Source organism: Zea mays, chromosome 3 (genome assembly GCF_902167145.1).
Source record: "Zea mays cultivar B73 chromosome 3, Zm-B73-REFERENCE-NAM-5.0, whole genome shotgun sequence".
Taxonomy (NCBI): Eukaryota; Viridiplantae; Streptophyta; class Magnoliopsida; order Poales; family Poaceae; genus Zea; species Zea mays.
The window spans coordinates 193,560,107-193,631,167 of record NC_050098.1 but is presented as its reverse complement, the minus strand read 5'-3'; the positions used below and the strand labels follow the sequence as shown (position 1 = coordinate 193,631,167).

Below are 71,061 nucleotides of genomic sequence, written 5' to 3'. Positions count from 1 at the left end.
AGAGCACTTGAACGACTTCATGAACAAATCTGAACAACTATATGCTTATTTGTCATGGTAAAAAATGTTCAAAGTTAAAAAGAAAAAAGGAATTGTAAGAACCTTTTTGCTAGTGTTTCTAATGTGCTGGAAGAACTTTCAGGAATATTAGATGGTAAAATATCTGTGGCCTGCGATGAGGCTTGATTGAGCAGTTAAGTATGGTAGAATATGAACTTGTTATATTAAGTTCATAAAACATACCTCACGTGAAGATTTAGCATTTGTTATGCTTTTGTAACAGAAAAGTGAATGCTATTAAATAAGAGTATCTAGAAGCACGTAACAGTGAGATGAACAAAACGGTAATGCAAATACACTTACATAGTATTGGCATCATCTGAAAATGCAATAGATTTAGCAACCTGCAGCATAATTCAATAGAGTTAGAGAGGTACACGGTAAAGGGAATAAAAGTTTCTATGTTATATGTGTAATACATATTTTTTACCTATCAAGGCTAGTCTACGCTGAGCTAAAAAAATGTTTTCGAGACTGTCAATCATCCATAATTAAAGGAGATGTATTGGAAGTACCTACTAATTAGGACATATGTTAATATGTTAATGAAATTACAGTAAGCTATGTCCAAAGAGTACATACTTATAAATATTTTGAACAGAACGGAATACTGTTTTCTAGATGAAGTACGGCAGAGGAAGACAGGAAGACGATACCTTTAGAAGTCGTTAACTGAATAGTGCAGCTCCGCAGAAATTGTTGATACAAAGAGATTTTGAACTTGTATGAGTGATAATATATAACAGTACCCATATTGTATAATAGTCGTAGCTGCAAACTAAAATACTTAGCATCATAGGCACAATACAACATGTATTACAATAGCGTGGAACCCAATCAAATAAAGATCACTACAACAATTGAATGAGCACATAATCCAGTAACATAGGTCAAGAAGACCATCTCTAATATTAAACTGTATGGCAGATAAATAAAAGATATAGAGAGTTCAATACAGTAGTTGAATGGGCACATAATCCAGTAAGAAAAGCCAAGAAGGCCATGTCGAATATTAAACTCTCTGTCACATAAATAGAAGACTAGGTAAATTATTATCTAAAAACCTTACAGAATGACTTATGATGCCGCCAAAAAACAAATGTCGACAGCAAGAGAAGCATTTGAAAGTCTACACCCATATCACCGTAAAAGGAACCGCCAAATGGAATGATCAAAAGAAATGATATTTAAGATAACTGTAAACTCATCTTCATGGTCATGTCTATGGTAGCTCTAAAAGGAATGGTCTTACTCCCAACAGAAAAACAACATATCTAGAACTGGATTGGTCGAAAAGAGGTATTGAAAATCGTAAGTGTAGAATTATCTCCATGAACATGTATATTAGACATATTAAATGAACTACTATCTGCTTTTCGAACTATAATTTTTTACCAGAGACACGATATACATCAAAATGTCACCTTCAGGAAGGCTTTCAAATCAAATAATACGGTTGTGTATTGAATGGAACATCATTTTTTTATTTAACCACGGAAGAGGAAGGTTGTACCTGTAGAAGTCATTAACTAAGTTCAGTTCTTGGGAAAGATATTGTTGCTATAAAGAGAAATCAGAACTGCTTGAGCGCCAATATGCAACAATATTCATGTCTTGTAATAGTAATAACTTTAAAGCAAAAATACTTAGATTACGCATATCATATAATAATATCAGCTCCAAATCAAAAGAAAATATGGAATTGTTGAAAGCTCTCCTGTGGGTTTTGGTGTTTGGATGACAACTTAATTAAAGGTCTAACAAGTGTACTAAGTGTTGAACAGGTGCTTAAAGTAAAGCCTACAGGGTTCAACACAAGTGAACAAATGTGATGGTCCAAGAACTGGATTATGGATACATAATGGACATCACAAGTAAGATGGACATTGCAAAAGTGAGACTCGGGTGCGTAGCTTGGAGACAACTGATCAAGCCAAGGACGAAGGCAAGAAAAGCTTCGAGGTACCAAGTGCACGGGAGAAGGTCAAGGAGGCTGAGGAACCCAAAGCCAAGGGTGAAGAAGAAGGCTTGCAAAGTCAAGGGTGATCGAGTTGAGAACAGCTATGGCACATCAAGGATCACTACATAAGGACGTGACTTACAACCAATGAGGTGACAGCTACAGTTATGTGGTGTAAGTCATAAGGCTCAAGACCAAGCTCTAAGAAGGAGATCAAGGTCACTAGAAGGAGAACAAGTGTCAAAACCAGAACTGGAAGCAGCCCAAAAGAGCTAAGTTCACCTTGATCTTTAGTTTGGGTTGTTCCTATGTTTGGAGATGTTCTATGTGATCTTTGCAGGATGTTGGAGCCAAGAAATGTCAGTCTAGATCAAGTCAAGCAGACTTGATGATTTATGAGCCCAACATCAAAGCTCAAGCATTTGGAATACTATAGATTTAATAATTAAGAGAAGGTATGTTTCTATACTTAGTACATTGGTTTTGTGGACTAATATACTTGTCTAAGTGTTAGAAACAGAAAGAAGAAGAAAAGAAGAGAGGTGCAAAGGGCTTGGCTATGTATAGCCAAGGCAGCTCAGTCTGGCACACCGGACTGTCCGGTGGTGCACCGGACAGTGTCCGGTGCGCCAGGCTGAACTCGAGCAAACTGGTCGCCCTCGGGAATTGACTGGCGACGTACGGCTATAATTCACCGGACTGTCCGGTGTGCACCGGACTGTCCGGTGAGCCAACGGTCGGCCGGGCCAACGGTCGGCCGCGCGATCTGCGCGGAACATGTGGCCGAGCCAACGGCTAGATGGAGGCACCGGACTGTCCGGTGTGCACCGGACATGTCCGGTGCGCCAACGGCTCCCGCATCTGCCAACGGTCGGCTTCGACACAGAAGGAAAGAAATCGGGCACCGGACAGTGTCCGGTGTGCACCGGACTGTCCGGTGCACCACCCGACAGAAAGCTGATATTGCCTTCCAAATGAAGTCCAACGGCTCCTAGGCCCCTTGGGTCTATAAAAGGGGCTCCTAGGTGCCTCCAAGATAGACACAAGTGCAGCCAACAAGTGTAGACATCACTCGAATCAATTCTCACTCTCCCTCGTGTGTGTAACTCTATAGTTTGTGTAGAAGGCACAGCTATAAGCCTTTAGAGAGAGGAATAGTGTTGCAAAGAGCTAGAGCAAGGTCTTGAGCGTATCGTTACTCTGCCGGGGTGCTGCCAAGAAGTTTGTAAGCAGCCGCGGTTCTGTTGTAACCCCACTCAATAGTGAAAGGCTCTATCTGTCATATTGACAGATCTGAGCAAACGGAGGAAGGAGTTGAAATAGACTCCAAGCCCAGGTGTGGCTAACTCCAACGAGGACTAGGCAAGCATTTCAGGCTTGGCCGAACCTCGGGATAAACCCTTGCGTCTGTGTGCTCTGTTCTATCCTGACTCTCTGCCTTACTCGTTTTTATATCAGCACTTCAATACTTATCTGTGTTATAAGCTTGATTTGAAGTGCAGGACATATTGAGACAGGATCTTCCATTCCGCTGCAACCTACTCGAAGAGTCTTCTCACTCCACTGCGTACCAAGTCTTCGAGTAGAGTAAGAATTTAAGTTTTAAAGTAATAAGTTTTATTCGCCTATTCACCCCCCCTCTAGGCGACATCTAGATCCTGTTCCCGGGCCAAAGGGAACTTTCAATTGGTATCGGAGCTAGGCCTCTCCAGTGTGGGCTTAGCCGTCCGGAGATAACGATGTCGTCACAAGAGGTAACTGTAGAACTTCTCTTAGGCGATGGTTCTAATTACAAATCTTGGTCTGTCTCTATTTATAGTGCTTTCATGAGTGTTGATCCTGATTTGAGACAGATCTTTAGTAGAAGTATTTTTCCATCTAATATTAGTAAAAATCCTTCCAATGAAGAACTAAGATGTCTAACTCTAAATCACCATGCATGCAACATCTTAGTTGATTCTCTATCTAGAGGTGCCTATTTTGCCATCATGAGTAGTAATAGTGATCTATTTGTTGATGCTCATGATTTATGGAATAGGATTAAAGAAAAATATTTTGTAGCAAACTGTGATGCTCCTACTCTCTATATTACTTGTGATACTAATCATTCAAAGGGAGAAGAACAAGAACGATGGCACCCAAACGATGAATCCACCTCGTCGACAGGTTTGTTCTCCACTAATAATAAGTGTTTTATTGCTAACAATGACGGTGGAGACAAAAGCCATGATGAGGAGGAATATGAGGATGATAGCAAGGATGAATCTTCATCATCACAAGGTACATTTTCCTATATTGCTTCCACTGACGTTAATGACAGGGAAAATGAGACCGATGATGTGGAAGAAGAGGAGATTCGCCGTTTCTACAACCATCTCAACAAAGCAGACAAAGCTCTCTTGGTTAAGTTGTTGAGAAGGAACAAGGAACAAGGCGAGACGCTTCTCAGGCTAGAGGAAACTCTCATCAAAACAAACAACAGCCTGGAGAAGATGACCAAAGAACATGAGGAGCTGAGGTGCTCTCATGATGTCTTGGTCCAACGGTATGATTCAATGTTAATTGAGCAAAGTAATAATTATGACGCTCTATCTAATGTTGCTCAACTTAAAACTGAGAATTCTATGCTTAAGAGTCAAGTAGAAGCAATGAATTTAGAAAAGCTTGCTCTTAGTGAAAAGTATGATATGTTGTCATACTCTCATAGTAAACTAGTTGATGATCATATCATGCTCGATATTGCTCATGAGGTAGTAATTACTAGTTTAAACTCATATGAACCTCATTCTTGCACTAGTAATCAATTGGTCAAAATATTATCATGTGCTGACCTCCACCGCCCCAAGAAAGGCCAATCTTTGTTTGAGAAACAAGTTGCAGGATCAAAAAGAAAATTGCGTGGGAACAAGAAGCAAAGACAGCTAAGGAGAAGACACATTGCTCAACTCTCTCAAGATATCCACGGGCGCGTGGTGAAGAAGCTTGAGAAAGGAAAAACTGCAGCAAGTGTTAAGCTCAACAAGAAGAATGTTCCCAAAGCTATAAATGAAGAAATCAACATGAACGAGGAAAAAGGTAAAAATTCAATTAGTCATGTTGTTTGTACTAATCATCTCTCCATGTCCTTCAAGCACAAAAAGGGAAGAGAAAAAAGGAGGTGTTTCAAATGCAAGGAGATAGGCCACCTCATCGCATCCTGTCCGTACAAAGACAAGGATGAAGGGACAAGAAGTTGCTTTGGATGCAACAATAAGGACCACTTTATCACTTCATGTCCGGTCATGAAGAATCAAGGTTGTGCATCCTCCAAGATGACCCTCTCCAAGGAAAATGACAAACAGCAAGCATCATGTCAGGTTGAGCGACGCTTCTGCTACAAGTGTGGTGAGCAGGGTCATATATCAAAGGTATGTTATAAAGGTAAGATTCCTAAAGAAGTGAATATGTGTCAATCTCATTCGCTTAGGAGACCCAAATCATACACTTGTGCTAGATCTATAACGAGATCACCTAGAACTAGCACAAAGGCAATTTGGATACCAAAAGCACTTTTAGATGATTATTATGGACCCATCCCGAGATGGGTACCAAACTGTGCTAACTAGACCATGCAGGTGCCTTGAGATGGACTGGAGACCATGGGAGAGCTTAAGACGGTTATCTAAAACTCTATACTTAAGCTGTTAATTGTTTTGGTGTTTATTGACCCAAGGTTGAATTATTGTGATACACTAATCCCATGTTCATCTCAAGTGAAATAAGGTGTATAGGTCCTGAATCATTATTGGTGAATCAAGTAAAGGACTTTGATGAGAATCTACAACGTGCTCTCCAAAGGATGGTACCCGTGTATTTTAAGTACATAATTGCATTGCTCTTAAGTTGGCTTGTTGTGCTACCTGTCTTTGGAGTAGTTATGCTTTATGATTGACTGTGTTAAATGAATCATAATGATGATTGCTTAATCATGACTGGTGCTATATAGGATATATCTTTTGAACCATTCATGGGTAGCTCTTTCATTTGTTATATCCACAACGATTAACTCTCTTGGTGTATATGGATAAACCTGTAACTTTTTGTAAGTCATGCTATGTGCAATTATGATATTTTGTTTAGTCCATGTTCACATGATTACCCTAGTTTAGTATTGTGTGAATTTCAAATCCATGTCGTGCCCCTTTTGAGCTATGAGGTGTGTGAGCAAAAGGAGTCCTGAATTGGTGATAACAAAGGCAAAGGTATGGAAAATAGAGCTATGAAATTTCATTAAATATTCTTGAAATTCCATTGTGATCATAGCTATGTTCTCGTCTTTCAACTGGTAATATCTTGGCTTAGGTAATTTATGCCTTTAAAGTGTTGTTTCTTTTGTGCACTTAAGAAACCTTCTTAATTATGGCATGCTTAGACATTACGCTTTACATGATTGTGTTGATCTTCAATTAATTTATGCAATAATAGTTGAGTATGAAGCATGTCCAAGTTGCGTAAAGGTTAGACTTTCTGTAAGTATTCAATTGGCTTAGGTGCCACTGAGGCATGCATTGTTGTATTTAGTCAACCTTTCATTTAGCCTTCAATTGGTGTTAAGTGGCGTTTCATTTGATATTCAAATTGGCATCTTTGGGTGATGAAAGTGGTAGAGTATGCCTTGACCAAGGTATGTTGTGATCCCCTCTAGTTCTATAGAAGCTAGAATGTGCAAAGTGCAAGTCATTCAAATACTTGATGCACAACTTTGGGGGGGAGCACACATAACTTGTGTCCTTCGAGACTAACTGTCTCTTGAGCAATCTTGTATAGTCTCTAGGTGGAAAAGAGAAGATAAGCAAGAAATGGAGCAATCAGGACTTGGGTACCTCTGTAAGTCAAGAAATTGGTATCTCAAGTTGTGAGTAAGTGCATATTTTTAGATTGCTCATAATATCTGGTGATAATAGATGCTTATTCTTAAATATCATGGAGCCATGATAATAAATGAACTTTGCAATTGGTATCTTTAAGTTGGTATCTTTCAATTGGTAGTCGTAATAGTTTGCTTCAATTGACATCTTTTGATAAACATGAGAATAGAAGTTTCTTCTTGTGCCCAATACTATAACTTGTTCTAAGAAAAAGTTAGGAGAAAGAATCAGGCACAAGTGTGGAGAAGCTCTCGAGAGATTAACTACTTTCAAGATGGGAAGTACACTACAACATGGTAACGGTACAAAAGGAAGTATTAATCTTTTTGCATATATGTATCTTACCTAAATAATGATCGGGCATATGCTCAATAAGTAAGGGGGAGTTTTGATAGTCGTTTTCCTCCTTAACACCCTGCTGTCCCTTGACATCATCATATGTTCTTGCTTAAGTATGGTTTTTGGTGTTTGATGTCAAAGGGGGAGAATTTGTGTATTAAAGCTTATCTCAACCTGAGAGGAAAGCTTATCCTAATGGGTGATGTGTTAGCTTTGCCAAGTGTGATATTCATATGTTTCTTGCAATGTTGTTCATATGGACTAGTGTTTCCGCTGCGATGAATTATTTGGCTTCTATAGTGCAATAGATAGTCATGTGGTTAATGGTGCTTTAAGATTGTCTTAAATTAGTGTCTTAGTTTAAATTGGTATTAGTTTGAATTGGTATCTTAATGATGAATAGTGGTAGGTTGATATTCCTGTGATATATCCACTATTTTGGTTTAACTCTGATTATGTGCATTTGTGTGTTATAGCATCATGGTTTGATTCTTGCCACAATGCATACTAAAAAGTGCTAAGGTGTAGAAATGTTTCGATTTGCCTAAGTATGTGCAAATTGGCGTCTGAGGCCAAAATTATGTTTTTGAAGTAAGCACTTATTTAGGGGGAGCATTCTATAATCTTAGAATTAAAATTTGTGCTTCAAATCTTATTCTCATGTAAGCTTTAATTGTGTTGCCATCAATCACCAAAAAGGGGGAGATTGAAAGCTCTCCTGTGGGTTTTGGTGTTTGGATGACAACTTAATTAAAGGTCTAACAAGTGTACTAAGTGTTGAACAGGTGCTTAAAGTAAAGCCTACAGGGTTCAACACAAGTGAACAAATGTGATGGTCCAAGAACTGGATTATGGATACATAATGGACATCACAAGTAAGATGGACATTGCAAAAGTGAGACTCGGGTGCGTAGCTTGGAGACAACTGATCAAGCCAAGGACGAAGGCAAGAAAAGCTTCGAGGTACCAAGTGCACGGGAGAAGGTCAAGGAGGCTGAGGAACCCAAAGCCAAGGGTGAAGAAGAAGGCTTGCAAAGTCAAGGGTGATCGAGTTGAGAACAGCTATGGCACATCAAGGATCACTACATAAGGACGTGACTTACAACCAATGAGGTGACAGCTACAGTTATGTGGTGTAAGTCATAAGGCTCAAGACCAAGCTCTAAGAAGGAGATCAAGGTCACTAGAAGGAGAACAAGTGTCAAAACCAGAACTGGAAGCAGCCCAAAAGAGCTAAGTTCACCTTGATCTTTAGTTTGGGTTGTTCCTATGTTTGGAGATGTTCTATGTGATCTTTGCAGGATGTTGGAGCCAAGAAATGTCAGTCTAGATCAAGTCAAGCAGACTTGATGATTTATGAGCCCAACATCAAAGCTCAAGCATTTGGAATACTATAGATTTAATAATTAAGAGAAGGTATGTTTCTATACTTAGTACATTGGTTTTGTGGACTAATATACTTGTCTAAGTGTTAGAAACAGAAAGAAGAAGAAAAGAAGAGAGGTGCAAAGGGCTTGGCTATGTACAGCCAAGGCAGCTCAGTCTGGCACACCGGACTGTCCGGTGGTGCACCGGACAGTGTCCGGTGCGCCAGGCTGAACTTGAGCAAACTGGTCGCCCTCGGGAATTGACTAGCGACGTACGGCTATAATTCACCGGACTGTCCGGTGTGCACCGGACTGTCCGGTGAGCCAACGGTCGGCCGGGCCAACGGTCGGCCGCGCGATCTGCGCGGAACATGTGGCCGAGCCAACGGCTAGATGGAGGCACCGGACTGTCCGGTGTGCACCGGACATGTCCGGTGCGCCAACGGCTCCCGCATCTGCCAACGGTCGGCTTCGACACAGAAGGAAAGAAATCGGGCACCGGACAGTGTCCGGTGTGCACCGGACTGTCCGGTGCACCACCCGACAGAAAGCTGATATTGCCTTCCAAATGAAGTCCAACGGCTCCTAGGCCCCTTGGGTCTATAAAAGGGGCTCCTAGGCGCCTCCAAGATAGACACAAGTGCAGCCAACAAGTGTAGACATCACTCGAATCAATTCTCACTCTCCCTCGTGTGTGTAACTCTATAGTTTGTGTAGAAGGCACAGCTATAAGCCTTTAGAGAGAGGAATAGTGCTGCAAAGAGCTAGAGCAAGGTCTTGAGCGTATCGTTACTCTGCCGGGGTGCTGCCAAGAAGTTTGTAAGCAGTCGCGGTTCTGTTGTAACCCCACTCAATAGTGAAAGGCTCTATCTGTCATATTGACAGATCTGAGCAAACGGAGGAAGGAGTTGAAATAGACTCCAAGCCCAGGTGTGGCTAACTCCAACGAGGACTAGGCAAGCATTTCAGGCTTGGCCGAACCTCGGGATAAACCCTTGCGTCTGTGTGCTCTGTTCTATCCTGACTCTCTGCCTTACTCGTTTTTATATCAGCACTTCAATACTTATCTGTGTTATAAGCTTGATTTGAAGTGCAGGACATATTGAGACAGGATCTTCCATTCTGCTGCAACCTACTCGAAGAGTCTTCTCACTCCACTGCGTACCAAGTCTTCGAGTAGAGTAAGAATTTAAGTTTTAAAGTAATAAGTTTTATTCGCCTATTCACCCCCCCTCTAGGCGACATCTAGATCCTGTTCCCGGGCCAAAGGGAACTTTCAATTGTATGCACTTTACAACAAATATTACAATTACGGTGGTCGGAAAATGAACAGAGGTTAAGAAGGCCATGTATAATACTGAAGTTTATGTCATTATACCTCCAGACAAGCTAATCTTTCTAGAACCACCAGACAAGCACAAGCTACTCTAAGCCAGCACACATATCTTACTGTCCTACCTCCGAACAAATCAACTTACCTTCCAGCAAGCCTTCCGAAGTAAATAATTTGATTAACATAACTCTCACTACAATGCATTGCACAAACATAGTTCTATATAATATAATTTGAATTGACCTAAGAAAATTTCCTAACTGCATCGACCAAAATCATGAGGTGTACAGATCAGGAGCAACACGCGGCACAGGTCATCGAACTTTCGTACCTTGGTCCGTGACAAGGTTGAAGACAATAGTTGGTTCTAAAGCAAATAAGACCATCTAAAATAGAGTTAGGTAAATTTTGATAGGAGCTAGTTATGCATGTTTTAACGTTTGAAATTAGGTTATTTTATTTACACAAATTGTTTTTGAAAGAATGAATAGGCATATCTGGTGAAGTCTTCTCGATATCACTGACCAAAACAACCACTCCATGTTCTTTGAGAACCTAGTTTTGTAAAAGAACAATATCAGATTTTGATGCAGTCAGAAAAAAAGAAAATTAACATATAACTAAAAAGGCGCACAATACATACTTGATGCCTAGGGTGAGCACCAAAAAGGGATGGTCTAGGACATATGAAGTAACAAAAAAGTCAAAGTAATAGTAAATTTTATTTGACATTACACGTATCATACACGATACTTGAATATATTGGTCTGAAACCTATTTCTTGTGAAACATAAGCATCACTAATAAATTGTGCGAACAAAGATCCAAGTTTCCACATATTCAAAAAAGAATGAGTTGTTGGTACCTATACATCAATGAATGTAGTCATCATCCTGTTACCACCACCCATTCCAACCATCAGTCCTTCACCCTTGTCCATTGTTTATGGAGATCTCACCTGAAGCAAAAAAAACTTTAATAAAACTTTCCATGTATGGTTGGCGACCTGAGTGATGCAACATTTGACAAAATTGAAGGTGAACAACACCATATAATCATATAGACAACAAAAACCACCCCTACGGCATTCAATTAAACATTACCCAGGGCATATTTGGTGTTTTTAATCTTTGAACCCAATATGATTCAAAACTCCAAAGCAATGCAGCAAGCATGCTAAATTAAATAACAGATGCGTACATGTTCCAAAAAATGAATGAGCATGGAGTAACCAAAGACCAAATAGCAGAGAATTACGTGCAAATTGGGAATAGAATGTTAGTCGTTAGGAGTTTAGACATGTTTGCACTTACTATACATACGACACGGGAAGGAGCTTCAAATTAGGTCTCTATATGGCATCTCCCTGGCTCTCCCTTCCCCAACGCTTCATGCGACGCGGATCTCACTTTTGCCGCCGTCTCCCGGGATGACCTGTTGTACTGCGTGGTGTCCCATGTGTTTCCTGGACCAGATCTGATGGGCGCCACCAAGGGAGCGCGTGTGAACAACGTTGGAGACGATGCTGGACGGCGTGGCGCAGCGGGTTCGAAGGAAGGCATCGTGGCTGATGCCGCAGCAGCGACAAGCGAAGCGACCACAACTATGTCGGGTGATGCGGAGGCGGCTGGCGGCGTACGGTTCGTGGGGGCGGGGTGTTGCAGCCAGCGAGATGAGCTTTGTCAGTTCACATCGGAAGGAGGGGGCAGAGGGATAAGGAGCTGTTTGGTGAGAACTTACACGCGAGCGGAGGGGAGCAGGAGCTCGAGAGGGATAGAGTTGCCATTGAAGTCCCTAAGCGGCGACGTCGTCACCGCCTTCTACTTGGCCGTGGCCGACGCGGTGGCCGGGCAAAGGTGTTTGAGGGGATGGGCGATGGGGATCCTGGCGACAAGCAGTTAGAGAGAAGTAGAAGCGTTGGGGCTGAGCTCGATGTATAACCCAGCGTCATCTCGAAGGATTTCTTTTCATGTGCTATTGAGGCCGGACGGAGGGAGTGAGGAGGAAGAGAGACGGAGCGAGGAAGCATCACTAGAACTAGAAGTCTCCAGAGGAGACAGGAACGAGAAGTGCACGGGAGAGCACGCGATGAAGGTGGGCCAATGATACACGATCGAATGGACACAAAGATTTTGGACGACGTGGATGGGCTAGAAAGAGGCGGTTTGGACCGGCTTTAATAATAAGGAAATCAGCTCCTAGAGCTGAAGTTGTCGGCACGGTCCGAACCCATTAGGCTTTGGTCTTCTTTTTTTTTTACCCACCACAACACAAAATATTTACGGTTAGCCCGTGACGTATCTAGATACTAACTGCTAGATCTAACCTGATCCGAAGCATGTGAGGCTGATGATTGTGTCGTGCCGGCCCAAGCACGGCATAGACAAAAATATATATATTTAAAAAATGCAGCGTTAAAATATTTATAACTTTGTTATAGACTTAAAAAAATATGAGAAAAACAATGTTTTCTACAACCTTTGTGGAGATAAAAATATTAGAGCATGAATTAACTATTTCAACATTACTTTTCTAATTCGTGCCTTGTTTTATATGGTGCCGATCCAAACACGGTTTATCTAGTCGTGTGTGCCGTCCGACACGGCCTATTTTTCTTCGTGGCGGACCATGCATTAGGCTTTTATTTTAGTGTTGTGTCATGTCGGTCCTAAATGGTCCCGCCCAAACTTCTAGATCACTCCGCTCGGGCGAACAATGTTTGTACCTGGTCAACGTGGGAATTCAATGCCTTGCACAGTGCCATGGGTATTATTTGATGAATCCGAAACTCAACAGACCTTAACAAATCCGTAGAACACAGGCACAGCGTATGCATAGAATAAGGCACATGCATCATCCAACTTTTTGGACTTGTGCACGCTAAAAGCGGCGGTTGTGGAATAAAGGTCGCATAACCTTTTTTTTCTAATGCACTCAACCAAAATCAGAAGTATGTCAAGTTGAAAAAATTAGCCATTCATAACTCTCTCATATTTTCCTCTCTCAGTGATATATGGAGCCGTAGGTAAAGCTATTTTTTCAAACTTCGTGGGGCTCGGAATCTTTTCAGACAAGCAAAACCTCTGTGCCTCGCAACAGCAAAGGAGACTGCACGCAACCATATACCCATCGCCACGATAAAAGGCCCAAGTCTGCTTCTGCGGGTGTTAAAAGTTGGGTTACGATAGCTCAGAGTATTGGGCTGGGTTGTCTCCCTGTGTCGGGCTATATCTAGGCTTCTGAAATGGGCTAACTTGATGTTCTACCTATGTACCTAAAAATCAGGCTTCCTTGAGGACAGGCTTTCATGGGTATGAGTATGTCGTTATCTTTCTGTACTAGTAACTTACTCGCACCTTACGCGAGTCTTCGACCGATACGTCTATAATAACTATTTTAGATTATATATATAAGAACATTAATATATACTAATATACACATGTTGAAGTAATATAATGATCCGAACATAAAATTGTTTGTAATAGTATAACAATTCGGTACAAAAATATAGAAACATTAACATCCATGTTTCGCTAGAACACTCATTCATATTGCCACCGAACCAGCTATGTGTCCATTTATTTTGAATCCTTGTTCATTCGATATGTTGATCATGTAGCTGGTAAAGAAAAATAACGACGTGGGTGAGTTGACCGGCGAGATTCGCTCAAGGCTCTATATGTAAGAATTTTAGCAATTATCAAACATATAGATATAGGCCATAAAATAATTATCTTTTTCCTGAATGTATTAAATTTGGTTATCCGTATGCCTGCTGAATGCCTTCTTTTTCTTTCTGAATGTGCTTCTGTAGGCCTTCTTTCCTTTAGGACTTGTTCGATTATTTTCAATCCATATAGATTGGAAGGGATTGATACAGATTGGGAGAGATTTTGACTTACTAGAGATTAAAACCCTCAATCCCCCTTAATTCATATGGATTGAGGTAGAACTGAACAAGTCCTTAATGATGAATGTGCTTCTCTAGCTTCCTCTCTACATATGGGGCCAACATATCAGTCAATAAGGCATTAATTAAGGTCTTGTTTCAATCTCAAGAAATAAACTTTAGCAGCATTTTTAGCTGCTTTTAGCCATTTGGTGATCTAAACAGTAGAGCTAATGGTGGTGTGATAAAATTTAGCACATATTATCTCATAAGCTGCTCAAGGAGTGCTAAAAGGAGCTAAACGTGGGCTAGGGAACCCTATTTTGCACCTATACCCTCTAACCACATTCTCTCTCCGCATTAGGGCATGTATGTCTTTTTTTTCTAATATACTAAACTTTATTAGAGTAGTCCAAACCTCCTAAGGAGCTAAACTTTAGCACTTCATATCATATTGCTAAATTATTTCATAATGAGTCATATGCCTCTAATGAGTCATATGGCGGTCGTTCATATGAGTGGGATTGATTGAGGTAAAAGAATGAGCAATTTCGGCGAATCAGTTGAACGACCGCCGAATCGCCTTTCCACGACAAACTCGGTGGCAGTAGAGCTGGCGGCGCCGCTCTTGCGGGCCCGCGCATGCACGACCTCCCCTTCCTTGCATCCCGCGCACCGTCGAAGAGCTGCTGGGGTTATAACTTATAAGGGCGTCTCTCGTATCAGGCCGGAGCCGGACCGAAGCCGCCTGCAAGATTCCAGCCTCGCTCCTGCCAAACATGCATGCGGCGGCAGGGACGCGACATGCTCTGGCACAGCGGCGGGGTGAGTTGTGAACCTTGGCGTCAACCTCGATGACACGCATTAGCTACTACAAGAGCTGCGTCTCCTGCAGGGCCGGCAGCAGGCTAGGTCGTGGTGCATCGTGTGAAGTAGGGCGGAGGCCGGCAGTGGACCGGACATCCGTTCGCGGAAGCTTACTTCCACTCCATCGTGCCGGCACAACCGCTCCGCACCTATAGAGGCTGCTGCGCGGAGCACTGTGGTTGCCTGTGTTAAGTAACCCTAGTTAGGGTTATGTGGGCAAATACCTGCTTTGCCCCTGAGGGGTCTCACATCTCTATATAAGGAATCTGTACACCCCTTCATATGATAGAGAAGAGAAAGAGGCCAGAGGCCCAACCCTATACCCTGTGTCTCGTGTGTTTACTCTGTCGTGCTTATATGGGAAGGGAGACGGGTCTTCTACAGCTTCTCGCGCCTCTACTGCTGATGGGAGGGAAGGGAGCGGAACTGGTGATCCGTGGTGACATAGTTCTCAACATGTTATCAGCACGCTCTACCTCGACGTTGCTGCTGGATCAGATCTGCATCAACTCTCCGTCAATCCGGCAGGTCTCCGGCCTAGCCGAACTGTCCTACGCGACAGGCTTCGATTCTCCCTCTACGCAATCGAACGGTATGTTTACTGTTCTTGATCTGCTGCTGTGCACGGGCTACGATTTTTGTGCGACGAACTTGCCATCGCTGTCATGGGCTACGATTGATCGGTAAGGCTTGTAGATCGAATATAGTGTTCTTGATCTACTGTTGTGCATGCGCTGCGATCCGTATTCCTCTACGCGCATCGAGAGCTAGGTTGTTTTCTCCAAATCCAACAGATGTGTTTGCGGCTGATGGTTTGTGTGTAGCACTGTTCATTATTGATCCGACGGGGACACACAAGGCTGCGCTATGGCCCTTGTCACCGCGATCGGTGAGGTGCATGCTCGCCCATGCCGACTTAGCGTGCAGGTGGCCCATGTCTCGCCCCGTCAGCTGGCCCGCCAGGTCTGTTCACGCCATGGCTGATTCTGCACTGGCCGGTCTCTACTCGCCATTAGCGGTGGGCGCGCTAGGTCACGCGTTACCGTCCAGTGGAGCGCCCAGGCACGCGCTGCGCTGGAATCGCCCGCGTCGAGGCCACACCAGTGTGCCTTGCTGATGCTGCACCTCCGTAGGGGCGTGCCTATATGAGGGCCGTGGTTGTTGGATCGCCTTTTGACCACCTGGTGGCCAATGAATCCTATCAATAACTGCTGGCGCGTTATAAGGATAGGAGCCTCAAAGGCGTAGGAAGAGCATGGCTCATTGTGAGCCGCCATCGCGAGGCCGGCCATCTCGGCCTTAACGGGTCATGCGATAATCAGTGTATGCATGGATACGCCTGCATGCATGCAGTCAAAGTAGCATGCAGTCAAAGCGGTTGCTGCGCATTTATATGAATGGAGCACCCACACACACGCCACCCACCATAGTACATGTTGGGATTAAGAAATGAGACATAAAAAAGGCATCGACTAGAAAAATAATTAATAAGTTTTTTACTATTTCTATCTCAATTAATTATTTTCTACCGCAAATAACTAGTCAAAATGCATGCTTAAATATAGAAAATAACTTTTTACACCTGATGTGTTATGCTCATGCATTAATTTTGGTGTTTATTTTTCTGCTTTATATTTCTCATAGCAGATATTTAGTAGAAAAATATTAAAATGCACGTTTCTATATTGTGCATACTTAAATCGCTCTTTAAATATTTATATTATGTTGAGCTTTTGGACTCATGTCGAGCGATTAAATTGTATAGTGGGTACCCGAACATGCCGATCAGGCTGCATTGTTAATCGGTTGAGTTATGGCATTAGCTGAGCATTGGCTGCGTCCTGGCAACACGACGCAGTATTTGTGTCGTACGAACTTGGCTGCGTCATGTGATTGCTATGTAGCACTCTCGTTTAATCGGACAGCTCTCGTTGAGTGGAACTGCTATCGGTGAGTCGCGTATTTTTCGCATGCCCTGCAGGCACTCTTTGTCCGCCGTGATCATCGAACCACAATTGCGCATGTTGCGCACGTTGCGTGGACTTATCGTGTACCCCGATTACCGAGCCATAATTGTGCCTGTTGCACTTATTACGAAGGCTTGTTGTGTTGTCGTGACCCTGATGGCCGCACACGCGTTGACGCCAGATACGCTAGAGCTTGTACTCGCGTGGATTGTGGTGGGTTGTTCAAGCCCCTAAAGTCACATTATGTGCAACCTTTGTAAACAATTTTATTTGGCTTTATATTTTATTTGACTGTGTTGTGTGGCATCATATTTATATATCGTCAAGTGGCCATAACAACTATATCAAGCTCTATAGTGCTTGGAAATCTGGGAAATTAAATTGAATTACAATAAAACACACATAAGTTAATTCCATGCTCTCTCTCCTCATGCATAAAGTTTTACCCGAAGTAACCTGAAGAAATTCAATATTAATGCATGAAAGCTTTTTTTGGCACAGAAGACATCACAAATTGGGATTTTATTAGTAAGCAATAAGACCTTACCAAATGATTTAAGGCTATAAATCTCAGCATACATCGCTCAACCAGATGTTAGCACATTGCCCTCTTTATCGCTAAATGACATGAAGCGAACTTTGAGATAAATGGCTAGTACCTCAGCAACACGAAGTTGCGAGTATACCAAGAGGTTATTCTGAGAATTTTTTTCACTATGTTGATGTGAAAACCATAGTGTGTTCCCGTCGAACCACTTTACTCGTTCTATCTAGAACCTCTATGCTTGTGTCGCATACATCTCTCGGAATTGTAAATACTTATAGTCACTGAATTGACTCGGGATAGTCCTTTGACAAGTTTGGTATACACTGTAAACTAAATGGTAAAGGTCGGTCCTGAATGGACACATACCTGGGGTTTATGTAGCCGAACTACACTGAATTCCACCCTTTGGCATGCTTACCATTATCTACCTCCGATCTACCAGAAGTGAGAAGAGTAGACAAATAATTATGAAATCCCACATCACCACAAAGCTTGTAGCTAAATTAGACATTAACATATTCTTGGTCCTCGGGGCCAGAAGAGCCATATGTCTTGACCACTAGACTACTAGTGACGATAATTTGTGATAGAAATATGAAGATCTTGTAGAGACCTGTTGTATCCTCTCTACTCCTAATGATTTCTTCGTATGAGAGCAATACTATATGTTGTTGAAGATGAATCCTAGGTGGATACCAGTATTGTTTCGTTCTTGCCAAGCAGTTATCATCATTTGCTTCATCAAAAGCTAGTTATATTGTGATTTTCCCAGATAAAATGAATTCTTGGCCTTGTCTATTCTATTCCAAAGCTTCTCTTTTTGCCGAACAACGAAGAGATCGAAATAATGCTTTATAGAACAAATTGGTATATAATATGAGGAGAAATGTTTGCCCTGCTGACAACATCACAAATTATTAACTATTGTTATAAATTCTCTCTCAAAATTATAATACCTAAAAATGTTGCACAAATTGATACCCAATTTCAGAACAGTATGAGTAATTGGGTAAACCATGGGCAATAATAAAATGAGCTGGACTATACATCTCTGCATATAAAAATCTCTGCTTGGCAGCATTGGCCTGATGCCGTGCACTTTACCACCATTATATACGCACATATTCTCCTATGTGCTTGAAAGCACAATGTAACCAATGAATGTCCTTGTGAGCGCTAGACCCTGATGGTCATTTTACTTGTTGATCTGAAGTCAACTACTAGCTCCAAATGATGAATGGTATGCATGAGCCCCTGAAGGACTCTTCTGGATAACATAGTGTTGCGCATATCAGTCTAAATCTTAATGATTGACTTGTATTTGGTAATAAAAACAATAAGTTTGCAGAATTGTAACCATGAAGCAACTTGTTGTTGCATGTCTTACTGGATGTTGAGACTAACCCTTCATGTTGAAGGACAAATATGTAGTATTCATGCCACTACATTAATCTAAGTCCAAAGCTCACTGCATAAAACCCCTATCTGTAATGTGTGTAAGATTTCCCAAATAAATCACCACAATAGCATACATTGGCCACAACTGGATGATTGTGGTTGGGGATTTTATATGTATGCTTTTAGAACATCTCGGCATTAGAGGGAGGAATGCCCATATAATGTAATGCCTTAATATTCTATTAAACGCACAAAAGCCAAACTGAACCTGTCATTCGGTGTGTACTCCTGTGTATATGGAGTTTGCCAGAAATCGTTGAGGAGTAACCATATTGGTCTGAATGCTTCTACCTGATGTAGATGTGGATATACCCAGGATTAATATTATATCCACATTTGACTTATTGGCATTTGATCTATTCTCGGGGACGCCTGCGAATATGATCCATTGGCCTTAGTCAAAGCATATATTCTGATTGCAGATTCACGTGGTCTGTAATAACTCTCCTCCGATGGACTCACCCTCATGGTGATTTGCCTCACGAAGAGGTTCATCTTGATGATGAAATTCCTAGCAATGCGCACAATATCATTGTGCTGGGAATACGGAACAATGAATCTTTCGTTTTGGGAAATAATGGAGATCATTATTAAATGTGGGAGACAAATATGTCGACACCTATATTGCCTCTTTAGATTGCAAATGGATCCTAAACAAAGTCCTAGGCATGAGTGCTTTAAGCTCTCTTATCGGGTCATTGATAAATGCAATCGAGGCTGAACCAATAATCGCAAAATGAAAGTCGCGAGCTTGAAGTTCGGACATTTATGGACACTATTGAAATAATGTGTGGTGAATGCGATGGTTCAAGTGGTCTTGTGAGAGACCCATCCCACGTATGTGTTGAATAAACATTGTTCTGCTATGTAATATATCTGGCAAATGGCATGAATTAAAATATGCAGTTAATAGGATTCTGAAGATCCGTCATGAGATCCTAGGAGGACTCATATATTTGAATTATAAATATGCAACATATAAATCTCATACCGAATAATACATTCCTGATGAATGATCACTCTCCTATGTAGGGAGAATATCTCGTAGTTGAGACTATCGTTCCCAGATGGAACCTATCCAGAAGAAACAAAGTCTGTGTTGAACACCAAAGTTTGATAATCCCTATAAAGGGATAAAGACCCATACAGACCCAAAAAGAAATAAGATGAGGTACCAAAGGACTTGAAGTTCACCGAATAAGCACATGTGCATTCCATGAGTTTTACTCATGGTAATTTCCACTAGATGTGGAATTACGGTATCCTCTAAAGCCCTGATGGCAGAAACCTATAAGGTTTAGGTGTTACTGGAAAAATATCCCCATTGTGCCAGAATGACAGACTATAATGATGTATCTGATCGATGAAAAATCTCTGATGGATTACGATCTTAGATGGACTTTTGTTACACCATCATAGATGTTGCAATGGATGAACACCTAGAGCGATGTGTCATATTTAGAATATGTACTATTGCAACTATATTATCCCCTAAGTCCTATTGAAGGACATGTTATTTACTTTGCACAACTATGTATAAATTATGGTGTAAGATAGAAAATGATAGCACCCCAACCTCATTCATTCTCGTTATTCCAGATGAACAATGAGACATATATCTTGAAGAATATGCTTGAGTTATGAGGGATAAAGACTTTGACAGATGTCATCGTCAGGGGGGAGCGAATGCTTATATTGATCACAACCGTGAGACAATAAATGTCATATTCTATGCCCTGAAGGCGTGAGCTTGATGATCAATATGTGAACCTTTATGGAACTTTCTATCAAATATATAGATCTAGTCGATCGAACACCATCAATCAAAGTGGCTTATTTATATTGATACGTGCACTTACCTCGTATATCTTAGAAGTGAGTAGAGGTAAAGTTCCTGAAATAGTCCTTGCAAGGATATGCAATCCGTTTGCTAAATCTTTATGTGCATATACTTCTAGAAGAAGATGTTTTGCCTTATTGATACGGTTTTGCAAGGATCAGGGGGAGCAAATTTCTAAAAGTTAGCCCTTGTAGAAGATTCGATAGAATCTAGATCTCAGAGGATCGAAATCTGTCCCGATGACAGCTGTTGTACTCTTTTTTCCCTTTGTGAGTTTTCTCGAAGTTTCTCACATGAGGTTTTTAATGAGACAACAAAGTGCAAATGCAATTTGTATCACCATGCTCTCTTTCTCCATATTTTTCCCACTGGGTTTTTCGGAGTTTTAACGAGGCATGTGTTGGTCGCGGTATTCGCCCAAGGGGGAGTGTTAAGTAACCCTAGTTAGGGTTATGTGGGCAAATACCTGCTTTGCCCCTGAGGGGTCTCACATCTCTATATAAGGAACCTGTACACCCCTTCATATGATAGAGAAAAGAAAGAGGCCAGAGGCCCAACCTTATACCCTGTGTCTCGTGTGTTTACTCTGTCGTGCTTATATGGGAAGGGAGACGGGTCTTCTACAGCTTCTCGCGCCTCTACTGCTGATGGGAGGGAAGGGAGCGGATCTGGTGATATGTGGTGACATAGTTCTCAACAGCCTGTGCTAGGATGGCAGGAGAAGCTGTAGCGGCGGCGGCGCCAAGGGCTGGGCCTTGCTGCTGAAAGGGCCAGGGGCTGAGGGCGTCGTCGCTGTGGTCTCCTGTGCTGGGATGGCAGGAGAGGCTGGAGCAGCGGCGTTGAGGGTTCGGCGTCGGCCTCGCCGCGGTCGGCGCCAGGGACAGAGCTGGACGAGGTGGGAGCAGCGGTGGAAATTAAACATTGATTCACCCATGTTGTAGCAATGAAGCAAATTCGGATAGATTTTGAAATTAGTGGGATATCTAGCTAGATGCAATAATGGATGAGCACGCGATCACATATTAGTAGCACAAAAACTGTAAATAACATTCTGGTTTCTATGTAAATAATTGTCTACCATCAGACATCACTGTTGAGTTTCTACGTCAACACGAGGAAAAAGAGAGAATAAAAACATGTAAACTTTATTCCTATCGTGATCCCAACGAAATGTAGAAAGCCCAATCTTAGGACAGCAGTAAATAAATGTATAAATCATAGTGTGTCAGACAACAAGCAGTTTGTTCTCTCGAACATGCAAAGAACCGTGTGCCGTTGCGTTAAGAAGAATAGAGTTTGTTGGAGCTAACTGGTTATATTACATTCGTGCCATTTATAGTTTTTTTGATAAAACATTGTTTCCAAATTGAACTCCGTCACAGATGTAAACGTTGGGTAGTTCTGAACAAAAGTTTACTATTAAAATGGATTTATGTGAGTTAAAATGATTTTACTGCATATCGTGAATTCCTTTCTGCTATTATCAACCTTTTCATTAAAAATAAATTTTAATTCATTTTTTTATGAACTACTTTTGGTAGCTTCAAATTTACTAAATTTTAGTTAACCCTTTTAACAGTATGCATGGGTTGATTCTATGAGAAGCCTTGTCAAAAAATTTCTACATTCCAAAGAAAAGAAAGTGCGCCTATCAGACTAGGGGGGTGTTTGGTTCTGTGGACTAAAGTTTAGCCCGGGTCACATCAAGCGTTTGACTTTCAAATAGGAGTATGAAATATAGACTCAACTAACTGTACTAGATTCGTCTCACTTTTTAATCTTCGGCTGAGAAATTAGTTTTATAATCCGACTACATTTAATACCCCGAACGGAGGTTCAAACATTCGATGTGATAGGGGCTAAATTTTAGCAGGGGCAAACCAAACACCCCCTAGGACGCGGCCATGTCGGCGAAGGACGTGGAGAGTGGAGAGGCAACGGCAAAGGAGGTTCAACTATGCTGATGCTATTAGAAGAGTTGAGTTGGAGGTTCAACTATGGGAGATGGCTGGTGCAAAAAAGTTGTCTTTGCTCACCGCCCCCATCCCGGGCATCCCTGCTAGTTAGCTAGCATTGTGGTTATTTGTGTTAATTTCTTCTTTAGACATGGATGGGTTTCTGTATGCCTGTTACTGGCTGCCATAGGCGCCTCTTTTGTTTTTTCTTCTGTAATTGTCCTTCTTCTTTAATATAATATCGCGCAGTTCTCCTGCGCTTTCGAGAAAAAAAAAAAGTTGAGAGGCAACGGCAAAGGAGAGGGAGCTGTTGCCACCGCGACATCCTCCCCGCATTGTCGCCAGCCCCCGATCTGCCTCCGCCGAAGTCAGATTCCTTGGTTACGACGGTAGCGATGAGGTAGGGCTGAAGGGGAGAAGGAGATGGGGTGAGCGACTCACGGCGTTGGAGCAACAACAACGAGGACTGTGAGCCGGAGCTTTGGGGCGGGGTAAGGGCGAAGTGAGTGAGCGGTGTCATGAAGGGAGAGAATCGCCCCTAGAGCTCAGTTTTAAAAAAAAATTCGGATCGGAGTAATGCGTACCAGCGCGCGATGAAGCGGAGCCGCCATGACGTGCTGCTGAGAAGGTTTCAATAGAAGAGATATATTGTTTTCAAATATTATTAAGTCACGTCGAATAACAAGGTTGTCGACTTTAATAGCTACAAGCACCTAGGAACCTCATAGAGGGATTGCTGCTGTATTCTGCCAGGACACTCAACCATCCCAACTGGCCACAAGCGGGAGCATCTGTGGGGTAACGGACCACTAATAGCGGATTGAGTGGGTTTCACGATCTTAACAGCCCACTGTTAAGGGGAAATAAACATACGTGTTTTGTGCATGACGTAAGAAGACCATTGAAACTCGTGCTTTACATGAGAGCGTATGTGGCAATGAGACCTAGTCACCTAGCTACCCTTAATGGTAGGTCATGCGTGCTAACATCGATAATAGTATTTTTTTTCTAAAAATTGCATCATATATCTATGCACATTCACATTCTCATGAAGATTATGACAATTTATCCTTAAGACTATTCCTATAGTGTCATAGAAAATCGTCACAAACATGATGTATACTATGAAGGTTTTAATGACGAAGGTTAAATTTTCGTCATTATATTGAGTCATCTTCAAAAAATTATCATCAATAAGGTCATCTAATGACAAATTACTCTATTGTCAATGACTATTTGTCATACAAGGACATAAGTGTTGTAGTGATTGCAAGAACTAGCAACTTGCTAAAAAAATACTATATAATAATAATAATAATAATAATAATAATAATAATAATAATAATAATAATAATAATAATAGAAAACATATATTCTACTAAAATAAAAGTACTGATGTTTTATGTAACTTTTGTGAAGGGATAATAATTATTGAAGCATGAAAGAACTATTTAAAAGTTAGTTTTCTATCATGTTGTGGGTGTGTTTGGTTTGACTTTTGGCTTTGGCTTTTGCCCCCTAAAAGCTAAAAGTCAAACCAAAGGGCTGAATCTGGAAAGCAGCTTTTTCTAAAAGCCGACTTTCTTGTAGTGCAAAACTGAAAGCACCTCTGGACCTGCTTTTAGCAGCTTTTATATGGAACTGTGAAAATATATATGAAAGAATTTTTAGCGACTTTTAATAGCTTCTACCAAACGGTTTTTAGCTTTTTAGCAGTTCACAGCCCACAACAGCTTTTTTCATAGCTCACAGCCCACAGCAGCTTTTTTTACAGCCACAGCCCAACCAAACAGACCCTGTGTCGTTTAGCATGTTTAAATTTGGAGCACGATACAACACGACTGGTCGGATTATTTCTGTCCAGCCCATTTTTTCGTTTTTTTGAACCGTGTTTCGTGCTATTATTTTTGAATCGTGACTGGCTGGCTCTAAATGATACGGTACAAATGTTCAGGTCTAGTCAAGTGGCTGCAGGCAGGCAGTCAAATTGGAGGCGATGGGCGATTAGTTTAAGCAGCGTGTGTCACGGACAGAAGGGGGACACATCTTCTTCGCGATCCGTGCGCCGTGTGTAATCCAACTATCAACGTACTCCATGATGATTTTCTTGTCTGCAACTAGCAACTTGCCGCTTGTGGCTAGTCCACGTAGCTTAACCAGGCTAAGAAGGTATCATTTCAAACATATAAAACTAGTGGTTAGCCAGCTAATAAGTTAATGATAGATTTTAACTGGATTGTAGCATCTAACAACTAACAACTATTTAAGTGCTGATTTGGTGGTCAGGGATCCCGAGGGGATCCATAGGGAAGGAATCCTCTTGTTATTCAAAATTGAATTGCAAGAGGATTTCTCCCACATGGATCCCCTTGGGATCCCTGATCACCAAATCAGCCCTAAGGGATATAGTTAACATTTATTTGATCCATTAACCGATCCATTCTAAACCTCTCAGGCTAATGTTAGATATGGTCTAAATTTAGGTCTATACAAATTTACATGCCTTTCATGGTATCTGATTTCCTCATTCGATGCCCCATCTTGGGGTCCAAGTATCTCATCTTATTTCTTTTGTGAAACAGTGTGCAAAAATGGTGCCAAATTTAAAAATTGACATATATCGCAGTTCACTCGCAAGAAACGAAGTAAATTAAAATCATGCCAAGTTGCACGAGATCTTCGAAAACAACGGAAGACTAAAGACATGTTTGGTTCACTATCTCAGTTACCACACTTTGCTTAACTTTTCTGTCTAAGTTTAGTTATTCAATTCGAACGACTAACCTTATGCAAAGTGTGGCACATTTAGCCACAAACCAAACAGGCCCTAAGACACGAAGGAATGCCTTTGACTTAGAAAATCAAGAAAAAAACTACTCCCTCCATTTCAAATTATAACTCATTTGACTTTTTTGTGCACATGTAACCGGTTCGTCTTATTCATTTTTTGTGAAAATGGAAAATTCAAAGCTACATTTAAAATATATTATATGCTGAACAATATCACAGCAAAAATTAACAATAACTATAATTTTTTTTGAATAAGACGAGTTGATTAAACTTAGGGTAAAAAGGTCAAAGAATTATAAATAGGAATGGAGGGTGTATGATTCAACATATACTTGAAACATATGTACAGTTCAAACCGAACAATATCATGTCAACAAATTCAATTCGGGTATTTTTGAAGGGAGTCATACATCATTCGTTCCAGCTGTATGATGGCATATTGGTATCCCTTGTTTTGCTAAAATAGAACCGACCATTAGTACGGCTTATCAGTTATATATTGTTGACACTGACGTGGTACGTAGCACCCTGCACTTCTAAGGGTGACAATAAGATCTAAATTTTACGTAGCACCCTGTACTAGGGGTGACAGTGAATTTTAAATTTTACACTATAAAATCTAATGATCGAATCAAATTAGAATCCAACGCTTATTTCTATTTATTTTTGAATTAAATTTAATTTAGGACCCTAAGAAATTATGAAGTAACATTTAGTTCGCGATATATTACCGGCCCCTATCAGCACCCTGTCTGTCCTAGCTAAAATCATTGCCAAAGCATTCCTAATCAAGTTTTTTACATGCACACTTTCATAATAAATACAAGCCTCCACGCGAAACTGAGCCCATAGTAACGTTGTAGTTACACACCTCAATTAATTATTATGACCACTGCTTTTAGTATATGCTAAAAAAATAAAGACTTGCAGTTAGACAACTGGAGTCCAGGCTACTAGCTTAAGGGCGTCGATGTGCCGACGTCGTCCCAGGGGCGGTGCCCAGACAGACGAGACTCTAAAGCGTGACGCACTGATGTTTATATATATATATATATATATATATATATATATATATATATATATATATATATATATATATATATATATATATATATATATATATATATATATATATATATATATATATCTATTAATTAATTTTGCGTAGGTGTAGAATAATCTTTTGGGGTGCCGCATTTTAGGAAGAAACGAAAAGGAAAGGAAATGCCATACAAAACAAGAAGACTATGTAGTACTCTACATGGCAATTTGAATCCCACTTTTAGCCACAACAAATATCCAATTTTTCTTATTCGCCCCTCATACGATGATACGAATGTAGAGAGATGAGCATGAGCTATGATGTCGATGCACAAAGGCACCTGCCAAAAGCCTTCGCACCATGGGCCATGGGCCATGAGCCATGTATACCTTCTAACCCTTGTTCTGCTTCACGCTCTACGGCAAATTAAGTGCTACTCTCTAGTACTAGTGCTCTGAATTTGGTGTCTTCATGTGATTTAATTTGCTGGTTTCGAAGTCGTCTTTGATATGGAACTGTTGAAGTTTTGACCTCCAATTCAACACTCATGTTAGAAATTTCCAGTGCGCCCGTGCAATCCTACGTGCTAATAACTGCGATGCATTGGGCAGGGAAACACGCCACGTTAGCAAATATCCTGCATGGTTGTCGGTTTTTTTTTTTGTACACAAGACAATACAGGTGCAACAGAAATACATGTGAAAACAATTATAATACTTCCAAGCAGTGCCTAACATATGGTTAACCCGTTGTTTTGAAACATTCGGAGTGCGAAGAGACGTGTAGACAAATATCATGTGTGAACGAATAACCAAAAAAAAAACCCGACGCACACCTACACGTTCGTACAGTACAGGAGTGCTTTCAGACGACCCCAGTTTGCCATTTTTGTGTATGCCGCAGCAAGTACGAAGCCCATTGACATCTTAGCGGGGGCAAAGACGCAAATAGTAAGCTGGGAAGGTATAGTAGGGACAAAAAATGTCACTTTCCATATAGCGCACACAAAGTTTCTACAGCAACGGCGTTGGAGTAGGATACGTACTCATTGGTGGACTTGCCGACACGAGGACCATGGAACGACTGAGGGCTAGACACTACAACCCACTCGGGTTTTATAGCTCGCAAATTAGTCTCGATAATTTTTTACAACGGAAATTATTAGAATATCTGCTACACAGGTTTCCTTTTGAAAGAGGAGTGATCCCGCATGTTCTGGAAACTCCCGCGCTGGCTCTGGCTCTGGCTCTGGCAGCTCAGCAGCTGCTCGGCCTCAGGCCTCAGCCAAGCCAGTCAGCCAGTCAGCCGGGGACCGTGGGTGAGAGGTTTTGCTCGCGTTCGTCGTCGCGCGGTCGCACCACCGCAGTACCGGGGCTGCGAGCGGCGAGCCCGGCTGCTGGGGTGCTGCTGCTACAGCGTGGGGCGTATGGGTGAGCGGCAGAGAGAAAAAAAATAAGGATGGGGGACTCGGGCGGGGCCGCTTTTACTTTAGGCGTAGCCAACATCTGGGCCGCCAATTCTCAGATAGGAGAAAAAAAAACTACTGCTACAAAAACATGCATGGGGTGCCGCGCAGTGAGTCGGGAGTCCGTTCCTTCCTATTCGCTCTGCGTCTGCGGCTGCGAGAGAGTGCGGCAGGGGCCGTCGCCTTTCGGTTTACTCTCCCACTGCCCAAGTTTAAAAATAGCAAGCAGAGAAAGAGACAGGCCGCAAACGGAGGGAGAGAAGAAGAGACACGGAGGAGAGGAGAGGAGCGGGCTAGCCAGTCTCGATCTCAGGTTCTCAAGAAAGACCCTGCAGGGAGAGCGATCAAAAAGGCTGCCGGCACGGCCGGGTAGCAGCTACAACTACAAGCTGGCCTATAGCTAGCTAGCTAGCTATAGCTGCTACAGCCGCCGAGCTCGATCCTCGGACTCGGACTGCAACGAGGAAGGAGAGGAAATGGTGGGCTCCGGCGCGGATGGGGGCGGCGGAGGGGATGACGCGCGGAGCAAAGAGGCCGCGGGGATGATGGCGCTCCACGAGGCCCTCCGCAACGTCTGCCTCGACTCGGACTGGACCTACTCCGTCTTCTGGACCATCCGTCCTCGCCCGTATGTCACGCGTGTGCCTCCCTGCTTGTTATTCCGTCTAGCTAAGCTCTCTCAGCTTCACTTCAGTTAGTTACCTTGGTGCACATGCAGGCGCTGCCGCGGCGGCAACGGGTGCATGGTCGGCGACGACAACGGCAGCCTGTGAGTGCTTTAGTTTGCTAGCTCTCCTTGCATCAATCGCTGTGTCTGTCTGTGTGCCTGTGGCCCTGTGCCGGTGCTCATCACCAACCATAACCAACCATCCGTCTGCTATGCTTTGACCATGTAATATATATAGGATGCTGATGTGGGAGGACGGCTTCTGCCGGCCACGGGTGGCGGAGTGCCTGGCGGACATGAGCGGCGGCGAGGACCCGGTGCGGAAGGCCTTCATCAAGATGTCCATCCAACTCTACAACTACGGAGAAGGGTGGGTACTATACTGGGTAGGTGCTGTGCAGGTGCAGGTGCAGGCCGTCGAGTTCGGTCGGAGTCGTGTCGTGTGCAATTTCTTTCCGACTTTCCAATCTCCACTCCCGGCTTAGCTTAGCTTAGCTTATGGCACTACTAGTATTAGGCGGTAATTATGGTGTGATGTAGACACGTACGGCGCCCATTTTTTTTCAAGTCGTGGCTGCTGCTGCTGCTGCTTTCTGCGAGGATCAAGCACGGGCGCTGCTGTCACGTGAGGGAGGGGACACGGCTGGAGTGGGGCGGTGCCTCGTGAGGCTTAAACAATCCCACCCGCGTCAGTGGGCTATAACAGCCGGATCAGCTCGTGATTAACATATTCACGATTGTGCTACGCACGCTACATGCACAGCCAGGTGCTACACGGCGTCGGGGGCAGTGTCTTTTTTTTATTTATCTTAGAGGACGATGTGAAATGAAAGAGCGACATGTCGTCAGAGTTGCGTGTCACACGTTAGCTGTCAGTCAGTCAGTCAGTCGTTCTGTGTATTTTTGTGTGTGTCTCGGCCTCTTTTGATCTCGCTTTGCTGCTGTACCGAGATTTCGGAGGCATACAATACATACATGAGTCATGGACGATAATGTGCTAATAGACAGACCCATGGGTCCGTTTGATTTGGACCGTCGCTCCCGCATGCAGGCTGATGGGAAAGGTGGCCTCTGATAAATGTCACAAATGGGTCTTCAAGGAACCTTCTGAATGCGAGCCCAACATCTCCAACTACTGGCAGAGCTCCTTCGACGCAGTACGTACTATCAGCAGCAGCTGTGCCTCTGCACCCGCTTCTTTCTCTTTCTGCACTCTGTAACGTACACGTACTCCATCCCCACCTGTTCCAAAACAAAGGGTACTTCTCATTTACTAATGGGTTAAAAGAAAATGTTTCCAATTTCAATTATGTATGTGTTAATATCCACAGTATACAGTTAATATCATTACATAGATCAGTAAATCTATTTTTTATAATGGATTTGTTTAAAGGTATAAATATTATTAAAATTTAGATATAAATATTATTAAGATTCATTACAAATTTAGTTTTTGGAGATTTTACTTTCATCCATCCTTGTACACATCCCCGCGGAGCTCTCAGACTTTTGCATCAGATCTGCTCCGCGAAAAGAAGAGAAGAATTGGATGCTCCGTCAGAGCAGCAATCGCCTGTCTGTCTGTCTGTCTGTCACCAAGAATTAACGCCACGAACGCAGTAACCTTTATTCCCTCTCGATCGGCTTTTGCTTTTGCAGCTTCCTCCGGAATGGACTGATCAGTTCGCATCAGGCATCCAGGCAAGGGAGTTGTTTGATTCACCAGCCGAATTTTCATTTGTCTTTATAATCAATATAGTTTTGGTGACATTTGTATTTTTTTTATCTGCTCTGCAGACCATAGCTGTGATCCAAGCCGGGCATGGCCTCCTGCAGCTGGGCTCTTGCAAGATTGTGAGTGCCAACTGGAGGCCCTCTCTACCTCCACCACCTGTGTTTCTATGCTTGACCTTTTGTTTTGTCGTTTCGTTTGGTCGTCGAGGACGTCTCACGGAAGCGTAGGCAGGCGAGCTAGGCTAATTAACAGCGACGTGACACTGTGCGCGCGCAGATACCCGAGGACCTGCACTTCGTGCTGCGGATGCGACACACGTTCGAGTCGCTGGGCTACCAGTCGGGCTTCTTCCTCTCCCAGCTCTTCTCGTCGGCGCGGGGCGCCTCGCCGACGCCGCCTCCTCCGGCCGCGCGTCCCCCGCCGGCGCAGCTTTTCAACTGGCCGGGCGCCCACCAGCCGCAGCTCTTCCCGCCCGGTCCGGGCGCGTTCCACCACCCGTCGGCGCGGGCGATGCCGCCATTGTTCCCAGGCGGCGGCAAGGACGAGGGCCACATGTTCCACATTCCACCGGCACACCATGGCAGCAAGCCACTGCACATGGACGAGCTCCAGCACCGGCACCAGCAGACGATGGGGGCCGGTGGCGAGGCGCCCGACGGTGAACTCCGGTGGCCCAACGGGCTGTCCTTCTTCACCGCGCTCACCGGGCGAGACGACGACGCGAAGCTGCTATTCGGTGGCCCCGGCGCCGCGGACGACGAGAAGGCGGCGCCGGACGCGCAGACCGGGCACGGCGGGGCTGGGAACGTGGAGGAGTACCTGAGCCTGGAGAGCCACTCGGACAAGGCGCCGAGCAAGGTGGAGAACGGCGCCCAGCACAGCACCAAGTCCAAGAGGAGCTTCACGTTGCCCGCGCGGGTGAGCTCGTCCACGACCACGTCCCCGTCCGTGTCGGCCTCCACGGCGCCGCAAGGGATGGAGTACCGAGGGACGCACGAGGGCGGCGTCTACTCGGACCTCATGGAGACGTTCTTGGAGTAGCTAGCTAGATCCGTAGCATGCATGATCGGTTGGTTCAAGCCTTCAAGGTCACTACAACAACAAGTGCACGCTTCTTTTTTTTTCTTTTCCTCACCGCCCTCCCAAGTCCCAAGCTTTGTTTTAGGTCTGGAGTTTTAATCGCATAATATCTTTAATTAGATTTGTATGTTCTTTGTTTTTTTCTTCTTTTCTCCTCTTCTTGGAAAAAAAATTCTTTGCATACCAGATGCAAAGCCCAACTTTTGCAGCCCCTCACATACCCCATTGCTGGTCCATACAAATAAATTAAAAATAAATTACTAAAGGGTTATTTTGTAAATTTTGATCTGTCTTTGTGGGCCTTCAAGTGGTATATGTGAGGGGCTGCAAAAGGTAGAGTTTGCATCCGGTATGCACAGAATTTTTTCCCCCTCTTCTTATAGTTGCATTGCAGCAGCTCGATCGTAACGCTAAAAAAAACCTTTGATGGATACATGCATGCATGCAAGCAAGAAGGGCATGAGTTTGCTTCCATGATGGCTGGCAATTGTATGGTGCATTGGTGCAACCGCCATGATGGCGAGGTACAATGATATGCAACACCCCAAGATTATGGGCCTTTTTTTCGCGCCAAAAGCTATCTTGGTCACAACACTGTTGCCCACTTATTGCAGGCTCCGTTCTGCACAAGCATCTGTGTTGTACCTTCAGCTGCATGCACACAAGAGTAACAGCTAGGACAGTATGATCTCAGTCAAACCTTGTTGTCCTTGTGCATGGTCACTCAAATGCACCGGAAAATTTCATCTGCATGGATTATTAGCACTGTTCATGAACACTGACTAGTTAACCTGCTCACCACCCTACAAGATATTATTATGTACTCTCGAGTCATTTGCATACACCTCTGATTCGCTCTAGCTTCGTCACTTATTGTAAGAACGTGTCATGGGACCTATTGACGAAAGTTCCATGAAATGATGAGGAAAATGCCAGTGTTGGAAGAACTGGAAGCATATATATAGCTCCGAAGGAAAGGAGATGAAAAGAATAGCCGGAAGCCCGGAACGCATGCATTCCCTCTCTGCACGCGACAGAGAAAGTGTGAGTGTGCCAAGACACTCGATTTCTTGCTTGTTGTTTCACACTTTCATTCGGTGTGCATGCATATGGCAATCAGGGGTGGCTGCGTGCATTTCTCCTGAAAGAAGGATTACGATGAACTGAACATGCTCGTGCAAATGCTGAAGAGGGCTATGGATCAGATCTGCTTATTGCCATATTTGTTTAGTCTCTGTAAGGCCCCGTTTGATTCTATTAGTCATAGGACTAAAGTTTAGCCTATGGAGAAAACTTTAGTCCCTACCCTGTTTGGTTATGGAATTAAATAGATTCTAAATACATTAAATGCAACACATAAAGACCAAAATACTCTTTTTTATTGCACATCAGTTTTCAAGACAAGGACAATTAGAGTAAATATTGCCTTTTAGTCTCTTTTAGTACCTATGTAAGAGACTAGAGACTAAATCCAATTAGTCCTTACTTTAGTCCTTCCATTTGGCAGAACAGAGACTAAACAGGACTAAAAACTAGGGACTAAAGATTAGCCCATCTAACCAAATGGGGTCTAAATCAACCACGAATCACTTATAGGGTGTTTAGTTTGAGGAATGAACTAGTCTATCATCTGATCACTTCTTTTTGTTTGTTTTGTGGAATGGAATGAATTGATCCATCGCCACATCCTTACATATAATTACTTAGTTAGTACTAATATAAGAAATGATGTCATCTCACCAAATTTGAGTAATGAACTCATGATGCACCAGCTCATTTTAAGTAAATATTTCTGTGATTTGCAATGGAGAAAAATGAAAAAAAATATTTTAAATTTGATAATGGATTATTAGGGCAGTGTCACATTTTTTTTGCTTGTATTAACTTGTATTATAGATGTTATAGCCATTTTAAATATGCTATAGCATTAAAATTTTACACACACATAAATATATGTGCATCATTCTCATTTCTTTTTTTCATGAACGTTTTATAGTTTTTTCTCTGGCTGCAATACATGAGTATGTTTGCTGATAAACTAAGTGGTATAACAAAAAGGACCGTGTAAGAAAAAGTATACACTTGACAACATTTTACTGGGCTCCCATCCTACCTACGTCTTCTTTGGACTGGGCTCGAAAAGCTGATTTGAGCAACAAAACAAAGGCCCAACTCTATCAAAGAGAAAAATGCTTTTCCGTGCCGTTGTGAGACTGTCGCTAGGGACCCCAGGTGAAACCATCAGCTCATTCTCGCCTCTCAAAGTCTCAATCGTGCAATCCGGCCGCTGGCCGCATGCCGCGACCCGAAGTGATAAGCCACCGCCCACCGCCGCTGGCATGAGCCCGATGGCGCTGCTCACACCACTGCCCATTCCCCTTCTCTCGCCGTATTGCCAACGCGTCTCGTCTCCGTCGCTTCTGGCGGCCGGGGCAGTTATCAGACCTCTCATTTGTCTTTCCCCCCACAATCACCGCCACCACGATGCACTCTACCCCTCTGTCCCCAATGTGTGGCCACGCCACCGGCGCCGCCGCAGGGGCGCAGTTGCTTCCGTCGACCAGGAGGAGTCTAGTGCCTCGGAAACCGCAGTCGCTCCCGAGGAAGACCTGGGGCCACCGGTATCCTCTGATGCGGCTGCCGAGGACGGGGTCGCGACTTCTGCCCAGCCGGCGGAGGCGAGCCCGGAGGACCTGGAGAACATCCGCGAAATTAAAAGGGTCCGCTGCTTCCAGCCTTCGTTGTCTCGTTTTGCGTCACTGGAATTAGTGCATATTGACTTTGCTTTCGTTTGCTTCCGTTGCTAGGTACTGGAGCTGCTGAAGAAGAACAGAGACATGACCTTTGGCGAGGTAAACAAGCTGCTCTCTCGTTTGATTGTTGAACTCATTTGCATTAATTGCCTTAGTTGCATACTTGCATTCATATCAATAAAATAACAAGTAGGACATGGACGTTGTTGACGCCGAGATAAATCTTGGATCAAATATTAGCGAGGGCTAGATTGTTTGGGCCACTACCAAAGGATAACCGATCGTACTTACTTAACAAAAAAACGGCTACTTTTCGAGCAAACTATCAAATGAGTCGTCAAAGCTCTCATTCGGGAATCGGGAGGAACTCCCATCGGGGCAAGGACGTCGTCTTGTTGCCCTAGATCGGTCGGCAAGCCTAGGGCACCATTCTTGATCGACGGGTCCAAAGATGAACAACAACATTGGGTTAAAAAAAGAATTATAGAAAAAGTGTATTAAATGTAAAAAGATCGATTGTGTGTTGGATATCTCAATCTGCATGTACCCCCTATTTTATAGATAGTAGGGTAGGGGTGGTCTTATCCCATTAAAAAACCAATGTGGTACTATTATTATGTCGTTTTATAGAGTTTTATCTAGATTAAGCTAAAGCTAATCCTGGTCTCTTAAAATTGACCTGAGCCTAATTTGAGTGTCAACATATGTTGCCCTGTTTTTAGGTGAAGTTTATGCAAAACTAAAAATACAAAGCACCAAACAACAACAATGTCCAACTCTTTTGTTATTCGGGATCTAAGGGCGATACATGTATTGTCCATTGTTTGGATGGCACTCTAGGCTTCTTGTTAAACACTTGTTTCTTTTTTATCAAATAACTTTTGTTGATTGCTTTTGGAGATCATTACCTTGGAACACCTCTATTATATATGAATTTAAATATGACTTTCATCACTTATAAGGACCTTCCTAACTTGGTGACCACTTCCCAAACTTGTTGCTCTTCAATCCAATTGGTAGTATGTTTTTCACACTATATCTTCAACTTAAAACAACTTACTTTGGCTTTCTTATTATATGCTTTGGCAACCCGAGCCTTATCCTTCTCCATATCTTTGAGATCCTTTAATCTCTTGTATTTTCTCATCGATATTGCACATCATCAAATCATGCTATATAACAATAGATAACTCTTTTTCTTAGCAAGACTATAAATATCCAAATTTACTTCGACGGATAACACAATATCTTGCACATATACTACCTCAAAAGGAGTAACTTTTGTTGAAGTGTATAAGTGGATTACCTACATTATCCTAATAGTTTAAGTTTTTGGGTTGAACTGGTTAGTGCGTCCGCTCTAACATGGTATTAAAATCAGAGATATCAAGTTCGAATCCTGGCAGAGGCTTCGTTTATGCCTCCACCCTCTTTATTTCCACGTTTGCGCGTTCTCATTGGCTGCACGTGAGGGTGTTGAAGTGTATAAGTGGATTGCCCACCTTCTCCTAACAACTTAAGCTTTTGGGTTAAAACTGTTAGTGTGTCCACTCTAACAACTTTAATAGCACCATGTGACACTAGGCTACCTAAGATACCTAAGAAGGGTATTGAGACAAGCTAGACTAACTCTCCCTATTGTCGCTTTGGCTGGATTGTCTTTCTTGGTCCTCAGATAAGATATAACATCAGTATGGGTTGGAAAAAAAAGGTTTAGGAAAAAAGAGTGTTAAATGTAAAAAGATCGATTGCGCGTTAGATATCTCAATTGACCATGTAACCCCTGTTTTGTAGGGAGCAGGGGCCGTCTTATCCCGTTGGAAAACCACGTGGTACAATTATTATGTTGTTTTTACAGTGTTTTTTTAGATTAGGTCAAAACTAATCGTGGGGGCCTCTTAAAATTGACCTGGGCCCGATTTGAGTGTCAACAGATGTTTGGAGTAACTCAACTTGCAATATTAGGATAGATAGATAAGGGCCCTATCCTACGCGTGTCTACTGAGGTTATACATGCTTAAAAAAAGGTATTGCCCATCTTTTGTTCCAGCTGCGTAACACTTTCCAAACTTTATAGCGCTGCATGTTTCTTGTTGCTGATAAAAAAACTGACACTATTGCTACTTTTTTTGCTGCATCACAACAGGTTAAGCTTACCATCATGATTGAGGACCCTAGAGATATAGAAAGAAAGAGAACACTCGGGATAGAGGATCCTGATGAAATTACTAGGGATGATTTAGCTGACGCTTTGGCTGAGGTACATCACCGTTTCCCTGCAATATGCTACCTGGAGCTTTTCTGACAGTCTCTTGCAAGTGAATATTATTGCTCATTCCGTTTGTGAATATTGTGGGTTGCCTACTGGCATCCTCATCCACTTTTACCGCTGGCATATATTTTATGTATCTAGGTGCAATGTAATGCTCCACTGATATTTAATTAAAAAAGATACCTGCATAGTCTAATGCTGTGGGTATATGATAATGATAATAATGCGGAGGAGAAATCTTAAGTATGTCCTTTCATTGTATCATGCAAGCCATGTTGTCTTTCTTTCCACATATCATTGTGAATGATTGTGCAAAGTCAATAGATAACGTTTTAAGCTATCCCCTATCTATTTCGTCTCCCTATTTTTTCTTAAAACGTCACTAATCATATCAAATTTGTTCCATTATGATCTCCTCTTCCACCCAGAAATATATTTTTTTGAACAAACCAGCAGGAGGCAGTGCCGATTTCATTAATACAGAAGAGTTACAGGCCCCGGGAGGCTAAACAAAACTGAAGAAAGAATTATACAATGACCACACTGAAATATAAAACAGAAAAAAGCAATATGGCTGCTTGTTTTTAACTGGAAATAACAGATTCATATGGAAACAGTATGCATATTCTTACAAAGTTTGTTGTCTTGGTTCTCAACAAAGACATAATGATTCTAGATTTGTGGAGCCCCAATTTAAAAAGAAATAAAATACTGATACATTCTTCACCTTCGTAGTGCTACTGCTAACGTTTGTCACTTCACATGAACAGTACCTGTGTTGGCTGCTAATTGGTCAGATCACATAATGATGAAGATGTAATTTCTTGCAAAAACCTGGACCACTAATGCCGTGTTTGCATATATATTATATAGGTTAACGAAGGAAAGATTCCAGAGAATCGTGTTGCACTTCAGTTGCTTGCCAAGGAGATGGCAGAATGGCCAGACATTGAGGTAACAGTGAAAACTCAATTATTCTCCTTCCGCCCCACTGCATTACCAGCAAGAGTCCACTAGTGTCATTTCCCTGAGTCTAGTATTCTTTCACCCATACTTCATTGTTCCCTTCGTTTTATTTAGTTTTTTTTCCATCTTTCAACAATTTCTTGAGTACCACAGTTGTTTTCTCTCTCTTTAATGAATGTTAAGTTATAACTGAATTTTAACATGGAGTTTCCGTTTTCAAATCCATTGTACAGATAGAAGCTCCAAAAAAGAAGAGCAAACCTGGGAAATCTGTCTATGCAAAAGCCACAGATACTGGCATCGATCCTGAGACAGCTGCTAAAAGACTTAACCTTGACTGGGACTCTGCTGCTGATATAGATGGCGAAGAGGAGGACGATGATGAAACTGAAGTGCCGTCTGCAGTGGTAAGTTTGTCTTTGAAAGTACTCCAGCAAATTTTATACTCATGGCTATTGTGGGTAAAGCAAGCAAAAAGAACAACTTTCAACTAAATGCTCATACCTTAATGTTCTTATACCACTTATTTTAACGTGTTTTTTTTTGTTTTGTTCTGCAGGGATATGGTGCCTTGTATTTGTTGACAGCTTTTCCGGTTATTATTGGGATCTCAGTCGTCCTAATTCTTTTCTACAATTCTCTGCAGTAGCTCCTCCCCTTCTTGAGTGAGAATGTGAGATGTTGCTGCATTCTTGTAAATCTGAGTTACAAGGCTAGTTAATCAGTAACATTTTTTACGCCAGTGTTGCAAAGATATGACAACTTGTATAGATGTCAAATTCCAAATTTTGGAATGTAAGATAGTTTTTTTTAAAAAAATCGTGTGAAATATAACTTCTTGTTGTTTGCCAGTAATCTAAACCAAGGTTTTTTTAAAGAAGAATATATTTGAATAAATAAAGTTTTTGTCAACATTTGATTGACTGGGATTTATTCAAAATCCTAACTTGGTAGGAGCCACGAACAAAGAGTCAATGATATCATGTACTACCTGATAATGTAATACACCATGACCTGCCCATCCAAGGAAACAGCTGATCACAGTTGTGTAGACAGAATCGCAGGCTCGCTGGCCCAACCGCCCATGGCTCCAAGCTTTCGGATACGATCAAGTGAGAAGTCAACCGAACAGCTCACCGACACAGCATGGCCTGGAGACAATGTATGACCACACGACTGCTGCCCTGATGTGCTCTCCACCATTTCGTGAAGCCCATTCCATGTGTTTTTCTTCTCAATTGCACAATGCACGCACAGGTAGAGAGCTCCGGCAAGCTCACTTTTCCTTGTGCCATGAGCCAAGAAGATGCCTCTTCCTTCAAGAGAGAAGCTGAAGCTCGAGTAGCAGACGATGAAGAGGAGGGCCGGCGATTCCGCTCCGGTTCGTCGGTCACCGACCTCTCGAGCAACGCGTCGTCGATTAACTACCGCAAGGCGCGGCAGGGCAAGATCGGCGGGGACGGCTTCTGGTGCGGCGTCCTGTGCATGTACCTGCCGGGCCTGTCCAGGAGGCGGTCGATGCAGCAGCAGCAGTCCATGAGCCTGAGCGAGGCGAACACGGCCGGGCCTGCCGGGGACCGTTCGAGCACGGTGTCGAAGGTGGCCTCCATGGAGAGGTTCAAGTACAGCTCGTCGTCCTCGGGCGCCGCGTTCGAGCGCACGGGCGCGAGCGAGGAAGAAGAGGAGGTGTCGGCGTACTTCGACCTGCCGCTGGAGCTTCTGAGGATCAGCAGCGTTGACACGGAGTCGCCGGTCACGGCGGCGTTCGTCTTCGACGGCAACCGCGGCCGGAGCGCCAAGAAGATCGTGCCTGAGATCCCGGACCTCGATTTTAGCTTCCCCGCGCCGCCGGTTTTCTCGAATCCTTCGTCGCCAAGGTCTTGAAAGTTGAAACTATCAGAGAGGAGGTGCTCAATATCCTGCAACGCGTTGCGCTTTCGGTGTTCCACTTTTTTCTTGCTGCTGATGTCTGGTGTCTGGTGTCTGGGGCACGTAGGTTAAGGTCGTAAAATTGTCTGCTGATTAGGTCAAATTATGCGATTCTATATTCGATCAAGCTAGCACGCTGTGCATTGCACAACTGCCATGGATCCAGACAGGCCCTAAGTGAGGGCATAGTGTGGTTCATGACTTCCCGGCTCGAGTTAGTCGTTGGCATCCAATCTATAGAGTGCATTACATTTAGCCTGGATTTGGATCATTGACTCATTTGGGTGTGCATGCTGCTTTCAGCAACTTGCGGATTTCACCTGTCATACACTCATACTGCTTCTGAGCAAGTACCATTTCTGGTCTAGTGAAACCATTGCCTTCTCATTTAAAAAACACCTTTGCAGATTGCAAGGCTTTTTTTTCCAAGATATGCACGTACAGTATTTGCATAAATTTTGAACGCCGCTCCGCTCACCAACATATAATTTGTGCTACTGCTAACCTCAGTTCTTCTGTACGATCAGTTTAGCTCTTGCATGCCCCGCCTCAATCCTATACTGCTCGCCTACCCCGAAGTGCGCCATCAAGAACCAAACGACCGTGAGCAGCTCGCCGCCGGTGCTCAGCTGCTTGGCATGGAAGTTGCTTTGGCACTTGTTCGCGGCATAGCAGAGCATCTCCACCCACACCACACGGATGACGCGCCACCGCTTGTGCGGCTGCAGCTCCAGCAGCGACTTGGCCAGCCGGCACGCGTCGAACAGCACGGATTTGCTCCGGTCACCCTTCACGTCCCTCGGCGCGATCTCGGCGTTCACGTCGAGCACCATCCTCGCCGCAGCGCTCGCGCTCGGGCGCGCCATCTCTGCCCGCTTGAAGAAGTTCTTGGCCTCGGCGCAGGTGTCGCCGAACCGGATCTGCCCAATGCCGGCGGTCAGCATGAAGGGGCGCGCGACGAGAAGGAAAAGCATGTAGTTCGATATCGCCCGGCTGATATCAACGTAATGAGGGATCATCTTGGCGTCGTTGTCATCGCCATCCCCCGAGTGGAAGCAGAGGTCTGTGGCTATGTGCCAGAGGAGGATGCTCTCGTCGAACTCCACCTCGACGCTCCAGCCGAGCTCCTTGTAGTAGCCCTTGCACTGCAGAGCCCACTGGCCCCTGTGGTTGCTGAACTTGCGGTAGCTCTCGGCGTCCACGATGCTCACCGTCTTATCCTTGAGCTCCCTGAAGACCAAGGTCTTGAGCTCCGATGACACGTCGATGTGCCGGATGTACAGCCACCTGTCCCAGTGGACTTTAAGCCCTAGGACGCTCAAAACCTTGGTGAGCTTGGTTGGTTTGTCCAGGAGGCAGAAGCCGATGAGGTTGTGCTGGGCCATCAAATTGGACCACTTCGCCCGGCTTTCCGGCCGGAAATACTGAATGCTCCGGAACACCAGGCTGCCCAGTGACCGGTAGTTGCAGTCATGCAGAGCGGCATAAGTCCAGTAGGATACAAGCATCATCCCAATGGCATACACCTCCAGGCACAGCGCTCCTCCGAACAAAATGTTGGTGATGCAGATGTCGATGCGGCTGTGTGACTTGTGTTTACCCCTGTCAAGCATGTTGAAGAGGACGCACGCCGTAGAGGTCGAGAGGAGAGTCAGACATCGAAACAGGCGGCCGTACCAGGTGTGTATCACTGCCGCCTTGGAGTGAAGGGTGTCGTACATGAGTGACAGCTCGATCTCGATGATCTTGTATGCCTGCTCTGGCGTCAGCCGCAGAAACGTGCTCTGGCTCTGGGTGCGCTCCTGGAAGCTGAGGATGAGGTTGACGAAGAGCCGCTTGAAGATGACAAAGAAGTGGCTCGCTTCGGTGATCACCGTCGTGTAGGGCACTGCCTCCTCTGCGACGGCCACAGTCACGGCGGCGGCAGTCTTCGCACGACGTTCCTGCTCGATGACGATCTCCGCCTCGAGCCCTGCCTCACGCAGTCACGCGTGAACCGGTACTCCTCCATGAACTTGGCGTAGTTGGGGCCCGGATCCGGCGTCGTGACCATGCTGCTCCGCAGATTGTCCATGCTCGCACACTTGAGCGCCCATGTCCTCTCGGCGTACTTGACAATACCACTCAAGAACATGAACAAGGCGGGGGCTAGGACATTGTTGCCAGGGTGCGACTTGGCGAAGACATACACGGCGAGGGCGACCTGTTTTTTTTCCCGCGACCGGGCAAAAAAAAGTAGCAGTTTTTCATCTAGGGAGTATTTAGATGCAGAAACTAAACTTTATCTCCGTCAAAATTAGAATGTTTGGATGCTAATTAAAACTATTAAATATAGTTTAATTATAAAACTTATTACACTGATGACGACTAAATGACAAAACAATATATTAAGCTTAATTAGTTTATGATTCATGCATACACTGCTATATTAACATTTGCCAATAATGAATTAAGGGAAAATTATGATTATACCCTTCTTCGATATTGTAATTATGATTTTAAGCCTTGTTTACCACTTTGTGAATTTATGGCTCTTTTTTAAAAACGAGACTGTCGTTTCCCCTTTCTTTTAACACCGTTAGTGTTAGTGAAAATCAGAATTAGTGGTTAAAAAATTTAAAAAAAAAATGAGGCGTAAAATCGCAATTGCAAGGTGATAGAAAAATATAATTACAATTAACCTTGAAAAATTCAACATTATTTTCTAGGATAATTATGATTATACCCTTATCTCACGTTGCAATTGTGATTTTACCCCTCATTTTTTATATTTTAATTACTATTTCTGATTTTCACTAATAGTGTTAAGAGAGAGGGCAAACGACGACTTCGTTCTCAACAAAGAGGTAAAAATCACAAAGTTAAAAAACGAGAGATAAAATCACAATAATAACTTACAAGACCAGAGAAGAGTATTATTACAATTGCCACATGAATTATTAGGTTTATTAAATTTGTTACTTTATTTAGTCTTCATCTATATATGCCGTGCAAACCTTAGATAGCCCATTCGGACCGTCTGCGCATGGCGCCAGACAGTCTGAATATAATGTCGGACAGTCCGGCCACATGGCCGGACAGTCCGCGCACGGGGCCGGACGGTTCGCGGATTTAACCGGACGGTCCGGCACAGAGTTTTTTAAGGAGGATGGATATCCAACTCCGTATCCGTCCCAGCTAGACTCTCCATCTCACCATATGACACACCAGCACCATAATATAATCTATCAAACCCATGAGAGTGAGTACTTTCCGGCCCCTAGAAGGCCAGAAAGGAATGGCCAGTCCTATGAACCTCATAGGGCATGCATTAACGCGCTGCAAAACCCAAACTAATGGGGAGGAAAACAACATACCAACATCCAAACAAACTCACCCATATTGGATCAAAGAGCCAGTGGTCTCCCACCGGCTGCCATCGATATAGTAAGGGAGGAAATAGCTGGGGCGTTCCGAGATAAGCTCGGAGTTAGTATAGTCCCCGGGGGGCAGTCATATCGGAGACCTTATGATAGCCAGTTTGACCAGCTCCCATACCCACAAGGGACCAGAATACCTGAATTCGCAAAGTTTTCGGGTGACCAAGAAAAGAGCACGCGTGAGCACATAGACCAGTTCTTAGCACAGTTAGGAGAATTGGCCGACACCGAAGCATTCCGTGTACGTTTATTTTCATTATCTTTAACAGGAACTGCATTCACATGGTATGCCACACTCTCTCCTAACTCCATTTTGTCGTGGGGAGATTTAGAACAAAAATTTCATGAACATTTCTTCTCTAGCGATTATGAGCTAGATTTAGTAGACTTAGTAGCCCTACGACAAGAAAAAGATGAATCGGTTAGTGATTACATCCGGAGATTCCGGGATACGAGAAATCGATGCTTTCAAATTCATTTAACAGATAAACAACTGGCGGGAATAGCCTTTGATGGATTGCGCTATTATTTACAAGAGAAAGTAGAAGGCATCCAATTCTTTACGCTAGCACAATTACATCAGAGAGCTTCGCCTTGTGAAAGCCGAAGCAAAGAACTAGTCAAAACAGTTCATCATAATGTCCATATAGTAGAACATAGTCAAAGTAGTTCGGACGGTGAACCAAAGGAAATTTACACTGTCGAAATAGTTTGGCCTGAGCAGGCCAAATCTTCGGCTTGCTACTCCTTGCAGCCAGTTCAAAAGAAATGACAGGAGGAGTGATAAGATATTCGATGAATTACTAAAAAATGGTAACATTAAGATTGATTATATCGTTCAACCTGCCGACGAACTAAAGTGTCGCACATATTGCAAGTGGCACAACTCATTTTCCCATGTCACTAATGATTGTAATGTGTTCCGACGACAAATCCAATCGACCATTAATGAGGGACGATTGAAATTTCAGGAGGACACGGAGCCCTTTCCAATGAATATGATAGACTTCAATGGCAAAAAGGTCCTAATTCGGCCCAGCACAACCGATAAGGGCAAAGACAAAGAAGTCATCATCGGCAACGCACGGGAGGCCGATGGAAACAACAAAATTGCTTGCAGGAAAGTGGTGGCCGAGAAGACTCCTAATGGAGGGGAGACACTGAAGGTGACCATCACAAACTCCGGCACTGGAGGGCAAGTGCAGACAAGGGGACATGCACAAGAACCTATACTACGCATCGCGGACGGTCCGGTGCCCAGGCGCGGACGGTCCGTGACATCGCCAGACGGTCCGGAGCATTCCAGCGGACGGTCCGGCAACGCCGAAGAACCAAGGTGACCACGTACCTTCAAACCACGACGACCAGAAATAGGTACGTGGAAAACTAACATGTTCAAGGCAACTGGTCGGTTGGTAAAATCTAGCCCGACCTTTGATCAATTATTGTCTAAATATGTGAAAAAGAAGGCTGGCCCCAGCGACCGGCCACCAAAGCAACCTCGCTTACCCACCCAGGTGTGACGGCAGGTTAGGCCGATTGGACCACCACACCAATCGGAAAGGATGGGAGGTCATAATGTTCAATTAAGACCTAACGTACCTGCATGGACACCTCCACCACCATATCCACCTATGCCATATCCATACACATACATACCTCCACCATATGTCCCAAATCAAATGTGGGGCATGCCACCATACCCATTTGGGATGCCACAGTACCCCGCTTGGGGGGCACCCCAAACATCTGTATTCAATAGGTTGACACCTCCAGTACAAGACCGATTGAGAGCCCCTCAATCTGATCCACGAGCATAGGCCCAACAAGATTGCCGAACAACTCGACCCCAAAGGCTGACTAATCCGGCAGGGGGCATACAGCTACAACCTCCAACAATATGAAAAAAGGAGACGTCATTAAAATAGGAACGACAGATGTCGTCGTACAACAAAATAATGAAGGGCCGATGATTTTTGGTGAATCAGCCAACACAAACAAAAAAGAAGGTACGACTGTCAACAAAATAGCCGATCCAAAATACTTCATGCCCCGATGGTGCCCATCGGGATTGACACGATCGCAAAAGCGAAAATTACAGCGCCTTAGAGCAAAGGAGAATCAGGAGAAGGAGGCGGAAAAAATATTCAATGACACACATCCGCAGTATCCGCCACCACAAAAGAGATGGAGACCAAAGGCCGTTGAGGAAAATCAAACGGCCACAAAGACAGAAAATAAAACAACAACTGTGCAGCTTTTTACAGGTATGGCAGACAGTCCGGCTATAAAGACCGGACCAACCGTACAGGGCGCGGACCGTCCGACCCCTGAGGCCGACTCATCCGCAATACACCATGACACCTGCAACGACGTACCAACACCCATGGAGGAAGACGACCTGCAAGGAGAAGACCTGGTCGACTACAAAGCTACGCCAGAACACTTAGAAAATTAGGAAAGCAAGGTGACGAATTGGTCAGGACCAGTATGGCGCTCGACGGTATTGGGACTAACAGTTCGATCAAAGCTAAAGGGGTCACGTCCGTTGAGTCAACCATCAGGACCAAGGCCACTGCGTACCATCCTAGTAAGTGGCAAGATGCCTAAGAAAACCGATGTGATACATCGAGTTAGTTGCTTTTGGTTCGCTCAGCTCCACCAAAAGGCAGGGGGCATATGTTCGACACCAAAAAGAGAGGGTGGACGGTCCGGCCCTGGGGCCGGACGGTCCGCGCCTGTGGGCCGGACGGTCCGCGCCTGTGGGCCGGACGGTCCGCGCGTGCGCAGAACAGATTAGGGTTCCGAGTTTTTTTTGCTGTGTTTGTTGGCTAGATTCACTAGTACAAAAAGGCTCAAAGCCTGCGGGGACGATATATTTTTACAGGCGGTTTCGGTTATCCACCGACTGTGTTATTTCTAGTAGCGGTTCCTTAAGAAAACCGCCAGTAGAAATCCATGATTTGTAGTGGCGGTTTTCTTAAGGAACCGCCACTAGAAATACGATTTCTAGTGGCGGTTTTCTTAAGGAACCGCCACTAGAAATCATTTTTATCCTTAATTTTTCGAGTTTTTCAAACGGTCTCGTATGACAAAACCACCAAAATAAAAGTTGTAGATCTCTAAAAGTTATGAAACTTTGTAGTTGACAACTTTTTTGTTTGAACTCATTTCGGTTCTCAAAAATTGAATCTAAGTATGTCAAATTTAAAATTCAAATTTTGCAAACTACCTCGGATGAAAAAAGTGTCAAAATAAAAGTTGTAGAACTTCAAAAGTTATTTATCTTTGTAGTTGACAACTTTTTTATTTGAATTCGTTTAGGGTCTCAAATAAGCAATTTACACTCAAATGGTTGTAATATGTGGAGAAAACAACTACAAACTAGACATAAGACATGTCATAGACGGAGTGGTAGGGGAGGGTACGCGCGAAGGTGAGGTCGACGGTTCGAATACTAACAACCGCGTAGCGCGCGAATTTTGCGCGAAAAATGCCGCGACTTGAGCGGGCGGGTGGGTGGGGTGGGCCTAATAAAAATAATTTTTTTTTAACTATTTTTAAAATATGTTTTATGTTTCCTAGAAACGATTTGCACTGGCGGTTTTATTACGTCGACCGCCAGTGAAAATCGATTTTCACTGGCGGTTTTATTACGCCGACCGCCAGTGAAAATCGATTTTCACTGGCGGTCCTCAGTTACCCGCCTGTAAAAATGATGATTTCTACTGGCCCCTAGCACTGGCGGTTACGAAAAACGCCACTATAAATAGGTTTACAACCGCCACTATAGAACTTCTCTGTACTAGTGATTCTCGGAATTAGCTCGGGAAGTTTGTTTGTAAAAGGTCTAGCCCCCCTCCTCTATAAATAGAGAGGTATACGACCGATTTATCATAATCAATCGAATCAATACAACTTCTATTTCGCATTTATTTCCAGTACAGTTAGGAGTAGTTCTAGTCTAGTTCTATTTTAGCCACTCGATCCCCAAATTCTCCGCTTCTCTTCGACTCTACGTCGATTAGAGGAGTCTAGGTCGGCCGGCCCGAGCCTAGACAACTCCTAGGATCTCTCCTCCCCGACGGGGTCCCTCCCGGGAGCGAGATCCAGGCGCCGCCGGCGATCTTCCGCCGCCCCTGCGTACGCGCGGACCGTCCGGCCCCAGGGCGCGGACCGTCCGGCCGTCAGACAGGAGCCCTAGCCTTGCACCAGGCCGCGGACCGTCCGACCCCTGCGCGCGGACCGTCCGCCCCTGTGCAGAGAGCACCGCCGTGCCTCGCACCAGGCCGCGGACCGTCCGGCCCCTGCGCGCGGACCGTCCGCCCCTGTGCAGAGGGCACCGCCACGGTTCTTGTTGAGTGTTTGGCACTCCAAAAAGGCGTCAACAGCAGGCTAAAAATATTATGTAAGCTTTACTGATGATTATAGTAAATTTATTTAGGTACATCTCATAAGTTTAAGTTACAAGTTTTTTTTAGAAATCTTAAGTGTTTCAGATCCTTGTAGATTGATAATTTAATAGTAAGATTATTGCCTTACAACCAGACTAGGGAGGCGAATATCAAAAGCTTAACTCATTCTTTACGAAGGGAGTGTTTGGGACTGCTCCAACTCCATAAATTTATTCTCCACTCTAAAACTCCAGTTGGAGCAAGCTTCAACTGTAGTTGGAGCTACTCAGGAGAGGTGTTTGGCTAAAAGGGTACCCTTAGCTCCAAAAAACTGATTGTAGGGCGAATTGCCATTATTTCCCTCTAATTTAGGACCCACATGTCGTCCTTTATATACATGTCCCTTCTTCCTAAGACTCGCTCTTCCTCTCGTTTCCGTTCACGAGGCATTTTGGCGAATCATGCCCAAACCATCGAAACAGCCCACCTCTTTCGTCGCTGCAGCCTTGCAGATTTCGTGCACACTAGTGCGATAAACTCCATGGCCACTCCTCGTCCGCACGATGAATAAAACAAACCCCAGGTAAGTGGCACAACATTAGTCTGGCAAGCTATGCACCCTCCTGCACCACCGACAGCATGCACGACACACAATCATCACAGGTGCCCCTAATTCACTCGCTCTTCGCTCGTAACCCCCTTATGGTGGCCGGTTAAGCCTGAGGCTCGAGCGATGGTGGATGGACGTGAGCTGGCTTAGAGGTTGCATTGCGGCGGCACTAAGGGCGCTCGACGCTGCAGGGGGGCTCGTTGTCTATCCCAATGTGGATCACCAACGTCCTTAATAAGATCTCACTCGTGCTCTCCTCCTGCGACCCGCTCCGCCTCTGCGGTGATAGGGACAGTCAGCTCTAGTTATCGCTTGGTGGTCGTGAGTTCATCATGGTCTGCTACCTACGACCATGCTACGAGAGAGAAAGGGAGGAAAGTGATCTTTGATGGGGAAGGAGGGGTTAGGGGAGGAGTCAAAAATAGAATGAAAGATTTTTTGTGTAACATGTGACAAAGGTGGGTAAACAACCGACAGCCATGTGGGTACATTAGAAACATCAATTTCTAGAGCACCCCTTTTGGAGCTCCACAAAAATCTAAAGTTGGAGCCTAGATCTACATTTTTATGGAGCCGGAATTGATGAATCGGGAGGTGTTGTGGTTAGGAGTTGGGTTAGAGCTAGATTACTTGGAGTGGAGCAGTCCGAAACACGCCCTAAGCATGGCGTCATCCATCATATGCTATGTCCTTATGCACCCTTGGAGTGGAGCAGCCCGAAACACGCCCTAAGCATAGCATCATCCATCATATGCTATGTCCTTATGCACCTGTCCAAAGTGAAAATTGCACAAAGCTCAAAGATAATTTGGTACCAAATCTGGTGCTGACAGCACCGAGATATGTCTATTCGCTTGGTTTTAATCCGTACCAGTTTCTACTGCTTCTACAATATTTTTGTCTCCTGCTCACATTCTGCCCCCACAGCATCTCTAGAACCCACGCCAAGCACAGACCATGCATGCACATGGTTCGCCTTCATTGACTATGCACGTGACTGAGACAAGATCTTCTATGGTGCCAATCATTGTGGATTTCAGTATGGCTGCTGCAAATCTAGCCACAACGCTAACTATAAGATCCTATATACTAGAAAACAATGGATCATCTATGACTTCAGATTTGTAGCATATAGTGCAGAAGTCTGAGTTTTTGTTGCTCAACACCCTGCCATCAGGGCTCAACATGGTATTGTGCAACCTAGAATTTACAATTATAGCACCATATGGTACAATCCTAAAACTTGTTTTCTAACTAACCTAATTCAGTTGTTGAAGCATCAACAAATAAGATTATGATGTTGCAATAAATTTGGAATTTGATGATCTTATTAAAAATAAGATATGATATTTAATCTCTCTTGCGAAAGATCACAATGTTATAGGATGCAAGTGGATTTATAAGACTAAATTGAAGCAAGATGGTAGTCTAGATCGATGTAAAGCTAGACTAGTGGTGAAAGGTTTTAAACAAAGTTACGACATTAACTATAATGACTCATTCTGGTTGCTAAAATGTCTACTATTCATATTGTTCTATCTGTTGTTGTCTCTAGTGGTTGGAGCTTGCATCAAATTGATGTACAAAATAACATGGGTATGTTTGCAAACTTGATAAATCAATATATGGATTAAAATAACCCCCTAGATTATGGTACTCTTGGCTAAGTACTAAACTAATTTCTCTCGGTTTCCATGTATCAAAGGTAGATATACAATTATTCTTTTACAACAAAGACAATATAATATTTTTTGTGCTTGTCTATGTGGATGGCGTTGTTGTTGATAGTTCATCAGAGAAGGACATCACATTTTTCTTGTAGGACTTATGAAAAGAATTTACACTCAAGGACTTAAGATATGTTCACTATTTTTTAGTTTATAATTAACAAAAGCTTTAAATGAGATTATACTTATTCAGAAACAAGTATGCATTTGATCTTCTTAAATGAGTTAGGATGGCAGATTGTAAACCTATTGCAACACCACTTTCATTAAGTGAGAAGTTACTGCTTCATGAATGATCTTCTCTGGGGATAAATGACGCCACAAGTTATAGAATTATAGCAGTTTTTCAATAAGTAACTTTGGTTATACCTGATATTACGTTCTCAATAAATAAGGCATGTTAGTTTCTACATGCTCCTACAACACTCATTAGGTTATTGAGATATATCAAGCAGACCACTAGTTTAGGACTGAAAATTAAGAAGTTAAATTCTACTCTTGTTAATGATTTCTCTGATGGAGTTTGGGCATGAGATATAGATGATAGAAAATCTATATGTGGTTTTGTAGTTTATTTGGGAAATAATCACATCTAATGGAGTGCACATAAGCAAGACATTATATCAAAGTCTAGTACGAAAAGTCATAGCAAATGCTACAACAGAAGTTATGTAGATGCAAATAATATTCCTAGTCTTAGGGTCTATTTGGTTGTGTTGTGGCTCTGAAAAACTGTTGTGTGCTGTGAGTTGTAAAAAAGTTGTTGTGGGTTGTGAGTTGTAAAAAAAGCTAAAAACTGTTCGGTGGAAGGCATTAAAAGTTCTTCCATATATATTGCATAATTTCATCTAAAAGTCGTTAAAAGCAGGTCCAAAAGTGCTTTCAATTTTTAATTGTGAGAAAGCCGGCTTTTTAAAAAACTGCTTTCTATATCGGACCCTTTGGTTTGAATTTTGATTTTGGGGGGCAAAATCCAAACCAAACACACCCTTAAGGTGGCAAGATTGTGGTGTCATAATATCGGAGAAAAATATTTGTCATATAATCTTATGTTCCATACTAGAATAATATATATATATATATATGTGTGTGTTAATTATTATTTTATTCGAGAAAGAGTTATTAGAAGAATGCTTGAGATTGATTTTGTTTCTGATTCTAAAGAATCAGGTGGCCGACAGATTTACTAAAACTTTAGCTATAAAATTATTAAATAATTTTAAGCATAATTTAAACTTTGAGAAAATTAAGATTAAAGAAGGCATGTTCCGGTTTTTCTATAGACTATAATCTAGTTTAAACACAATACTTGGCATATATGTTTTATATATGTGTGTTTAGATTGATCATCAATCATTTAAATATAAACATAAAAATTAAAAGATAAAATATATACTAATTTAAGACGGAGGGAGCATTATATTTATTTATGACTACACAATGAGCTGTTATACATTCACGCTATTGTAAGAAACTATTATTCCTCTAACATATCAACGAGCAACATACAAAGATCTAAGTTCGTCCTAGCCCTTCTTTGCTTTTACACGTTGCTTTTACACGAGAAGCCTCGTTAGGGCACGTACAACACGGTTGTAGGAGCCGTCTGTATTTAAAAAAAAACACCCTCGTGACCGCAATGCTATCGTCTCGTAAGGCGACAACCACAGCTCGTGCCTCGTGCCCCCAAGCTAGCAATACCGGAGACAACGTAACTCCAGCAATGTCCTCTAAAGAAATATTCTCTATCTTTTATAGTATACCCTAAAAGATTTCATACTCTATATTTTCTTCATCTCCAACAACGTTCTCTAAATTTCGTTCTCTATATCTCATCCTCCATATTCTTTGCAACCATATTAACTGAAATTATTTTCATCATTTTTTTATCGGATCAAATAAATTGATCGTTAGCATTTTACGAATTATTGCATACGTTCAACTATTTCGACAATATGGCAAAAAAAGGACCCCGATTAACATCATAATCAACACCTAGAGCAGACATCAACAGCACACCCGACCAATGACTACTGGAATTTCTGCATATGCAACCAAATTTCCAAATAAAAAGCATTCCTATGATAAATCATTTTCGCCAGTGCACTATCCTAACTTCATTCTATTCAAGACAACTGAATCACCAACTGATGGCTTGGTGATGGCACAAATTGGTGAGGACGAAGAGTAAAGCTATTTTCCATTGCTAAAGATTCTTGAACCCTTCATAGATACGAATCAATGTTGACCACTAAATTCATCCACAAAAATGGCTAGGAACACTTTACTGAATCCCTCATCGCACATGTACAGAATAGACATAATCTGAACAATGGCTAGGAACACTTGAGAAATGGTTAAATCTCACTTACGAAATGGATAAATCTATTCCATTAAATATGCAGCTAAATGATGAATCTTGTTTTGCCGTGAGGAGGAAGTGCGATGAGGGATTCAGATTAGGTCTGGAAGCAATCGAAGACAAATTGCTTGCCTGCGTGTCCAAAACCAGATTCGGTTTGAAAGCGACGACGTGGTTGACCACAACGTCTTCAACTTCAAGCACAGCGCCGCCAACCTCCAGCATGCGAAGCCGCTCCACACGCATCATCTTGAGCCCCGACAACATGAGCTACTGCGACTTGGTGTGGACAGATTGGTTGGGGAGTCGGGGGAGCGTGCGCGGCCAATGGAGGGGAAGCTGGGCCGGAGCGGGGAGAACACCTTGTCGTGTTGGAGCCGTACACCGGAGGGGATGTGCTGCACAGTGGGCGCGACGACGAGAGGGTTCCGAGCCGGTGCGGGAGACAACAGAAGACGACAGCGCGGGAGTGAACAACGGATAGCGAGCGAAAGCTAGCACGCTACAGATAGCGGACGACGAACGCACCCTAAATTTTACCGGAGGCTATAGCGGATCTTATTGGAGGCCTCAAAGACGCCTCGGTCTGCTATTTCTAGCGTACAGGTCGGTTTACCGAACCTTGTTGGAGATAGCCTAACAGACCAATATCATAAATGATATAATAATAGCTTGTATTATTCTTCACAAATTTAAAATCATGTGCCCAATGTAAATAGATAATTCATCTGTTTATATATATATATTTTCCAATATACATACAAACAACAACGGTTTTGTGGGCCGAACATGTCAAGCTTGAATTTCATTCTAGAATTATATAATCTAGCTTATGGATTATATAAGCATCTATTGATATGTTTATGGATATTATAACCTAGATATCTAGATTATAGAATCCACATAATAATATGTGTTGGTTGTTTATATATATTTAAACTAGATTATACTCCCTCCATCCAAAAATCTTCATCATCGGAGCCTCCCTCACCAAGACAAGGAAGCCTCTCCGTTTGCAAGGTTTCCATTTAATGGCCGCTGTAAACTTAATTACCTGGCATTGTTTTTGTTTTCCCAACGCAAGTATCCGTGACGGGAAGGATGGATCGAAGAGTCACGGGTGGCCGGAGATAAGATGAAAGTGTGGTCCTAGCTTATACGATGTAGATTCTTGTTTAAGAGCAAAAATACCAAAGCAGATCGAAGGGACTGAAATCCCTTTCTAATTTAAAGTTAAATATCAAAGATTTTAGCCCATTCAATTCTGTTCGGTATGTTTGAACAAACAGGAGGCCTGACTACGGCGGGGCATCGCCGGCCGGCGCAGGGAAAAAAACTGGAAGCACGCATGTGGCATAGCTGGTCGCGTACCTGGGTGAGGAGGCTGAGCAGGTGGCGCTTCCAGAGCTCGTTGTCTTCGGTGGAGAAGGCGGTGATGGTGTCCTGGCCGCCGAGTGGAGGAGGAGGAACGGTGCCCAGAAGGCCTGGACGCGGTGAGTGCGCTCGAAGGACTGTGGGTCCACGCCCTTGGGCACGCGCGTCTGGGAGAGGTACCCGAGCGCGTAGATGGCGATGGAGTCCGCGAGCAGGTAGGCCAACCATAGAAGCAGGCTCAGCACGGCGGAGACGTTACGCTTGCGGATGCCGGCGGAGAAGAGGAGGAACACCTGGAGGGCGAGGCTGGTGAGCACAAGCATGCGGATCTCCCACTCATTCCATGTTGTCAGGAAGCTGTCCATGTATGTCCAGTTCGCATCCATTGTTGATTCGCTGCCTGCCTCTGTCCTTTGCCTTTTTCTTGGGGAAGGAGGGTTTTGTTTAGTACATCCGAGATCAGTACAAACGAATCAAGTCGTCTCTGGGTCAACACTAGGCACTAGCGACTGGTGACCATCAACACTAGGCACTAGCGACTGGTGACCAACCGGCGACCGCCGATGTGGCCATGGCTTGTCCTCAGTCAGTCTCCGTTTACTGGCTACTAACTATTACGCGTTTTGCGCCCACTTGATTGAGCTGCTATGCAAAGTCACAATTCCCGGCGCTTGTCCGGAGAAACGCTGAATAATTGTCTCCTGTTTAGTCGTCTCTCTACAAGCCACACTCCTGAGGCTGAAGAGGAAGGCCGACGTCGCGATGGCCGTGGAAGTCGTCCAGTTTCTTGTGAAGAAGTTCGTGGATAGCTTCACCGAGGAGGCAGCGGACGCAGAGGCGGAGCTCCCTTTCCGCGCCCAATTCCACGACATGAGGACCGATCTGGAGAAGGCGGCCGTTTCTCCCGCCAACGCCGATGAGCTCCGGGAGTGCCTCTACGAACTCAACGACTTGCTCGCCGAGTGCCGCAGGCTCGCCAACCGGCCTAATCAGCAGCGCTGGTGCTTTGCCCAGTCCGACGCCTGGCGCTTCCCCAAGACCAAGAAGAGGGTGACCGCGGTCAGGCGCAGAGTCCTCGAGTGCGTCGAGAACGACTCCGGTGGCAACGCTGCGGCGTCGCAGGAGGACGCCGCCGCTGGGTTGGACCGCTGGACGACGTCTTGGCTCGAAGGGAGCAGGATCCATGGGTTTGACCAGCAGCTCGCGGAGCTGGAGTCCATGGCGTTCAGGGACTGCGGCGCGGGGAAGCTTAACGGCGTTGGCATCGTGGGCATGGGCGGCATCGGGAAGACCGTGCTCGCGCAGCTCCTGTTCAGCAGCCCGCGTGCGAAAGGCCGTTTCTTCCCCAGGATATGGATGTGCATGTCGCGCACCGCCTCTGCTGGAGCAGACAGACGCAAGGAAGTTTTGCAGGGGATGCTCATGGCTCTTGGACACGAGGAGGATGCCATCCTGTCCATGAACGGCAGCGATAGCCTGACAGAGCTGACGATCGCCGTCCACGAACAGCTCGAGGGGAAGAGGTTCCTCATAGTGTTCGACGACGTGTGGCACATCGATAGCTGGTACTCTGACGTTGTTGGCGTTGGCCCCCAGAACGCCATGCGGAGAGCCGACGACCTGTCTGTCTTATCAGAACGCCTCGCGTTCGCACTGCCCAAAGGGAGAGGTGGCCTGGTGATCGTCACCAGCCGGCTGGAGCAGGCGGCAGAGGCGATGGTGAGGAAGAGCTGCTTGTACCGTGTGCGGCCATTGGTGGACAGCGCGAGCTGGGCAATTTTCATGGATGTTGTTCTTTCCCAGCCCCAGGAGAAAAAGGCTGTCGATCTTGTCACTGTTAACCATATGAAACAGGAGATCCTTGAGACTTGTGGCGGGTTCCCATCGGCAGCCAAGACAATGGGAGACATCTTCGCAAGCAGCAGCGTTTCGCCACCTGCATCGACATCTACCAGCGAGGAACTCGGCAAGAGTGACCATATCATCACTGCTAGGTAACAGCGGAAGCCTGAAATAGGCAACACATATGTTGTGGTAGATCCGTTTGTAGAAGCGAGTAGTGACAAGTGGCTTCGAGAATCCTCGCCTGGTTGGAACACCGGACAAGTTTCCTGTTTATTCCTGTGAAATTAATAAACCGAGAAAATAAGCTGATTCATGTGAAATTCCTTCAAGATTCTAATGAAATTCCTGCGTTGCAGCAGTCTAAATGAATGCTTTCTACATAAACATAGCAGGAAAGGGGGTTATATGCACACATTAAGACAAGCTCAAATTTCTCAGTTCTGTAACATTACCCTCAATTTTCTCAGTTCTGTAACATTACCCTGATTATTGCTTGGGCTGCATTCTTTTTGCAAACGTAGTTTATTTGTCCATAATATTTAAAGTATGATGAGCTATTGTCAAAGAGTTGATCGGCGTCGGTTGAGATTGGAGAGTAACCATGGCGAAAGTGTGGTATTGTGCAACATGTCTTGGCGTACCATACGCCGGTATGGAGCATAGAGACGATGATCGATGGTGATGGCGAAGGTGAAGTCAAGCAGATTTATGCATATGGATCGGGAGCGATGAAGGACGAACGATGAGGCTTGAACCGAGGGACTAGAGAAGCCGAAGAACCAATTGTGATGGCTGACACCTGAGGAAGAATACATATAGGAGTAGACTATGTTGACCAAATATTGAACTGAGAGGTTTGAGAGGTTTCGAGAACCTCAAACTGGTCCGACGATGGTTAGTCAGACCATACACCCTTATAATACACTCTTGATGGCTATATCTGAGACAACTAGATCACTATGACCATTGAGTATCGTCGGACCGAGGCAGATGATCCAACGGCCAGGCATTGGGTAATCCAACGCCTGTGAGTTTAGCATAGAGTTATTTTAACAGATAGTTGGCCAATTGCGTTGTATAAATACATTTCAACTAGTCTATTCTCACTCTCTTGCCCATTTGATCAGTTAAAGAAACATTTTATAGTGTGAGAAAGAGCCTTTGCCAAGTGAGTATCCTAAGAGATGATAATCGTGTGATTAGCAGCCTCATTAGCGCATTGAAAGTAGCTAGTATACAACCATTGTTCTCATTAGCCTTGGATTATTCAAGTGAGAGTATGGTCTTGTTACACTTAGTGATCGGCTCACCAAACAGTCTGGTGGTGATTGGGAGTTCGATGATCACCTCGAGAGTTTGTGGGTGACTGAACTCGAGGCATACAAGGTTTTAGGCGGTTCACCATGATTTAATGGCAAAAACCCAACTAGTAGAGAGTACTTCGTCCTTGTGTGAATCAAGGGAGAATGACATCCTTTGTGGGTGCTTGAATAATGACTAGTGAAGAGTGTCAACCCTTCGATACCTTGTGAAAAACATCAAGATATTTCTATCCTTACATTACTTTGAGCATTTACTTTTGACCAATTACATTCAAGTATTTACATTGCTAGAATTGTCATGCTAGTCTAGGTTAGAACCTAGGAAGCTAAACTCTTGATCGTAAGGTGGAAACACTTATAGACACAATGGGTAAAGTGATCTTGTTGATAGGCTTTAATTTGTGCAAGAATTTTAGAGAAGCCTAATTCATCCTCCCTCTAAGGAATCTTGATTCTTTCAATTAGTATCAAAGCCTCATACTCATTGGATTAGGCTTCACCACCTAGAGTAAAGATGTTCGATTAGGCTTTCCATGTCTGAGGGAGACAATTTCTATATTAGAAAATTCATATGTAGGTATATATGGAGACTATTGATACTGGAGTATTTAGAGTCGTCACTCGAGGCCTCTAAAAAACTAAGGATCCCATCAATTTAATTAGTGATGAGATACAATACAAAAGGTATAATGCAAAAGCCAAATACAGACATGGTACTATTCACTGTCCTGTGTGCAACAGACATGTTACTATTCACTGTCCTATGTGCACCTGAGAGCACCTAGAGGGGGGTGAATAGGTGATCCTGTAAAAATCAACACTTGATTATAGAGAGATCAAAACCAAGGTGCTATGAATATAGAGAGAACCCTTCACTTGATTATTCCTTTAGAATGAGTATTGAACTGAGGAACAATAGCACAAGTGATTAAATGAGAACTCTAAGAAATCAATCACAATGAAAAGTGGCACAAGAGATGGTGATTTTATTTCGTAGTTCGGCCAATGCCTACTCCACGTTGTGGTGACCTCCTTTAGCCAAGGATTGCACTCAATCCCTCTCAAGTGATCCAAAGATCAACCTTGAGTACCACGGTTTTCTTCCTTGTAGCAGATGTTTTCCTTTGTGAGGAATCTTCACAAGTTGGAGCCTCTCACCCTTACAATATTGATCACAATAAAACCACAAGAGTAAGGGAGGGAATAGAAAAACACGCAAGTGTTAGAGTCGCAGCAACACAACGCACACAAGTCAAGAAACAAGCACACAAACACAACGCAGCGAGTTTACAGCTCAACAAGTGCTCAAATCTCGAACACAACGAATCAGATGCGTGCTTGCGGATTCTAGGTGTCTTACGATGTTCAATAGAGGCTTGGTGTACTGCTCCATGCGCCTAGGAGTCCCTTTTATAGCCTCAAGGTAGCTAGAAGCCTTTGGAGCTCCATTTGGTAGGCAATTCTTGCCTTCTGTCCGTTGGCGCACCGGACAGTCCGGTGCACCACCGGACATGAACAGTGCACGATTTCTTTCCTTGTTTGGCAAGCCAACCGTTGCACCCGCGGTCCCCTTGGCACACCGGACAGTCCGGTGCGGCCTGGTGACCGTTGGCTCTGGCCACGCGTCGCTCGTTGATTGCGCACTGATTGCGCTGTCGATCGTTGACGCGGACATTGTTGGCACACCGGACAGTCTGGTGCACACCGGACGGTCCGGTGAATTTTAGCCGCAGAGTCCTTGGCGATTCCCGAGAGCAGCGAGTTCATCGCCGCGCCAGCCTGGGCACCGGACAGTGTCCGGTGCCACCCGCAGCTGGTGCAAGTCTGACTGTTTCAGCTGAACTCATTTTGCTCCCTTTTGACTTTACTCAATTGAGTTCATGGCACTTAGACAAGCATGTTTAGCCCATAAAACAATTGACTAAGTGTCTAGAACTTACCTTCACACTTGATGCATCTAGATATCCGTTTGCTCAACATTTTGTTTGTTCTCACATAGTGTGTTGTGCATCTAATCACCAAAACAATATAGAAATGGCCCAAGGGCACATTTCCCTTTCAGCACCGGATATGTTACTATTCATTATCCTGTGCACTGGACAAGTTATTATTCACTGCCATGCACCGGACATGTTGCTATTCACTGTCATTTGCACGAGACAGTACTATTCAATGTCCTGTGCACCAGCCAACAACACACTAAGTGTTTTTTCTTCCATTCTTTCTCCATATGACTTCAACTTTTGGGAGGATTTTCCTGAGACTTAAACAATCACATTTAGAGTATAATCCAATTGACTTAATCCTAGAAACTTACCTTTTTCCCGTTCTTCTTCTAGCTTTTCTGTTTCTCCTCAAGCAGGGCTCAGAATGGCACTTTCTCTACAGAAATAGTTAGAGAGCAAACTAAAGCACCAAACTTGTAGTAAGAGGTGTATGCAACATAGTTGAACACTCGAACCTTACATACTTAACCTTTTCCATCGTTCTAACCATTTTGTCCTATTTGAGGTCGATGTTGGACTCTAAATCATCAAGTCGACTTGACTTGATCTAGATTGACATATTTGAGCTCCAACACCTTGCAAAGGTCACATAGAATATATCCAAACATAGGAATAACCCAAACTAAAGATCAAAGTGAACTTATCTCTTTCGGGCTGTTTCTAGGTTCTGGCTTTGACACTGCTCTTTCTTCTAGTGACCTTGTTCAATTCTTGAGCATCATCTTGAGCCTTGTGACTTACACCACATAACCATATTATTACCTCATTATTTATAAGTCACATTCTTAAGTCATGATCCTCTATGCACCATATCTCTTCTCAACTCGATCAACCTTGACTTTGCAGGTCTTCTTCTTCACCCCTGGCTTTGGGTTCCTCGACCTATTTGACCTTCTCTCGTGCACTCGGTACCTCGAAGCTCTTCTTGCCTCCATCCTTGGCTTGATCAGTTGTCTCCAAGTTACGCACACCGAGTATCATTTAAGCAATGTCCATCTTAATTGTGATGTCCATTATCTATAGATATTCTAGTATTTGGACCATCACACTTGTTCACTTGTGTTGAACCTTGTAAGCTTTGCATTAAGTACTTGTTCAACACTTAGCACACCTGTTAGTCCTTTAATTAAGTTGTCATCCAAACCACCAAAACCCACAAGAGAGCTTTCACCATGTACTATGGTTAGATATTTATGCTCTCCATAAAGGAACCAAGAGTGAGCATGAGGAACACTATCATCTTGTCATAGAGAAATTAAATTTATTTGATATTCTTTCTCATGAAAGTGCTAATGATATGTACTCTCGCTTAAATATTTATGTAGAAGAAGTCAATGGATTGAGGCTCACACAATTCATACAATTGGATGTTGTAAGGAAGATCATAAATGTCCTCCTAATTGATAAGTATGGTTACATCATCATCGTGCTTCATTAAATTGACCTTTTCACCACCATGCCAACATAAATATTGAGGAAGATCAATGCACACGAGATATACATTCATATCAATACTCAGGATGGCTTCTCATCAAACAAGAAGAAATACTTGGCTCTCAAGGTCAACCATATGAAAAGGTTCAAAGCTAAAATCAATGAAGATCTTGAAGCTCAAGTGATGATGATGTGAACCTAGCTCTCACGGTGAAGAAGGCAACACATATGTTAAATAATCTCAATAAACAAGGCATCAAGTTTGATTCAAGCAGGTTCACGCCAATGGATTGGAGTGGTGAATGACAAGCGTCGAGGCTTGGACTAAGCGACTGAAGAAACTAGAGGACTAGACATGGTGGCTGACATGTGAGAACATTGACAAGTACAAGAGTACATAGAGGAGTACATTGTGTTTACCAAGTCAAGTGAAGGCGCTGAAGGACTTGGTGATTTGGCAGTTTAGTACTACAATGACAAGTGTTAAGATCGTGGAGGGAGCGTAATAGATATGCTACTCATGAGGGTTTTGATGGATTGGGTCTCAAAATCAGTGAACTGACGTTTTCTCAGTTTAGGCCTCAAAAATTGGGTGGAGTTTCGATGGAAAGTAGAAGTGGCACATGGTATCATCGTGAAGCTTGTTTTGATGCGAAGCAAAGTCATGAAGAGCTCGTGACCATTAGATCTACTGATCTTGAGGTGGACCATGATAGTGTTGGGATTAAAGGGTTTGTCTCTAATTACTTAGGGGCAAGTTCGAAATGAGTAATGATACTATAAATAAGGGGAGGTTGATCCAACCAGTCGTATCTCTCTAGGACTTTATTTATTTGCATCCTTTTTAGGTTTTCTCCTCTCTCTAGTCTGTTGTTGAGATCCACAGATTATTTAGACACTGCATTAATATTTAGCTATGTAATCTAATCTTGTGGGGTATGAATCTCATGGGAATGGAGGTCGTACCCTCCTAGTTTTGTGGCTTAAGATCTTGTGTTGTTTGTTGTGTTTGCTCCGATTTTTCCTTTCTGGTCTCCTTCTCATTGGATTTTGATATGGACTTTTGAGTTTTAGCTCTTGGTATCTTTTGGGTTTGATCAAAAAGTGCAAAAACATCTAAGGTTATCTCCAGCGGAGTGCTGATATGGGCATGCAAAACACGGTTTTGCATTGTAGACTGCATTATTTACAGAGTGGAGTTTGAAATAGATAGTGAGATAGAATGTCCAATAGGGAGGTTGTTGAAGATAGCCTAAGAATCACTCCCACTAAGTGGTTTGGACCAATGGTTTCAAGTCCCCTGACTAGTTAGTCAATACACCTTGGCGACCATGCGACTAATTGTGATTAGGATGACAATTAGGTCGACTAATCAAGTCCTAGTCGACCTGGTCGTCCCTATAGCCCTACTACATATTTATAGGAACAGTGCCTATATAGTATATATATAATATTTATATATATAGCAATATAGCATATAGGAGGCAATACCAAACATAACAAATATGAATACTAGAACTCACATTTCAATTCAGATTTCAGAACATGAACTGAACATGAGTCTTGAAATGGCTCGGGAGCTCCTTCATAGGCTGGAGATGGCTCATGACAGCAGGACTCTATCTCCAAGTGAGGATTGGTTAAGGCGTACCTTTAAGAAGCACATCTTGGTGCTCTCCTCCTTGTCGAGATCTATAGCCCGTCTTCGGTCCAGAATTAATTGGTTGAAAGAAGGGGACGCTCATACTTCCTTGTTCCATGCTCAGGCTAGGCTAAGAAAGAAGAAGAATTTTATTGGTTCTTTATCTACAAGTGAAGGGCTTATTTTGACATCACATGAGGATAAGGCTGATGAATTGTTCCATTTCTATGATGGCTTGCTCGGGACTGCTTTGGGGAGAGAAAACTCTCTTAATCTTGATGCCCTTGGGATGCCTTCTTTCAATCTAAATGAGTTGGATGTGCCTTTCTCAGAGGAAGAAGTTTGGGGTACTGTAAAATCTATGCTGTCGGATAAAGCTCCGGGCCCGGATGGTTTCACCGGTCGTTTCTACAAGGCTTGTTGGGTAACAATCAAAGTTGATGTTATGGCAGCGATCTCTTGTGTTTGGGCTCGAAAATTTAGAAACATGGGGCTGCTCAATTCAGCGTTTATCACTCTTTTGCCTAAGGTTGAGGGTGCAACCCAAGTGAAGGATTTTCGTCCAATCAGCCTTGTCCATAGTTTCGCGAAGTTAGTAACAAAGATGATGTCCAACAGATTGGCTCGGCATTTGAATGATATGGTTTCTCCTAATCAAACAGCGTTTATGAAAGTTGCCTAGAGGGGGGGTGAATAGGCAAGTTAAAACTTTTTCAACAAAAACTAGAAACAAACTAGGTAAAACCGTCCGGTGTCAAAATCGGTGCAAATGGTTTGAACGAGCTCAACTAAAGAATGAGATATAAAACTGAATTGATCTCGAAATTCACCCAGTTAACTTTGGAAATGAGATGTTCTAAATGATCCACAGGGTTCAAAGTAGTAGATCTGAGAAGGGCACTTCTCAAAATCCACACACCAAAAAGATATGAACAAATCTTTCACGGAAGGGTGAGAGAACGAAGAACACTAACAAACACAATGAGCAAGAACACAAGAGACACAAGATTTATCCCGAGGTTCGGTCACACCACAAAAGGTGCCCTACTTCCTCGTTGAGGCGCCCACAAAGAGCCGGGTCTCTTTCAACCATAATCCTCCCTTTGCCGACCACAAAGGTCAAGCCCACACAATAATCTTTGCTCAAACGAGCGGGTAATACAAACTTTCTTGTGGTCTTCCACAATATTTGGAGACTCACAAGAGACACCTAGTCGTCTAGGAGCTACAAGCTCCAAGAGTAATGAATCCACAAAGGACTCGATGTAGTACCAAAGCTCGAATCAAGAAGAAGAGCAAGAGAGATTTAGAGATGAAGCACAAAACCGCAGCTCTCAAGCTCACTCAAAGATTTCTCTCCAAAGATTTGAAATGGGAGAGGCAAGAGATGTGTGAGAGAGAGGGAGGTGTTTCTTGGGTTAGAAATGGAGTTCAAATCGTGCTCACCACTTTGGGGAGAGAGGTAGGAGGTAGTATATATAGGTGGAGCTCAAAACTAGCCGTTGGGCAGATTTTTCTGCCTGAGACCGGTTGAACCGCCCCCTAGGCCCTAGGGCGGTTGAACCGCCCCTGGCAGGCCTGGCAGCCTGTCTGCCAGTCTGACTGGCAGACTGACGCGCAGACTGACCGCAGACTGGTCAAAGTTGACCAACACCGGTTGAACCGCCCAGGGGGGGCGGTTGAACCGCCCCTGACAGCTCCTGGCGACCTGTTTGCCAGTCTGACTGGCAGACTGCAGATCAGAGGTCAGAGGGGTCAGAGACCAGCTAAACTGCCCCTCAGGACCAGTTCAACCGGTCTTGACCAGTGAGTTTAGGAGAGAAAACCCTAGCTCAACTGCCCGGAGGCAAGTTCAGCTGTTGTATGGTCAAAGAGGTTCACAGCTGAAGTTGAGTTTAGCTGAAGTTGAGAAAGCTCAACTCAGCTGAAGTTCAGCTCAGCTGCAGCTGAAGAAGCTCAACTCAGCTGAAGTCAAGTTCAGCTAGAAAGCTCAGCTGCAGTTGAAGAAGTTCAGCTGCTTTTCAGCAAGAACACTCTAGGTTTCTCAACCCTAACCACGGTCAACCATAGAACGTTAAAGAGATTTTTGCTTTTCAAAAATAGCTTTTGAATAGAGAGGTTTGAGCTTTGGCAAACACCAACCTTCTTTTTGGATCCCCCTTTATAGTACGACGATTCCTATACTCAAGTTAAATAAAAATATAATGAAGTAAACTCCTTGAGTCATTTGTGTCTCATGTGTGATTTCTCCATGGCATTGCTTCATAAGGATCACAAACATCTTTGTCTCACCTTTTGAAGCAAACTCAAATCAAACCCTGTGACTTGTACCATATCACCTTATATGAGTTCAAATCATGGCTTCAAGTCACCTTACTGATGCATCAACATGTTATAACTCTTCATAGCTGATTAGTTCATCGACTTAGTGCAAGTACTCTCTTCTTCACCTTAGCCATGGTACCTCGGTCTACAAGCCGTCGCTTGGCCTTCACCTTCGCTTAGTTCCTCGAAGCCCTTTCCTTGCTATCTTCACCCTATCAAGCCATTCTTGAGTCACATCATATTGAGCATCCATTGAGAGAATCATTTCTTCAATATTGTGAACCTTGCTTGAATGTCTTCTAGATATAACTATCAAGATCAATCAAGCTCTAGTTTGATTCTCATAGAAGCATATATGGACTGACAGTAATATGGTCAAGCCAATTCACGATTCCTCATATCTTATTCTCTTTGGCTTGACCAATCCTCTAAATCACTTTGTCCTCTATTCTGGTCATATGTATGTAGTGATTTCTCAGGTCTTGTCCATATATTAAAACCAATATAGAGATCATATTATATCCATTTGCATTGTCTCATTGGTTATTTAACCTCGTGTTGAACCTTTGTTCACTGATCATTATACACTATTCAAGTATGTTCATCATACTGAATTTCCTGTTCAACACTTAGCAAACTCGTTAGACCTTTAAATGTGTTGTTATCCAAATCACCAAAACTCACAAAAGGGATGAATGCACTTTCAATCTCCCCCTTTTTGGTGATTGATGACAACACATTTAAAGCTTACATAAGATTTGATAAATAAGATTTTAAATCCTATGATATAGTTTCCTCCCCCTAAATATGTGCATTTCAGAAAATAACACTTTTGTACTGAAATGCCAAAAGCACATATTTAGGTCAAAGTATAGACAACTTATATCATACTATTCATAGGGTGCAGTGTGTCATAAAATAAACGTGATGCTCATGACATGGAATGCACTTATCAACTTTCTACATCTTATGTTTTTCTTATGACTTCCCCTTTTTGTTAATTATTTCTCCCCTTTTTAAAAGTCTTCTAACACTTAGTTACATAAGACTAAAGGTAAGCTTTAATGCACAATTTCTCCCCCTTTGTCATAAATCTCCAAAAAAGGATACAAAGAATATAAAGGGTAGAAATTATGATTAAGCAAGATGAGAACACACTATCATAAAGAGGGTCCTTAGATGGCACAAAGATAATGGATAAGTGTCATACGTGATGTACCTTTGCGTTTTACCTTTGCAAGGGGTTTCCAGACTTGTGTTGGATTTAGAATTCATTTGCAAGCTCTTGTTGGCATAGTTGTGACATAGGTCCAAGATATCAAATGAATATTGTTATACTAATTGAAAGATAAATCTTGATACCTGGAGTCTAGATGTCACCTAGCATTTTCTTATCATAACAAGAGGCAACATGAAAATTGCACAAGTGTGGATTATACAACTAGTGATCATATATGAAAAATATCAATTGAAAACACCAATTGATACAATTTGATCGATAAGCATATCACTAATTTCATATTACATTAAGTTCTCATCAAGTTTTATTGCACACATATATATGTATTCAATTGATACCTGTTGGGGGCCTTCGGCTTCCGAAGGTCCTCAAAAACATGATTTAACAATGTTTCTGGAGTATAATGTGTGAACAGGTATCTTCGGACTTGAATCAGAAAGGGAGAAGCTCAAAAGATACGAAGGTTGACACAGTGCCGAAGCTGTGAAGCAGGAAAGCTTCGGCATGTTCGCAGAAAGGGGAACCGACTTAAAGATGAAAAGGCCATTTAGACCTCGATAGAATGCTATAGAATTATCACCAAATGTAAAGGGCATGTATGTAATTTTGTATGGGTCGTACCCCGTGCCTATAAATAGGTGAACAGTACCCCCGTACTGTTCACGCTAACTTGTCATTTGCTTTCGCATCACGCTTGTACTTTTGCCTTCCGCAGGACCGAAGGTACATTTGTAATTCAAAGTCATTTATATTCAATGGTACAAATAGAGATAATTCTATGACAATATTTAAATGTTTATTTCATATTCTATGATTTATGTGAATGCTTCATTCTTCGTTGTTATGCTTACGAAGGTATGTCCTTCGTAACCTTCGTCCGAGATGCTTTATATCCCGAAGGGATATATCGTTATGGAGGACGAAGGGCCTTAACACTTAACATTTTTTGTGTTGCCTTGTTCTTAATTCTTAGCATTTGAGAACAAGTCTCCAACATTGGCGCCCACCTCCGGTGAACTCACTTCCACTTCGAGTCTTCGTGAACACCTTCGGAAGCTATAGACCTTCGCTATGGCACCGAAGAAAGCTTCAGCGGCTGGGGCTGCAGCACTACAACCGCTGGACCACAACCAGGAGACCGTCTCCCTTCGGGAGGCCAGAAGCCAGAAGAGAAAAGCTGCTAGCCCGACGCTTGAGGAAGAAGAGCTAGACCAAGAAATCAGAGAGATGGAGATGCTACATCAACAAGTGCAGAGGAAGAAGGAGAAGATGGCCCGCCTAGCTGAGTTGCAAAGGCAAATTGACGAAGCTTCTGAGGAAGTTCGTCATCTCACTCACGATGAGCAGAACAGAAGGCCTCATCAGAAAGACCCTCATCAGGAGGGCTTCGTCAACGAAGACGACTGGTATGATAATTTCCATCAGGGAAATTTTGTTTTTGATGATGCTTCTCCTCTGTCTGCTGAGCTGCAGGCTACTCCTTGGCCTCCATCCTATAAGCCACCCCAGCTCCCCATGTTTGACGGCCACTCCGACCCGAAGCAATTCTTGATGAGCTACGAAGCAACAGTGTCTTCGTACGGGGGCAACGCTGCAGTCATGGCGAAGTCTTTCGTCATGGCCGTCAGGAATGTTGCTCAGACCTGGTATTCCTCCCTTCGGCCAGGAACAATCACTTCATGGCAGAAGCTGAAGGATATGTTACTGACCAGCTTTCAAGGATTTCAAACGAAGCCGGTTACAGCTCAAGCCCTCTTCCAGTGTATTCAGGATCACGAAGAATACCTTCAGGCGTATGTCCGAAGGTTCTTACGATTGAGGGCGCAGGCACCAACGGTGCCCAATGAAATCGTTACCGAAGCCATGATCAAGGGGCTTCGTCCTGGACCTGCAGCTCAATACTTTGCTCGGAAGCCTCCTCAGACCTTGGAGAAATTGCTCCAAAAGATGGATGAGTACATTCGTGCCGACAATGACTTTCGCCAGAGAAGGGAGGAGGCCTTCAGATTTTCTGAGATGACCAGGGGCTTCGGAGGAAGATACTACCCGAGGCATGTCCGTTCCATTCACAGCACTCAGAATGATGATAAGGGGAGTCAGCAAAACAGGCCGCAATGCTCCTCACAGGCTTCGGGGCAACAACAAACTTCCTTTCGGCCACCAGCTCCAAGAGGCAGAGGCGCCAGGGGCTTCGGCGGAAGATTCGGAGATCAGCCAAGGAGACTGTTTTGCCTATTCTGTGGAGAGGGCAAGGGCCACACCACTAGGACGTGCCATGTTACAATCCAGAAGCAAAAGGAACTAGCCGAAGCTGCATCTCAACAAGCTCAGTCGAAGCAGGTTATGCATACCGCTTCGTTTCATCCGCCTTATGTCCCACAATACATAGACAACCACCCTGCGGCTTCTGTAGCTTCGGCAAGTCAACCTCAAGCTTCCTGGCAGCAGCTTCCGCCTCCACCTCCATTGCAGCAAGGTCAACAGCCAGAAGGGAGTCAATACGCTCCACAGCAGAGGGACTTCAGAGAACAGTCCGAAGCTCGCACAGTCAACAGCACTGTGCCTGAGTCGAAGCACATTTATTGACATATCCTACCTTTGATAGCAGTCTTTTCTATTCAGTTTTATTTTCTGTGAAGCAAAAAACATTGATAGTTACCATGTAATAATTTCGTTGTTTCCACGAGAAAAATTTATTTGATTCACAGGCCTAAGTTACCGAAGCCTAAAATTTCTTCCGTTACCAAGAAGGACCTTCGGACTAAAAATCCTTCGGAGTACCAAAAAGTCGTTCTAAGGAACGCAGAGTAAGTTTATAAAGTCACAAAAAGTCGTTCCAAGGGGAGCGCAGCGTAAGTTTTCTGCTCAGAAGTCGTTCCTAAAGGAATGCAGAGCCTACAGCGAAAAATCAACGCTGATACCGTCTAAGTAAAAGACGAAGAAGCTCCTAAGGGAGACTTACAGCGAAAAGTCAACGCTGATGCCGTCTAAGTAAAAGACGAAGAAGCTCCAAAGACGTTCCTAAGGGAATGCAGAGCTTACGAATATATTTTATGTGTGTCTTCGGAACAAATGTCACATGCATAACATAACATCATCACATCATTTTGCATAGCATAAGCATCATACATCATATCGCATTTGGCAAGAGAAGGGGACACTCTCAACCTTCGAAGCGATGCTTCGAAAAAGTGACATTGAAATTGTATAGCTTCGGAATACAGATTCGGGGAATATTTTCATGAAACATGGGCGAACTTTATCAGATCAATATCAAAGTTGCATAGCTTCGGAAAATAGCTTCGGAAAATGTTTTCACGAGGCATCGATGTCATTCATCAGAATAATTTTGACGAAGGCTATCTTCTTCACGACGCATGAAAAGAAGGGAAGGTGTTTTTTCGCCGAAGGCTCAAAAATGGTATGTATTTAAAGTTTCATGCATCGTAAAGAATTCAATAATGAAAAGAGACTTGTATATTACATTCAAATGTACAAAGTGTTGCATAGATTACACTTTAAATGTTTTTTCCAAATAGCACCTAATCTTCCCTCAATACTGCTTCGGCGGCTTCATTCAGAAGTTGGTCAACAACCTTGTCCATGATAATTTCGGCCATTTGATTAATTTCTTCATCCCCTTTTGTGTGGGGGTCGGCAGATCGTCCAACAGTTTCTGAGCGAAGAAAACACTTCTTCAGTACTTTTACAAATCGTGAGCAAAGTTTAAAATGAAAATTACAACGCAACAAGAACGACTACTTGGTACCTAACTGTCCTTCGGGCTCCCTACTCCTTTCGGCAGCGTCTGCTACTCTTCTAGCATCGCGAATGCCTTTTTCGCTTCTTTCAATGATCTCTCGCGCCATTCCTCGGCCGCCGTCGTTCCAGATATCAGTAAAAAATTTGCCGCCAACCACGCTCGCTTCGGCCGAGGGGTCCTTGATGTCTTCGGTAGATAAGGTAGCTTCGGATTGAGCTAAAAATTTTACATGTTCGCAACCTTTCTTCTCCAGGACGGAAGCAATTCCTCTGGCGCCCGAAAAAGCACATATGTCGCCACGACTGTTCAGAATCTCTTCGAAGGCCTCTGCTTCGTGGCTAATCCATTCCAGCGGACCTTCGGGATTGCATCGAGAGAAATTCTCTTCGCTGGAAAAGGCGCCTACGCTGGCGAAGCTGGATTTAATTTTATTCACACATTCTACAGATTTGACATAGCATTTCCCCTGAGATGTGCGAAGCTCCTTAACTTTTGATTCCAATTTGTTGACCATAAAATCACTAAGTTCTCGTTTCGTTTCCTCAAGCACGCGCTCCTCTTTAGCTCTAGCCAGCTGTTTCTGAAGATCTTTAATCTCGCGCTTTTGAGCTTCGGCCTGGGCCTTTGAAGCAGCTTCGTCTTTTTTCACTTTATCTACCAGTGTAAGTAGAATTTTATCTTTTTCCAAAGCTTCGTTTCTCAGTTTGATAACTTCGGAGCGTAAATTATTAAACGCAATTTCATAACTTTCATCTTCGGCGTTCTTTTGCGCTCTTAACGCGTTGCTTAGGACCAGGCCCTATATGCAAAAAGAATTCATATAAGAAAAAAGGAATGCGTTGCGTAAAAAAATAGGGGGTTGCGTAAAAAGAATTCAAGTGTTTAATTCCCGTACCTTCAGGCTATTGTACGCGAGGCTGTCTGCGAGATCCTCTTTCGTCATGGCACTTAACCCAGCTTCAAGCTTCGGAAAGCCTATGCTTCTCGCCATCTCTCGGCAGACGGATAGCTCTTTGTTATCAGGCAGGCAGTATAAGAAGTCATCTTCATTTGTTCCATTGAATATTACTGCCCCCTTCGGATATTTCAGCTCCTTTGCATAATGGATGGCCTCATGAGTTTCTTCCTCAGATAGCTTTTTTCCCGAAGCATGTCGTATGATGTAATCACACATGCTGGCAGGCGCTTCGGGGATGGCGGTGTCCGTCTCTTCAACTAAAATTGGTTCTGGTATTTTTATCGCTTCGGCTTCCAAAGTTTCTTCCTTGAAGGGCTCTGAAGGCCCAGCTTCAGCTTCAGTTTGTTGTGTCGGAGCTTCAAAGGAAGCTTCAGCAATTTCAACACTCTTTTTTGGAGTTGTGCTTGAAGACTTAATTGTCTCCAAGACATCTAGTACATTTACCATTCTTTTCCTTTTTGGGGTCACCATTGGAGCCTTTTGGATTTTTGTTGCTTCAATGTTTATTGCAGGACTTAAAATTTCTGAGGTTTTTTCCTTAGTCACATTTTTCGCTTCTTCCATTTCTTCTGTCGATGGTGCTTCGGCCATCTCTGCAATTTCTGGCAATAAGAGTGGCCGTTCACCTTCAGCGGCCGAAGGAGTTCCTCCAGTATACTCAGGCACCGAAGCCGGTTCAATATGGCGTGGTCGGTGTGTGAAGATCTTCAGCCTTTTTCCTTTTGGTTCTGGCTCGCTAGGAGCGGTTCCAGCTTCTTCTTTTTCAGAGGTTATGTTTTTCCTTTTTTGCCTTCGGATGGGATAACAATAATCAGGGTAGAAGAACCCGATTGCATCAAACACTCGGTTCAGTCTCTTCTTTTTTCGGCCTCCGAAGGCTGCTGATAATGCAGTATTTTCAGCCTTCGAGAATGCCCCAAGTAATTCATCACTTAATGTTTCAATGCTTTTCAGCCAGTCATCATCAGGTTCAATAAATTTATCTGCATATTTGAATGTGTATTTTAATCTGACTAGTCCGCCTTCGTCGGACTCTTTGATGGTTTCTTTCGGCATTTCCCACTTTTCTGCAAGTGGCCATACCCTGAAGGCAATGTGTTCCTGGACCAAGTCCCTTGTCCCAATGAAGGAGCAGACTGCGCCGAAGGCTCTTTGGCATTCTTCGGCTGCTTCATCCATTTCAACCTTCGGCCTTCGAAGCCCGAAGCGTTGCCAAATTGGGTACATAATGATACTTTTGACATTATTTTGCGCTGTTAGATCATTTTTCACATAAAACCATTCAGACATCCAGGCTCCGGGCCACCTCTTCCGAAAGGTTGGCACAGGGTAGCTTGACCCGGAGCGGGCGCCGAAGCTGTAGCACCCAAAGTTGTTGTGGTATTGCTCCTTTCCCCAGGGCTTCGTCTCGTACAATAACTCGTGTATGTTGCAGAAGCTTTTAGCGTTTGG

The 71,061-nt window shown here is 43.6% G+C and overlaps 5 protein-coding genes and 1 long non-coding RNA gene across 7 annotated transcripts; 4 read left to right on the top strand and 2 right to left on the bottom strand.

Annotated features, from left to right (window-relative positions):
- Nucleotides 1-9,911: 9,911 nt before the first annotated feature.
- Nucleotides 9,912-12,158, bottom strand: LOC111591193 (uncharacterized). Its single transcript, XR_002750361.2, has 3 exons — nt 11,707-12,158; nt 11,280-11,593; nt 9,912-10,924 (listed from the first exon to the last, which is right to left on the bottom strand). It is a non-coding gene; the product is annotated as an uncharacterized lncRNA (long non-coding RNA).
- Nucleotides 12,159-27,890: 15,732 nt separating this feature from the next.
- On the top strand, nt 27,891-31,533 carry LOC100274883 (uncharacterized). 2 transcript variants are annotated; one of them, XM_008674327.3, is made up of 7 exons: nt 27,891-28,414; nt 28,481-28,555; nt 28,692-28,823; nt 29,505-29,610; nt 30,113-30,154; nt 30,251-30,307; nt 30,465-31,533. In XM_008674327.3, the coding sequence occupies exons 2-7, from the start codon at nt 28,530-28,532 to the stop codon at nt 31,227-31,229; spliced, it is 1,128 nt and encodes a 375-aa protein (XP_008672549.1). In that variant the 5' UTR covers nt 27,891-28,414; nt 28,481-28,529; the 3' UTR covers nt 31,230-31,533. The 2 variants fall into 2 exon arrangements, with proteins under 2 accessions (XP_008672549.1, NP_001142614.1); NM_001149142.2 differs by having other exon boundaries at nt 28,095-28,414; nt 28,505-28,555; nt 30,465-31,468.
- Nucleotides 31,534-33,534: 2,001 nt separating this feature from the next.
- LOC100275005 (uncharacterized) lies at nt 33,535-38,078 on the top strand. Its single transcript, NM_001149226.1, has 6 exons — nt 33,535-33,988; nt 34,076-34,120; nt 36,168-36,281; nt 37,167-37,247; nt 37,493-37,666; nt 37,819-38,078. The coding sequence occupies exons 1-6, from the start codon at nt 33,617-33,619 to the stop codon at nt 37,906-37,908; spliced, it is 876 nt and encodes a 291-aa protein (NP_001142698.1). The 5' UTR covers nt 33,535-33,616; the 3' UTR covers nt 37,909-38,078.
- A 166-nt stretch (nt 38,079-38,244) lies between these two features.
- Nucleotides 38,245-39,311, top strand: LOC112552145 (uncharacterized). The gene is made up of 2 exons (NM_001363917.1): nt 38,245-38,421; nt 38,517-39,311. Exons 1-2 carry the CDS (start codon nt 38,269-38,271, stop codon nt 39,141-39,143), a joined length of 780 nt encoding a protein of 259 aa, NP_001350846.1. The 5' UTR covers nt 38,245-38,268; the 3' UTR covers nt 39,144-39,311.
- A 243-nt stretch (nt 39,312-39,554) lies between these two features.
- LOC100501828 (uncharacterized) lies at nt 39,555-53,394 on the bottom strand. The gene is made up of 2 exons (NM_001196479.1): nt 53,072-53,394; nt 39,555-41,391 (listed from the first exon to the last, which is right to left on the bottom strand). The coding sequence occupies exon 2, from the start codon at nt 40,907-40,909 to the stop codon at nt 39,695-39,697; it is 1,215 nt and encodes a 404-aa protein (NP_001183408.1). The 5' UTR covers nt 40,910-41,391; nt 53,072-53,394; the 3' UTR covers nt 39,555-39,694.
- A 315-nt stretch (nt 53,395-53,709) lies between these two features.
- Nucleotides 53,710-55,233, top strand: LOC100281260 (disease resistance protein RGA4). Its single transcript, NM_001154179.1, has one exon. It carries the CDS (start codon nt 53,837-53,839, stop codon nt 55,070-55,072), a length of 1,236 nt encoding a protein of 411 aa, NP_001147651.1. The 5' UTR covers nt 53,710-53,836; the 3' UTR covers nt 55,073-55,233.
- Nucleotides 55,234-71,061: the final 15,828 nt, after the last annotated feature.

What these genes read in the sequence shown, in the direction of transcription:
- LOC100274883 (NM_001149142.2), top strand. Translation starts at nt 28,263, where the DNA reads ATGGTGGGCTCCGGCGCGGATGGGGGCGGCGGAGGGGATGACGCGCGG. An exon ending in GGCAGAGCTCCTTCGACGCA is followed by an intron (nt 29,611 to 30,112) that starts GTACGTACTATC and finishes TTGCTTTTGCAG; the next exon opens with CTTCCTCCGGAATGGACTGA. An exon ending in AGTTCGCATCAGGCATCCAG is followed by an intron (nt 30,155 to 30,250) that starts GCAAGGGAGTTG and finishes TCTGCTCTGCAG; the next exon opens with ACCATAGCTGTGATCCAAGC.
- LOC100281260 (NM_001154179.1), top strand. Translation starts at nt 53,837, where the DNA reads ATGGCCGTGGAAGTCGTCCAGTTTCTTGTGAAGAAGTTCGTGGATAGC.
- LOC100501828 (NM_001196479.1), bottom strand. Translation starts at nt 40,909, where the DNA reads ATGTACGACACCCTTCACTCCAAGGCGGCAGTGATACACACCTGGTAC.
- LOC112552145 (NM_001363917.1), top strand. Translation starts at nt 38,269, where the DNA reads ATGACCTGCCCATCCAAGGAAACAGCTGATCACAGTTGTGTAGACAGA. An exon ending in CAGCATGGCCTGGAGACAAT is followed by an intron (nt 38,422 to 38,516) that starts GTATGACCACAC and finishes ATGCACGCACAG; the next exon opens with GTAGAGAGCTCCGGCAAGCT.
- LOC100275005 (NM_001149226.1), top strand. Translation starts at nt 33,617, where the DNA reads ATGGCGCTGCTCACACCACTGCCCATTCCCCTTCTCTCGCCGTATTGC. An exon ending in TAGCTGACGCTTTGGCTGAG is followed by an intron (nt 36,282 to 37,166) that starts GTACATCACCGT and finishes TATATTATATAG; the next exon opens with GTTAACGAAGGAAAGATTCC. An exon ending in CTGAAGTGCCGTCTGCAGTG is followed by an intron (nt 37,667 to 37,818) that starts GTAAGTTTGTCT and finishes TTTGTTCTGCAG; the next exon opens with GGATATGGTGCCTTGTATTT.